The following is a 72,089-nucleotide window of genomic DNA, read 5'->3' on the forward strand; positions in this document are numbered from 1 at the left end:
GTTGTTTAGTGACTCCACAGTTTCATTGCTCCATAACTCAATGTTGGGCGTTTATGCCACTCTAGCTGGCAGTTGGCATTTGGAATGTTGACAACATGTTGTTTGTGTGTGGCTGCTCCATGGCATTCCAGTCTATTAAACACAGCTTTTTATGAAGATTTTACAAGTTGTGTGATTCTGTGCCATCAGTGGTTAAAGCAGTCAAGTTTTCTAATTACAAGATGTATTTACAATTAGTTAAAGTCAATATAAAAAGATTTTATTCTGCTCCAGAAGTTATTCAGAGCAGTTCTATTGGTCCATTTGTCATGACACAATGTGAAGGACAGCTGCTGTGTCCAAATGATGTAGTAAACTGACAAAAACAATAATACATGTTTTATTTATTTATTTATTTACTTACTTTGGACCATGTATTTAAAAAGAATTCTAATGGTTATCATATAATGCATTTGCCTTATACTAACACAAAGAAATAGCAAGACAATAAAGCAGTGAGGCAAAATATTTCAAATGTTTTTTTATTTTGCAGGACTGCCTACAGGGCTGGCCAAGAAAAAGAATTTTTGCTTAATGACTGACTGACTGATTGACTAACACCTAATGTTTAAATGCACGTGCGCAAGTAGGAACTGTTACTTCAGCCGTATTTCACAGAGAGAACTTAATATGGCGCAACTACATCATCTGTTGTAAGTTCAGCCATAATTCACATTCCAGTTTGTGAACTACAAACCGGATTCCAAAAAAGTTGGGACACTAAACAAATTGTGAATAAAAACTGAATGCAATGATGTGGAGATGGCAAATGTCAATATTTTATTCGTAATAGAACATAGATGACAGATCAAAAGTTTAATCTGAGTAAATGTAACATTTGAAAGGAAAAATATGTTGATTCAAAATTTCACAGTGTCAACAAATCCCAAAAAGGTTGGGACAAGTAGCAATAAGTGGCTGGAAAAAAGGAAATTGAGCATATAACGAACAGCTGGAAGACCAATTAACACAAATTAGGTCAATTGACAACATGATTGGGTATAAAAAGAGCTTCTCAGTGTGTCAGTGTCTCTCTGAAGCCAAGATGGTAAGAGAATCACCAATTCCATCATTGTTTTGCAGATAGTGCAGCAAAACTATAATGGTGTTACCCAGCATAAAATGGCAAAGACTTTTAAGTTATCATCATCAACCGTGCATAACATCATCAAAAGATTCAGAGAATCTGGAACAATTGCTGTGCGTAAGGGTCAAGGCCGTAAAACTCTACTGGATGCTTGTGATCTTCGAGCCCTTAAACGTCATTGCACCTTAAACAGGAATGCCACTGTCAAGGAAATAACAGAATGGGCTCAGCAATACTTCCAGAAAGCATTGTCAGTGAACACAATCCACCGTGCCATCCGCCGTTGCCAGCTGAAACTCTACAGTGCAAAGAGAAAGCCATTTCTAAGCAAGTGTAGCAGGATGGAGTTCTGCCATTGGTTTGACCTCCTATACTTCCCAGCTTGAGGATTTTGGGGTGGGACATTCAATTTAATGGGGGGGCGGGCCTTCCTTGCGCTATATGTATCGGCAGTGGTGGGCTGCTTGCCAAGGCATTTCCTGTTTCTCTTCCGCCGTCTGGTCCCTGTATTGGCAGCGATCAGCGTTGCTGAAATTTGTGCCTTGTGGTGGCTTGCTCCGTGACGATCGTAAACCGCTGGCTTGTGCTTGGATTGCCAGTGTCGAACGGTTGGATTCCTGTGTTTGCATCATAGCGAGGGTATGTTGACTCTAGTTGGCATGTTTTATTAACGATCAGATTGGGAGATACTAATATTTCTTTTAATCTGGTGGGTGATAGTAGCAACCGTGCTGCATGGTTGGGTCGTTACCGCTGCTGTATCCTCTCTGATTTTGACTGCAGTGGGGAATGCTGTGCTACTGTCTCCTGGTATGTATGCAGATTATCATACTTGCCCTGTGAAGGACTGGCGTCCCCTCCAGGGTGTATTCCCGCCTTGCGCCCAATGATTCCAGGTAGGCTCTGGACCCCCCGCGACCCTAAATTGGATAAGTGGTTACAGATAATGGATGGATGGATGGATAATCATACTTTTTAAAAATTAGATTTTAGTCGAATGTTTTGTTTAGTGTTTGTATTTTTCAGGTTCCTGAGCCTGGGTGGTCCTGGCTTTTGTCCAGTTCCTGCGGTGCTGCTGTTTTGTCTTGGTTTTGTTTTGGTTAGGAAGGATTTGTTTTGTTTTAAAAACTACATTGTGTTGCTTTAGTTTTTGTGATTTCTTTTGTATTTTTTTTTCATTTGAATTTGTAAAAGTTATAATCACCACCAGCAAGATGTGTGTGAAGAGTGGTGTCTTTTTGGAGTGAATTTTGATTTCTTTTTCTTTCATTATTTGTTACTCTTTGTGTTCTCTTCTTTTTTGCTCTCTTTCTCCCTCTCTCCCCTGTCTAGACAGGAGCTGTGGGTCACGGCAGGAGGTTATAGGGTTGGTTTGTGGAGTCCCGGTCACTCGTCCTGCAGTGTAGAGCACTGGGTGTGTAACCTGTGTGGTGTGATTACGTATGGTGGTGATATAGGGGACTTCCTTTGAGCTCAGTCTCTGCTGTGGTAAGCCTGGCCCTGTTCTACTTTTTGGTCTTGTCTGGGAATTTTATTGCTGTTACTCATAACAGTCTTTGTGATTATATGAAACTTTGTTTTAAAATCTATTGTTAATAAATTCGGAAGTGTTGGAAATGCATCTCTGGCCTCTTGGTGTGAACGAACCTGTGTGTCTTTCTCATTTCTTTTTTTTCCTCTGGGCCTTAATGCCCCCTTCCTATTTCCTAGGGGTGAAAGTCCCTTAGGTGGCATAGTCATGTAACATCACTTTATTGTATATTCCTCCTGACCACTACCACCTCGCCACACAAGCTCCACAAGCTCAGATGTTTGCATTGGGCCAGGGGTCTTTTAAAATGGAGTGTGGCAAAATGGAAGACTGTTCTGTGGTCAGATGAGTCACGATTTGAAGTTCTTTATGGAACACTGGGACGCCATGTCATCCGGACCAGAGAGGACAAGGATAACCCAAGTTGTTATCAACGCTCTGTTCAGAAGCCTGCATCACTGATGGTATGGGGTTGCATGAGTGCTTGTGGCATGGGCAGCTTGCATGTCTGGAAAGGCACCATTAATGCAGAGAACTATGCATTCTAGAACAACATATGCTCCCATCTAGACATCTCTTTCAGGGAAGACCCTGCATTTTTCAACAAGATAATGCCAGATCACATTCTGCAGCAATCACAACATCATGGCTACATAGGAGAAGGATCCAGGTACTGAAATGGCCAGCCTGCAGTCCAGATCTTTCACCTATAGAGAACATTTGGCACATCATAAAGAGGAAGGTGCGACAAAGAAGGCCCAAGACGATTGAACAGTTAGAGGCCTGTATTAGACATGAATGGGAGAGCATTCCTATTTCTAAACTTGAGAAACTGGTCTCCTTTGTCCCCAGACATCTGTTGAGTGTTGTAAGAAGGGGGGATGCCACATAGTGGTAAAAAATGGCCTTGTCCCAACTTTTTTGGGGATTTGTTGACGCCATGAAATTTTGAAACAAAAAATAACAGGCTTTCCATGATAATACATATACTGTCAGCAATTGACAAGATAAACTATTTTTATGGTTAGTTATTATTTGTCATTACTGTAATCAAAGACATTATGAAGCACTAAAACTTCTCCAGACCTTCCAATGACAATGATATGTATTTTGGGCTTTCCTGTTTTTGAAATGCCAGAAAAAGCTCTGTGACAATTGTTATATGGCTAATGGCAATCCAGCTAACTAGGCTTGCCTAGTTTCTCTTTGCTCTTGTTTTATCTACAATTAGATTATCTGCTCTTCTGTTCATTTTCTTAGCCCCATTTGATGTGCAGAGGTAGATATTTGCTTTGACATAGTGTATTGGTGGAACTGAGTGAAGGTCATAAAATTAGAATATCATGAAAAAGTTGATATTTCAGTAATTACATTCAAAAAGTGAAACTTGTATATTATACTCATTCATTACACACAGACTGATATATTTCAAGTGTTTATTTCTTTTAATTTGATGATTATAACTGACAACTAATCAAAACCCCAAATTCAGTATCTCAGAAAATTATAATATTACTTAAGACCAATACAAAAAAAGGATTTTTAGAAATGCAGGCCCACTGAAAAGTATGAACATGAAAAGTATGTGCACTCAATACTTAGTTGGGGCTCTTTTTTGCCTGAATTACTGCAGCAGTGCGGCGTGGCATGGAGTCAATCAGTCTGTGGCACTGCTCAGGTGTTATGAGAGCCCAGGTTGCTCTGATAGTTGCCTTAAGCTCTTCTGCATTGTTGGGTCTGGCGTATTGCATCTTCCACTTCACAATACCCCATAGATTTTCTATGGGTTTAAGGTCAGGCGAGTTTGCTGGCCAATTAAGGACAGGGAGACCATGGTCCTTAACCCAGGTACTGGTAGCTTCGGCACTGTGTGCAGGTGCCAAGTCCTGTTGGAAAATGAAATGTGCATCTCCATAAAGTTGGTCAGCAGCAGGAAGCATGAAGTGCTCTAAAACCTCCTGGTAGATAGCTGCGTTGACCTTGGACCTCAGAAAACATAGTGGATCAACACCAGCAAATGACATGGCACCCCCAACCATCACTGATTGTGGAAACATAACACTGGACTTCAAGCAACATGGATTCTGTGCCTCTCCTCTCTTCTTCCAGACTCTGGGACCTTGATTTCCAAAGGAAATGCAAAATTTACTTTCATCAGAGAACATAACTTTGGACCACTCAGCAGCAGTCCAGTCCTTTTTGTCTTTAGCCCAGGTGAGATGCTGTCTCTTGTTCAAGAGTGGTTCTTGAAGCACTGACTCCAGCTGCAGTCCAGTCTTTGTGAATCTCCCCCATATTTTTAATGGGTTTTGTTTCACAATCCTCTCCAGGTTGTTGTTATCCCTATTACCTGTACACTTTTTTATCTTTTACTTCCCTTCGCCTCTCTATTAATGTGCTTGGACACAGAGCTTTATGAACAGCCAGCCTCTTTAGCAATGACCTTTTGTGTCGTGCCCTGCTTGTGTAAGGTGTCAGTGATCGTCTTTTGGACAACTGTCAAGTCAACAGTCTTCCCCATGAGTAGGAGGTTGTGTAGCCTACAGAACTAGACAGAGAGAACTTTTAAAGGCCTTTGCAGGTATTTTGTGTTAATTAGATGATTAGAGTGTGGCACCAGGTGTCTCTTTAGTATTGAACCTTTTCACAATATTCTAATTTTCTGAGATACTGAATTTAGGGTTTTTATTAGTTGTCAGTTATAATCATCAAATTAAAAGAAATAAACAATTGAAATATATCAGTCTCATTTTCATTTCTTACATTCACAGAGAGAAGAGCTAAAACTCAAGGAAAAAGAACCCTTAACACATGATTTGACCTTAGACAGACGGGAAACTGTCCACAGGCTTAAAGCCATTATGCCCAATATTATGCACTGGGTTTGAATGAGAACAAATGGAATAATGGCCCAAAGTACTTGGCTGTCTGTGATGCAGTGGAACTGCATTATTTAAAAAAAAAAAGTTGGATGAGCTTGAATGGCTCATTCAGACTAGTGTTCCAACATCAGTTCACTCAATAATGTCCTAATTCAGAAAAAGACCACTTGTAAATACATAATGATGTTATGTTTTCTCTACAGTTCTCAATTACAAAATGTGGTTTGGGCTGTAACTCACTCCATATTTAATTGCATTACCATGAAACAAACGTGTTCCTAGTGTGACATCTGTGCACCTGCAATAATTGAGGTCACTGAATTGAGTATGTAGTATCAATTAATAAAAAGTAGCAACTATGCTGTTTCTGAGCTCTGGCCATGGTGACTTCAAATTCAATTCATGAATTATTATTGAAAAAGAAAAGAGTTTTTTCTCTCTCTTTTTTCAGACTTAAATTTTGAGCTGGAGCAGTGGAACTGCATACTCCAGAGTGATTGAATTTCATGCAAACTTTTGTGATAAGTTTGGTCAGCTTTTTTTATTTCAGAAATAATCATCCAACATCAGTATCTGACCTTGTAAAGCTCTTGTCTGGCTGGTACAATAAATAGCTCTGTCAGTCGCAGATCATTAGTCCTGTGGCAAAGATGCTGTACTACAAGTTTAAAATTACACTAACTAGAAGCCACACTTTCTTACATTGCCAAAAGAAACTTGGAGTTAAATCTATTCATGTGAGAAACAACCTGGACATTGAAATCAATCCTATTTAAACTCAGTCAGACTGTCTAAATTCACATTTAGTGTTCTACTACAAGCACATTGAGCTTTACATATCTCTTTACTTGTCCAGTTCAGAATCCAGAATGTAATTGCAACACAAATTAAGCTGGAATAGAACATTGGAATAAGACACATAAGCTAATAGGGAATTTTTTATGAATAATAGGACAATTCTATATGAATTTTGAACAGAAAACACAGACTGGACACTACTGACAGACATTTTTATAGGGGAAAACCAAAGCAGAAGTAATGGTAATTAAGCAATTCATAAGTGAATTTATGCTGATTATCAGCATGTCAACAGCTGTTCTCATACTCAGTAACAGCATAAACTTGAGTGTGTTATTGTTCATATACAGGTTTATAAAAGCCATTTATGAATTTTAAACAATAAGCTACAACAGATAATGATTTGTTTGTATATTTATACATTTTCGTTCACACAAATAGTTTCTGTAACTGCACTGCGCCTGGACTGTTTCTAAGCAACAAAAAAATTCCTACACACTCGCAGGCTACTAGGTCTATATTAACATAGGTTTACTTTGCATAATGCACATTTATCTGTTTAACAATTTAAACCCATCAAAGCCAGAGGTAGCGATGCCTTATGGCCCTCATTTAAAACCCCACTCATTATATTGCTTAACTATTAGTTAATAGGACGGCCTTTTAATGCCACTTTTCAAGACTGTTGACTGACTTCACACTGCTAACATATATACCTCAGCAACTACATAAGCAAAAATGTTATCATTTCAGTTCTGCTTTAAATGGTGTAGCACTTATTTTTGCACCTGCTGCCCAATTTAAAGTTGAATGGAAAAGAAGCTGGCAACAAAGATGCCATATTCAGCTTTGTGTTCTGCAGCCTGGCAAGTTATTTGTACCATTGTCTCTCTTCTGGGAACTTGAACTGCAGCTTGACTAAATATAACATTACTTCAAGGTTCTTTCAGAATCTAATGTTTCAGCTCTCAAAACATAAAACATTCTATTTTCTTTTAGATAAAATACATAAATATATAATCAGCTTTATTCACTGCTGAGTCTAGTACTGTACTTTATTTGTGAAAAGGATTTATTGAGTGAACAGTTGCAGATAGAAAGGTTCCATCTGAGAGTTTTTTTAGGGGTTAGTGGTGTGTTTGTGGGAGTTTTGAGTATTGAGTTGTTGAGTGATTGTGGAGTTATTAAAGCATGCTTAGTGTTGTCAAAGGGATGAACTGGTTCTGTTTTAAGGGTTTTTAAAAGTGTGAAGTAGTTAGGCTGTTGTGAATAGTTTCTGTTGGAAGTGGTTGAGCTAATGAACTGAAGAGAATACATTGTGTACGTCATGCAGCTGCATGATTTTGGATAAGTTCTCTCCCTGTTTGAAAATGCCCAAAAATGTCACTGGAGTTTTATACTTGTTATGAAAGGGTTTTGATGGCAAAAGCATGTATTTTTAAAATATATCAAGCTAATTTTTCACCTGATTCTTAAACTCAACCAAATATAACTGTTCCACTTTAACTGTAGATACATTGTGGGTGCATGTTACAGTCACATCTATGAACATTTGTGTGCCCCATATGTACATATAATACATAATGTGTTAAGACTGACATACAGTGTGAGGTGGGAATTCCACAGAGGATCTCCTTAAAGGGTCCAGATATTCCCCAGAGTAAAATCACCTCAACCTATGTCTTTTATGAGTTTTGAAATATCACACAGTTTAGAGTCTACAGGCCTTCTGAGCATATATGAAGAATGGCAGTGTTTTTAAAATTCAGGCCCATCTCAGCACGGGGCTAGTTTTGACATTTACCAGCCAACTTCAATATGCTTTGATTTTCTTTACAATATGTCACTGAGAGCACTGAGTATCTACCACATAACCCCAGCACCAGTGTCCTTCCATAGACACAAACATTATACAAGACAAATATGAGTTGCACCTGAATTCTTACAACAGTGTCTTTATCCCTGGAACAAATTTTGTCTGTTGCAAACATTAGCGGTAATTGAAAATTGTTTGTTTTGAAAAAATTGTCTACATTCTCAATACTTACCTAAGTTAAGAACAAACCCTCCCCACCAACACACACACACACACACACAAATAGAAATAAATAATAGTAATAATAATAAAAATAATAAAATCACATAAAAAACACAGCTCACAAAAGTAGCCACCTAAAAGTTCTTCAGTTCATTTAGTCAGAGTTTTCTATTCACAAATTTCTTTGCAGAAGACCTCTAGTTCTTGCATGCACAGCTTATTTAAAGTCCACAAATTTAATATGGTGTTAAGATCAGGGGACTATCAATGTCATTCAAAATGCTTCAGTTTGTGTCTCTTTGGGTATTCTACGATGGATATTGAGGAATGTTTTGGATCATTACCCTTTTGCCAAAGCTATCTGCTTTTCAGGTTCATCCTTCTGACAGGTGGTCTGACATTACATTTCAGGATTTTCTAATATTTTGTGAAATACATTTTTCCTTCTTCCACTCCAGTATTGCCAATGCCACTAGCGTCACTACAAATCCAAAGTATGATAGCTCCACCTCCATAACTTCATGATGTACTTTTCACAAGATGTAGTTCTTTTTTTCTTGCAACGGTACCATTGCTGATTGTGGTTTCACTGTATTTTTTCAAGTTTGTCAGCTGAAAGCTCTTGTTTCTGAATCGCCTCTGGCATATCTATACTTTCTGTAGCATATTGCCAGGGTTTTGTGAGTTTTGAGAAGATGTTTCTGGTAAGGTTTCTTTCCTGTCACTTTTCCATGAAAAGTATGCATGTGCAAACAATGTGGCAGAAAATGGGTATGATTTGCCTTGTTTAACAGCAAATAAGCAGTTCACTATTAGAGTTTTCTTGGTCTTACTGAACTCACAAACTCCTTCTGAACTGCTATTGCTTAATAACATTTCACACTATAGAAACAACATCCTTTGCCCCTTATAACCTTCCCTTGCCCTGTGGGCATTGTTTACTTTAGTTTGCAGACCTTTAGATAGTTGCTTAGTAAGCTAAACCCTGCAATTCACTGAAAATAATACAAAGCTATTCATTCATTCATTATATGTAACCGCTTATCCAGTTCAGGGTTGCTGTGGGTCCAGAGCCTACCTGGAATCATTGGGAGCAAGGCGGGAATACACCCTGGAGGGGGCGCCAGTCCTTCACAGGGCAACACACACACTCACATTTACACCTACGGACACTTTTGAGTCACCAATCCACCTACCAACATGTTTTTTTGGACTGTGGGAGGAAACTGGAGCACCCGGAGGAAACCCACGTAGACACGGGGAGAACACACAAACTCCTCACAGACAGTCACCCGGAGCAGGAATCAAACCCACAACCTCCAGGTCCCTGAAGCTGTGTGAGTGTGACACTACCTGCTGTGCCACCGTGCTGCCCTAATACAAAACCAATATTTCAAATTATAAATCTGAGAAAAGACAGAGTTGTTTCCTCGCCCCCCAATTTTATGTTTAAGAGAATAACATGTTTGATTTGCACATCATTGCATTATGTTTTTATTTACATTTTGCAAAGTGTTCAAAGTGTTTTTGGAAATGGGGTTTGTATGTGAGAGGCAACGGGATACACACTCTGCAGGAGCTCTATTTAGGGGACTTCAATCTTCAATACTGAAAAAAGAGCAAAACAGTACAGAGCTCAAACCACTGCAAATCACTGAGCGCTACAGAATAAATTCTGGCTGTGAATGCTTTAGAAATTCTCAAAGAAATGGCAAGAGATTGCTTCAAAGGCAAACCAAGGGCTAGATATATGAAGAATAATGAAGCCTGGTCCCAAATGAAGTCCTTAGCCCTGGGAGTCCTCCTCAAGGTCCACATTGACATAACCCAGCCTGGTCTCAGTAAGATTTAGTAAATATTTTATTAAAAATATATTCCCCGTAATTTGTACTATTTATGCCCTTTATTCCCCTAGCCATAACCTTTTTTTCTTTTTCAGTATAATTATAATGTGAGTGCCTTTTTTTTTCTTAAAGCTGGAGTAGATCATTTGTTTTTGGGAAAAAAATGTTGCACACCCTACATTTTGTCCTCATTCCAAAACCACTCCTCTAAGACTCAGGAACACTGTAAAATGAGTTGCCTTAAAAATCATCCACCTACCTCATGTCTCATTCATCTGTAAGAAAACACCCAACAGCAGGCACATGCACAGACATTTTTGGGGGCAGATGCTCAAGCCAAAGAAAAGGGCACCCACCGGTAAAAAGATTCATAAAATGATTTTAAAAAAATTATAAAATACAGTAGGATATTTAACTTATATTTTTGTTAACACAGTCAATAAAAGTTATGCATTGATGCTCTATTTATGAAAAGGCACATTTTTTTCAGTGAGTATGAGGTATAAATGCCCCCCCCCTTTTTTTTATTTATTTATTTTTTACGAAACTTTGTGCCTGTAGACACAATGTTTTCAACTGCAAATGTAAAGTGTTTAAAATTAAGTGGTTAATTTTGCACCAAACAACGTCAGGGATTGCACAAACCCTGTCATTACCTGTCTGTCTGATGCTGCGGGTCAGAGGGGAAGTGAAGGCTCTGCAGGCTGGAGGCATCTAACCCCTAAACCTATCCCTAACCCTAACCCTAACCCTAACCTCCCACTTGCCGGTATTCACCTACTTCCTGTGTATGTCCCACCCACATGCTGCTCTCTGGCCTGTATGTCCCTCCCAATTGCTGGTCTCTGGCCTGCAGAGATATGTAGTTGTGTTGGTGTTTGGCCTGGTGCTCTGCAGAGTAGGAGGAGGGAGGAACAAAGCATGAGCTTGTGGGTGCTGTGGATCAGATTGGGGCAGGATTCTCACAAGAACTCAAATAAATGCCCATCAGATATCAAAATACTTTTGATGACAGAAAGGATCATTTTTATTTTTAGATATTGATGTATATAAAAAATTGGGCTCCAGCAGAGAGACCAGTTTTCTCATCCAGGGCAAAAGGCATATGGTTGAGAAGCACTGGAGGGGGGGGGGGGGGGGGGGGGGGTTGTGTGATTTAGTAGACAGGCAGGTAAGCCATCCATCATTAAGTGAAAGTATTGGATTTTATACCAGTGGTTCTAAGTCCTGATCCTGGTGGGCCACTGCCCTACACATCTCAGAGATTCCTTTGCTCCCAGCACTCCTGATGCAATAAAGCTAATAAACAATCCCTTTCTTCCAAAGTTAAAGTATGTGTGATGGGGTGAGCAAAAATGTATGACATGCTGGGCAGTGGCGCACTAGAACCAGGATTGAGAACCACTGGTATAAAATTCGGACTGTGGTGTAACGACATCAAGGCAACAAACACATTACCATTTGCAACAGACACATTACCATTTACAATGCATCTGCTTCACACCTTATTTTACATGGGCAGCACTGTGGCACAGCAGGTAGTGTTGTCATTACTGGGGTCCTGGGGTTGTGGGTTTGAGCCCCGCTCCGGGTGACTGTCTGTAGGGGGTTTGGTGGGCCCTCCCCATGTCCGCATGGGTATCCTCCCACGGTCCAAAAACACAAGTTTGTAGGTGGATTGGCTATTCAGAAGTGTCCATAGGTGTGAGTGAATGTGTGTTCCTGCCTTGCACCCAATGATTCCAGGTAGGCTCCTGACCCACTGTGACCCTGAACAGTATAAGAGGTGACAGACAATGAATAAATGTATGTATTTTATATGGTGCACTAACACCACACCAGGGGAGACAAAAACCAACACAATGAACATGAAGAAATAGAAGTACTGATTAAATGTGGCTAAAAGGAGAATTAATAAAATAACCAAGCAAATATGGATAAAATCCTGAGCTTCTATGTCTTGCTCTGTTATCCTGCACTGAACTTAGCTGTGACTTATTCTCATTTAAAGGCACAGGCACTGAAACAGGTTGTCCTGAACAGGGCTGTTTTGACAGGGTGAGAATTGTGCAGTGTTGTATGATCCTTGTGATATTTTGGGGGAAAAAATATGTAATACAATTTTCATTAAGATTTTGTTAACTTGTGGAAAAAGAGGTATGACACGTCGCTTTTAAGATAGACTAACTATGGGAATTACAAACCGGATTCCAAAAAAGTTGGGATACTAAACTTTTTGTGTGAATATTTGTGAATAAAAACTGAATACAATGATGTGGAGATGGCAAATGTCAATATTTTATTCGTAATAGAACATAGATGACAGATCAAAAGTTTAATCTGAGTAAATGTAACATTTTAAAGGAAAAATATGTTGATTCAAAATTTCACAGTGTCAACAAATTCCCCAAAAATTGGGGCAAGTAGCAATAAGTGCCTGGAAAAGGGAAATTGAGCATATAATGCACAGCTGGACGATCAATTAACACTAATTAGGTCAATTGACAACATGATTGGGTATAAAAAGAGCTTCTCAGAGTGTCAGTGTCCCTCTGAAGCCAAGATGGTAAGAGGATCACCAATTCCACCATTGTTGCGCAGAAAGATAGTGCAGCAATACCAGAATGGTGTTACCCAGCGTAAAATAGCAAAGACTTTTAAGTTATCATCATCAACCGTGCATAACATCATCAAAAGATTCAGAGAATCTGGAACATTTGCTGTGCGTAAGGGTCAAGGCCGTAAAACTCTACTGGATGCTTGTGATCTTCGGGCCCTTAAACATCATTGCACCTAAAACAGGAATGCCACTGTCAAGAAAATAACAGAATGGGCTCAGTAATACTTCCAGAAAGCACTGTCAGTGAACACAATCCACCGTGCCATCCGCCGTTGGCAGCTGAAACTATACAGTGCAAAGAGGAAGCCATTTCTAAGCAAGCTCCACAAGCTCAGACGTTGCACTGGGCCAGGGGTCTTTTAAAATGGAGTGTGGCAAAATGGAAGACTGTTCTGTGGTCAGATGAGTCACGATTTGAAGTTCTTTATGAAACACTGGGACGCCATGTCATCCGGACCAGAGAGGACAAGGATAACCCAAGTTGTTATCAAAGCTCCGTTCAGAAGCCTGCATCACTGATGGTATGGGGTTGCATGAGTGCTTGTGGCATGGGCAGCTTGCATGTCTGGAAAGGCACCATTAATGCAGAGAACTATGTTCAGGTTCTAGAACAACATATGCTCCCATCTAGACGTCATCTCTTTCAGGGAAGACCCTGCATTTTTCAACAAGATAATGCCAGACCACATTCTGCAGCAATCACAACATCATGGCTACGTAGGAGAAGGATCCGGGTACTGAAATGGCAGCCTGCAGTCCAGATCTTTCACCTGTAGAGTACATTTGGCACATCATAAAGAGGAAGGTGCGACAAAGAAGGCCCAAGACGATTGAACAGTTAGAGGCCTGTATTAGACATGAATGGGAGAGCATTCCTATTTCTAAACTTCAGAAACTGGTCTCCTCTGTCCCCAGACGTCTGTTGAGTTTTGTAAGAAGAAGGGGGGATGCCACACAGTGATAAAAATGGCCTTGTCCCAACTTTTTTGGGATTTGTTGATGCCATGAAATTTTGAAACAACAAATTTTTCCCTTAAAATGATTCATTCTCTCAGTTTAAACTTTTGATCTGTGATTTGTGTTCTATTCTGAATAAAATATTAGATGTCGGCACCTCCACATCATTGCATTCAGTTTTTATTCACAATTTGTTTAGTGTCCCAACTTTTTTGGAATCTGGTTTGTACATAAGCTGCGTCCACCAGTAGCGGGTGCTGGTCTTTCAAGGAGGGGAAGCTCAATTTCGCCCTACATCATAAAATGTCTCGGTTTATTTATACGTAAATTCTACCCTCCGTTCCTTTTCAACAAAATGATCTGTGACTCTGTCGTACCAACAAGGCGTCTTTTCCAGTGAATTGACTAGTGTCCTCTCAATGGCCAGCAGAGCTAGGCTGCTTAAACGGCCTTGGCTCATGTGAAGTGTGTCCGCCTGTGAGTGCTTTGTGACGGTGGAGGGGCTCAGCAGCACCCGCTGGACAGAAACTGCGATAGAAGTCAGAAAGAGTGATAGAAGTCAGTCTCCAAACACAAGCAGCTACAAACCCACCAGAAATAGAAGCTCGATATGTCGCTAGTCGTTTTTAACAAAGAAAATGCCGCTAAAAGGATTAAGAAAGTCTAGTTCAACTCAGAACAGAATGAAAATGTAATGCTCCCTCGGATCTTTACACCAAAGGGTCGCTGATTCGCTCATTTCGCTGTCAATCAAAAAGGGATTCAGCCTCAGACAGATCATCCAATCATCATGCAGAAGCTGAGCGTCCGATGGGCGGGACAAAGCCCTGCATTTATCCAATCACTCGTCTCGTTTCCCTGCCCTTCGCTGCTTCTCCATCGAACTCTGTGGACGCTCAGCGTCTTCACTGTTTAAATCACTGTGAGTCTGCGCGAATGATTGAGAGGAAAGCCGCGTCTTTACCAGTGATAAGAATTCTGAACTGATTCTGAACAAAAGTGGAGCGCGTTGTAGTGCATATTTATTCAATGACATGTACACACAACAGTATATATTTGATCACTTATTTTTTTACATTTTAGGGGAAACTGAGCTTCCCTTGCAGTCTTAGAGCAATCGCTCTACCACTGGTGTCCACAATGGCTGAACCTTAAAGTAGGTGAATTCATTCACTATATGGAGACATAGGATGTATAATGTATTTAATGCCAGTAAATGTGAAAGTAATGAGCTGAATGTCTATACATGTATCCTAAGCTTTACAATGTCATTCTAAAGCCTGTTTCACCATAAGCCTTCTGCCATCTGTTCAGTTTCAATTAAAATTGCACCACATCTACTTCAGCCCTGAAGCAACAAAAGTCTGAAGTTGATAAAGGAGTTCCAAGGCAGGCAGCATGCTCCTGTTTTGGTCAGCCAGAAGCGTAATTGGGGCTTGGCTTATTGACTTAGACATGTTCACACTGGACTGGCAGACCAAGATAAAAGTGCACTCAATTCCAGTAAATAACTAATAGAATTTTACATCATTTAAAAAGTTTTCAGCTTGTTTAATGGGTTTGTGCTGGTCCTCTGTTATTTACCTGCAGAGCCTGATGTGTTGTTGCCATCATTATACATCTATTTGTTTAGAAGGCTGTAGACCTGCCTTATCATTATTTAAATCTACTACTGTAAAGCTGACATTTTAATCTGGGAAGACAGTATCCACAAGCTACATTCAAAAATAAGCAAAATAATGCTGCTCTGCACTGTTTAGAAGCTTAGCTGGCAAGCTAGGCTTAGAAACCCTAAGTTAGTGGAAAGGCTAAACACTACAGCTCAGCCCTTGTTAAAGCAAATCAGGTCTGAACTCTTATATCTGTCTGTACAAAGTTAAGTAACTCTAGCCCCCCAGCATGTGCTGTGTAGCAGTCGAACTGTGTTCTCTAGAGAGACGAAGCACCATTCGGTAATTTCAGACAAACTACTTATTAATAACTTCCACAAAATATGTTAAATACGCTAGTGGCAACAATTATTCCATGCAGGTAAGCTCATGCCCTGAGGTTTCATACAGAGAGGAGAGGGGACTGGCTAATTGGAGATATGGGGTATTACAAGCTTCAAAACATTTACACCAATATTCGTTTGGTCAGAATTAGTAAAAAACCCAAACGTGTGCTAGAAATGGTAATTATCATGGAGATATTTTGACATTTATGGATCTGAATAAAGCCAAGTTTGAACAACACTGGACAGACACTATTCTGTCTCCATGGCTGTGCCCCTGGTGACTAGACAAGCTTGTAATAACTGACAATGTTTTGCACCAAATGGGACGAAGCCCAGTGGAGCTTGGCCTTGTCTTCCGAAGGCTTGCTGTGATCACACAGATCTGTAGAGGTTTCACAGGAACAGCAGCTTTGGACACAATTTTCTTCCCACACGTCCACTGAACCTGACTGACAAGGGTCCTCTCTGTTCGTTACAACGATGGAGTGTCTCCATCTATTCCCAAGGATCCTCTGCTTTTGTTTCCATGTTCTCCTCCTTTGTTGCCCTCTCATCCCTTTGCTTTAACCCAAATTCTCACTCACTCTTTTGCTGCTTCACATAAATTCTTTCGAAGAAAAAACATTTCTTCTAAAGTCTGAGCCTGAAAAAAGCTCAATGATCTATGTGCCAAGAGAAAGTTTGGGAACATTTTTCTGTTATTATCTCACTGGGGAAAGAGACGATAGGGAGGTCTGGTGTCACCATATATTGGCTGTGTGAGGAGAGGCCAAGGAACCTAAACCTCTTGCTGATTTCAAAATGGATAACATCTCCTATCTCTTGGGACACTCATAGAAATATTCAGCCACAGCTGTGACTTCTTGCTAATAATAATAATTATTATTATTATTGTTGTTGTTGTTATTTTTATTATCTCTTAGGAGCACACTGTGATGTGTTACAAACACTGTATAAGGTCTGGAAAGTTTCCTGCACAGATTTATCCTTCACTTGAAACCATGATGTTTCTAAGTGACATTTACTGATCATCCTGGATACAGTCACTTGACAATTTGTGGATCTGTGTACATCTAACCTCATTTACAGGATTGCGGTATGCTTGGTGAGCACATGGAGGCCAAGGAAATTCTTATATAAAGCAAAAGCATATTCTTAAAAGCAAAAGTATTGTTCAACGTTTTTAGCAATTGAAATGCTATAGTTACCTGTCCTATTTTACATACATCCACTTTTGATTCCATTTAAAGAAAAAAAATGTTGAAATAATAGAAAATTGTTGTGTGTTATATTGGGATTTTATCCCAAAAATCATTAAATAATATGGCAAGAAAAGTAAAAAAATTCCATGTATATTTTTAATATTTTGACTTTGTGCTGAACTGAGTCTGGGCTCTTATGTGTTTACGCAGCTTTGTGTTCTACATGAACTTCCTCTGAAAGCCAAATTATGACAAAGCATGCAGCCAAACTGGACCATCCCATGCTAAAGATGGATGAGGACAATTATGAAATTTTATTCAGAAAAATGTACTTTAAATCTTGCTGTTTCATTGGAAAAATAAGTGTAATCTGCAGATCATAAAGCTGAATTGATTTGCCACAGGGCTGAATTACCACAGAAATGAAATTGAAACAAGTGGTGCAGTAGTGACATATCACCTCAAAGCAAAACTAACTCTGCAGGGCTTTCTCTGTTTAAATAACAGGAGTGTGGTACTCATGGTTGAATAAACAAACCTGTATGTGAGAAGGTAAATTCTGCTTTGGGTAATTGAAAAGCTAAAAACTGCCAGCCAGTTACCCTATTAGAAGATAATGGACTAAGAGAAAGTATTCAAATTGCATCAGGAGACACCTCTTATTATTCACCCTCGAGAGGAACCATCTTTCCTGGAATTCACACATTGTATGAAAGCCAGACGCCACAAAGGATGAACATGCTTGAACAAGCAATGTGTGTCGCTCTCACAGGGGACCACTGGATTTTTGAGAACAGTGACAACCACTACAGCTGTGCACTTCACTGATAAAGAATTGACTCTGCAATAACAATGATTAAAAGAGAAATGCCTAATTATGCAGCGGTATGAGCTGATCATTTGACATTTCTGACATTGATGTCAGAAAAATAAAATGTGATAACACTGGAAAGTTAACAATGCTTGGCCCAAACAGACAGTGCTCGTGGTTGCAGCAGAGAGGCTCTTTCCATTTCAAGACTTGCCTGGGTAACACTTTACAATACTGTTTGGTAGTTAATAGATAGCTATGCAGGGACAAAGCATAAGTACTAAGTACTAGGTACTAATGATTAGTGCTGCATTAACACCTAAATCACTCCTATTATCTACCAAGGAGTACTAATTAATTACTCAGTAGGTAATAATGAACTAATGGTTATGGTATTTCACTATTAAGTAAATAATAATTACTTAGACATAAGTAATATGTAATTCTCCAGGAGTTTTGTAAGACTCAGTAATTATTGTTTAGTTAATACAGAACTACCATAACCATTAGTTCACTATTACCTACTGAATAGTTAATCAGTACTCCTTGTTAGATAATTGGAGTGATTTAGGTGTTAATACAGCACTAATGATTAGTTCCTGCTTAGTCCCTGCATAGTTACCTATTAACTACCAAACACTGTAAAGTGTTACCCTTTCCTGAATGGCCAGTCTGCAAAGAAGAGTCGTGGTTTCACTTTGTGACAGTGGTTTCAAAAGTGTTCTTGCAAAAGCTTGCAAGATGGTCAGAAACGTTTAGCATGGTCCATAAAACACATTAACCAAACATCAAGTTGCACTTGGACAGATGCAAGAATCACTTGTTCAAAGCACTGCAACAAGATGGAATTTTATATTTATATAATGCTGTAGAAGACAGGAGCTTGCCTACTTCAACCTTGCAGGAAAATTAATATTTATTACAACTCTCTATCTCTCTCTCTCCCTCCTCTGCTTGTGTTGTGTGTGAGTGCTCTCTCCCTGCCTGTGTTTTTGTGTGCGCCTGCTCTGTCTGTGTTTTCTGTGTGTGCATGCTCTCTGTGTTTTCTTTACTATGTTCTCTCTCACACTCTCTCTGCCTATTTTGTGTGCATGTTTGTTCTTGCATTTTGTCTACTTATACATGTTTGTGTTTGAAATATCTCCCTTTGTATCTCCTCGCTCATTTTCCACCTGGATCCTCCATGAGCATGCAAGCATACAGATAGGAAGTAGTGAATGCTGTTCTTTCAGTAATTAAAAACAATTTACTAATATGCTTTCCATTGCACATATGTGACTGAACTGCTCAGAGGATAGCAGTATGTCTCATGTTCAGTGGTGTTAACAGGCATATCCCACTTGTTTAGAGTTAGGGAGCCCTCAGAAAATGATAAAGTCTATGTAATGAGATTCAAGACCACAGACCTAGCTAAATGGATAGACACCACCAACCGGTATGGCTGAAGTTTGCTACTGCTCTGCACCCTGGTTAAAGGGTGTGTAGCCAAAGATGAAAGGAGCAAATTGTGGTCTTCATTACACAACCTAATGAATGAGGAGATGCCTACACCATGTCAGTTTTCTTTTTTTTTTTTTTTTTTACAATCACAATGTGCCGGACAGTGGTAGTGTCACAGTCATTCAGCTCCAGGAACCTGGAGGTTGTGGGTTCGATTCCCGCTCCGGGTGACTGTCTGTAAGGAGTTTGGTGTGTTCTCCTTGTGTTCGTGTGGGTTTCCTCCTGGTGCTCCAATTTCCTCCCACAGTATAAAAACACATGTTGGTAAGTGGATTGGCGACTCAAAAGCGTCTGTAGGTGTGAATGTGTGAGTGTGTATTCCCGCCTTGCGCTCAGTGATCCCAGGTAGACTCTGGACCCACCGCAACTCTGAACTGGATAAGTGGTTACAGATAATGAATGAATGAATGAATAAATGCCCATGTGCTTGTCTTCCTCTTGTCCTTGGTGTTAGACATAGCCACACCCGTTTAATTTGATGTGACTCTCCCCTGTGCTTCTCATTAGTCTTTGGCTTTGTCAAAAACTTTGTCGTATTCACTGCATTATTTTGAGTTACACCATTTTGTAGTACTTTCTGAAAACAAAAACAGATCTCCAAATGTTGAAGAGCATGAACCGCAATGAGGATATTGCTTTATTCCTGCTCCATAGGTGGGTACTTAATTCTTAATGCTGTTTCAGATTATTTAAGGTGGAGCTGGTGCCAAATTCAGAGCACCTACTGCATGAAAGTAAACAGACCAATAACTAAATAATTCGAGTTACAAATGAGTTTCACACTGAATAAAAACCTACAGACAATTTAATCTTCAGTCACATACAAACAACTATCATTTTCTACTTTAAACAATCATTATATCATAAAAGACGCAGAGCTTCTGAATGTAAACAAACCACAGAAAACATAATTTCCCTACAATGGTAGACATTCCTTTTAAAAAGAAAAATGAAATTAATTGTGATTAATCACAGCAAACTTTATTACTAATTAGTATTCAGTATTAATAGTTAGTCCACATTGGCAGCAGTGAGTGCTTCTGCTTCTCTGAGAAGTATTTAGATTATTTGTTGGAACGTTTCTGTGAGCATTTAATGACATTCAGCAACAAGAACATTAGCAAGATCAGGTACTGATTAGTTCTGGATCACAAACACCACTTCAACTCATTAAGATATTGGATAGCGCTCCATAGCTCCAGAGAAAGCACTTGGACTGCTACAGAGTGGGCTATATATCCTTCTACACTTTGCTTGGGCATAGTGAATTTAATCTAATTTAATCTCTTTTCATTCCATTCTTTTCTACTGAGATTTTACAAGCGGTGGATTGTAAAGCAGTTTAATTTTTTTCGAATAATTTTGTCCACAAATTTAGAATGTATATAGTGTACCCTTCTTAAAGGGGTTGGACAATGAAACTGAAACACTTGGTTTTAGACCACAATAATTTATTAGTATGGTGTAGGGTCTCATTTTGCAGCCAATACAGTGTCAATACGTCTTGGGAATGACATATACAAGTCCTGCACAGTGGGCAGAAGGATTTTAAGCCATTCATCTTGCAGGATAGTGGCCAGGTCTCTATGTGATTCTGGTGGAGGAAAATGTTTCCTGACTCGCTCCTCCAAAACACCCCAAAGTGGCTGAATAATATTTAGATCTGGTGACTGTGCAGGCCATGGGAGATGTTCAACTTCACTGTTCATCAAATCAATCTTTCACCAGTCTTGCTGTGTACTGGTGCATTGTCATCCTGATATACGGCACTGCCTTCAGGATACAATGTTTGAACCATTGGATGCACATGGTCCTCCAGAATGGTTTGGTAGTCCTTGGCAGTGATGCGCCTATCTAGCACAAGTATTGGGCCAAGGGAATGCCATGATATGGCAGCCCAAACCATCACTGATACACCCCCATGCTTCACTCTGGGCATGCAACAGTCTGGGTGGTACACTTCTTTGGGTTCTCTCCACACCGTAACTCTCCCAGATGTGAGGAAAACAGTAAAGGTGGACTCATCAGAGAACAATATATGTTTCACATTGTCCACAGCCCAAGATTTGCGCTCCTTGCACCAGGTGACAGGTGTTTCAGTTTTATTGTCCAACCCCTGTATATACTAGTACAACATGGTGGCCTATGTGAACAAAGCCCACTTGGAATTATCAGACATAAAGACATTTTTTTATTTATTTATTTTTTGTTTATCTAAAGAGCAAAGGCCAAAATGGACAATGGTCATATAAAATATGAATTTCTTTCTTTTTTACATTAATCCTGATCAGGGTCGTGGTTCGTGTGGAGACTGGCAGGAAGCATTGAGTATAAAGCAGGAACACACCCTGGACAGAGTGCCAGTCCATCACAGTGCATCACACACTCAACCATTCGCTCACACATTGACACCTGTGGACAATTTCACACAAAGCCAGTCCACCTATTATTAAGTGTTTTTCAACTACAGCAGGAAAGCAAAGAACCTTTCGGAAACCCATGCCGACACAAAGAGAGCACACCAAACTCTTTGTTGAGAGCAACCTGAGCTGAGGATCACACCCTGGACCATGGAGCTGTGTTTGAATGAAAATAGCCCCATCAGATAAACAGTAATTAAAGCATTTATCTTTGAGAGACAAGGGCTACTTCCTACTGTTTCTATCCTATCTCAGAAGAAGGCTGTGGAATCTAGGAGAGGAAAGGAGCAGGAAGAATGAGCAGCAATTGGAGAAATGGGACATCTGATCCTTTTCAAAATGATGTCAACTACTGATTAGCTGAACCTATCACAACGCTTGCTTTAAGTACAGCCATAGTGCTCCAGAGCCAATCACAGCTGCTGCACATAGCCAGCACATATACTGCAATTCTGTCCATTTAGTTGCATTTTGAGTATTTAACACCTGTTTATATTTGCTTATCTGCTTATAGCTGCTGCATATTTGTGACTGTGCATTGCATTTGTGTGTAGCATTCTTCATGTTTGCATAATTCCTGGGTGTACATTCAGTGAACTAACTCAAAAATCTTTAAATTACCTCCTGCGTAGCATACTCTCCTGTATCCTCTGCTGTAAGCTGCTTCAGTTACATTTAAATGGCTTTTTTCATGTACTCCAGTATTTGGACAGGCATCAAGATAGTGTCACAAAACCTGAAGATCAGTAGGAAATGTAGTAACTTTTAGGGTTTTTGAATACACAATAAATGTTGGACCACTGTCATCAAGAAATGGTTGGTTGGACTCTCTATGATGCCTCTGCCAAACCAAGATCAGACAATTATTTTTTTTACTTGAGCACCACTGGCCTTGTTCTCTGTGTAGATATTATGGTCCCATTTCCCAGTCTGTCAGCTGATGTGGCAGATCTATGCAGTTTGCATAGAGAGGTGATGTGTGTGGCTCATGTATGTTCACCTCCACCCACCTGACTATTGTTGTTTTGCAATAGTCCTTATCATTGAAAATAATAAAATTGCCTTTAATTGATGTCTTGACTACAAATAATACAAAGGCTGTTCTCTGACATTTACACAGTAGAGTATGATATTCTGGTTTCCCAGCTGAATCACTGAAGTGCATAGCAAATATTGCATGCTTCTTCGGAACAAATCCAAAATTTTCTGTTGAATCATCTGCTCCTGCATTTCATATCCTGCTGCACTGGTTAGTCATTAGGGTAAGTTTATTTTTTAAGAAAAAGTAATGGTTGCAAACAATCAAAACCTATTTCATCACCAGTATCAAGGCACTGTTGCCTAGAGGCCATTCCCAGCAGGGTGACACTAGATAAAAAGTTCTTGTAAGAAAGAATATCTGCATTTTTTTTTTTCATCTCTTTTGGCATCCTCAGGTATGCTCTGGGAGAATTTCCACACAGTTGCCAAGTCTAGTTTGTCTTCCACAGTGTTCTTACAAAATTACTGTTCTTCCCCTATAATGAAGATTTTGATTATTTTAGACAACTTGCCACTGGCTAACATGCCACTTTATGAACAATGAACTGTGTGCTGAGTGCATTGGCTTTGTGTGTCTTAATAAAAGTGTTTGATATAGTTTATAAATGTTTTAAGATACATCAGGTTTTGCCCGGTAGGTCTTGTCCAAATATGGAAATGATGCTACAAAAACAGCCATGTTGAGTATTAGGAAATTGGGGTCTGAGCCTTAATTTCTCTCTGGCAGAAATGAATGTGATTTGTTAAAAACTCTTGTAAACAAAATGGGCCAAAACAAGATATGCTTTGCATGCAAACATTTTTACTTTTAGTATCACTAGATTATCTTAAAAAAATTAGCTCATCAAAATACAAGCCCAGAAAAGAAAAGTACAAAATGTGTATACAAAAAGAATAATGATGTGCAAATTATTAAGCCACTTATTTAATTGAAAACAGTACAAAGAAAAACAGCACTGAGGAATTGAGAAATTGCTTTGCTTTTGGAATAAAATATATATCACGACTGGGTGGTCTGACTGAGGGGGGCACAAATGCTATAACATCAAAATTTATTATAACTAAATATAATCAAAGGTACCCTCAGACAGAAGATACATAGACAGAAGATATGCACAACAGAAACCAAACAGTAGATACTCAGACAGAGACACTAATGCAGAGAGACCTAGACAGGGAGACTGATACAGAAAGTAGAATAATCAGAAGAAACAGACAGACCAAACAAGCACACGAATGCAAAATGTCCAACAGCCAAACACTAACACAAGGGAGCTTATATACACACCACAGACAAGGAACACCTGGGACAGATTACAAGGGGTCAGGACCACAAAGGAGGCAGAGAGAGAGGGTGGAGCTAAGGTGGGACTAGGGCTACATGAGCACATGGTGTGTAAAACATACACATGACAGGGCCAGGGCGTGACAATGCCAGCAATGCCTTACAAATAAGTTGGGACAGCAACAAAATCTGGTAAAGTTGTGTAACTAATCAATTATTAGGTTAATTGGTAACAGGCCTGATATGACTGGTTAAAAAAATAATCTCAGAAATACTGAGCATTAGTATTAGCATTATGATGAAACAATTCAAGGATCATGTTTCTCAGTGCACAATATCAAGTATTTGGGGATTTCCTCATCTGTAGTACATAATATCATTAAAGGATTTAGAAAATCTGGAGAAATCTCTATATGGAAGGTAGAAGGCTAAGCTCAAATATAAGATTGGCTTGCTGTGATCTTCGGGCCCTCAGTTGGCACTGCATTAAAACCAGACTGTACATTTTCATGGAAGTCGTTGTTTGTTGTAGTAAGACAAGGACAGTCCTCTTGATGGATTACAACAACATTGTCCCATAGGAAAAGAGTGATGCTAATCTAAGCAAGAATTAGAAAATATCTCACTTTTGCCTCTTTCACACATGAACTCTGGAGTATTTCTAGAGAAACCCGGGTCTAACAAACTCTGTAACATTTCCAGCACAGTTCTCAAATTTTCACCCAGATGTAGGATAATGTCCGGATAAGGTCCAGGGCAAATTTTGCAGGTGGTTGTGTCTGGATAAACTCCAGAACAGTTCTGGATTACTGTGCATGTGTGAAAGTGGCTTTTGAAATCTACAGCGACTGATGTCAAATACATACAGGTTGTTGTTAAAAGAATAGGGGCGGGACAGTGGCACAACAGGTAGAGTCAGAGTTGGAATGGGGGTTCTGGGGTTGTGGGTTAAAACCATGCTGTAGGTCACAGTCTGTGAGCTGTTTTCTCATGTCTGGGTTTCACATGGGTTTCCTCCAGGTGAAAGATTCCTCCCACAGGCAAAAAACACATGTACCACGTCAGTTGGTTATTTAAAATTATTCATAGGTGTGAGTGTGTGGTGCCCAGGGATGGACTGTTACCCTGTTCGGGGTGTGTTGCTCCCTTATTCCCAATGGTTCCTGGTAGGCTCTGGAGATGATGCAACATAGTGGTAAATATGGCCTTTCCCAATTTTTTGGAATGCCTGGCATCAAATTGTAAATGGGCATCTGTTTATTGAAAAAAAAACCTCCTGGTTTAATTTACATTTTGTGCACCATCCCAACTAGTAAATAGAAATAGTTTGTTATTGAAGTATAACACCTCTGAAAACGGAACTGATAAAATATGACAGGCAACTTCACAAAAATACTACTAATAGATCAAAGAGTTTGATCCTGTGTGGCTGCTCTAACTGTGACTATGTACATTTTCAGTAGCTAATATTATGCTGTAATATTTATAGTAGATTTTTTTGTGAAATATTATTTAAATGCAGAGTGGTTCTTTTCTTACAACCTCATAATTCAAAGGTAATTTCCATATGGCAGACTTGAAGCACAATAGGGAATAATTATAGGTTTGAAACAAGTAATGTCAAAATGAATTATTATTTGTTTTATCATAAGGAAATGCAAACAAATAAATTTAAATAAAAAAAAAAAAGATTCCTTCTGTAAGATATTTCAGTACCCTGATAAGATTACTGATGTGCATTCAGTTGTTTATAGTCTTTGACTATCATGAGGCACCAGAAACTACTTCTGATGAAACATCTGTGTTAGCCTTTCATGTCCTGCTGGACACAAGTTAAAATACATCAATATTTTAGGATGATGCTTGTTTGTTTCTGAGAGTGCCCTCCACCACTTTACACTCTCAACACTCTTTGGTGTGTGTGTGTGTGGTATAATAGCAACACATTGTAGTAGAAACTGCAACTAGGGAATGTTTTTTTTTTCACAACCAACATTTGGAAAATTAAAATGAAAGTTCTAGCAATCAGTGGTAAAATCAAATGTAATATATTCCTTATATTATTTTAATTTATTCTCTCGGTATTGTCTGTTCCTCCCTTTTTTTTTTTTCATCACAATAGACTCTCTAAATGAGTTAAATCACAGAAGAATGAAAGCTTTTAAACTTAATATCGACACAATTGTGATTATCTATGGTACTGTTTAATTTTTGCTCATAACTCTCTGGGATTTGTCAATGAATTTTCTTGTGTGAAAATGTACAGGGGTTGGACAATGAAACTGAAACACCTGTCATTTTAGTGTGGGAGGTTTCATGGCTAAATTGGACAAGCCTGGTGGTCAATCTTCATTAATTGCACATTGCACCAGTAAGAGCAGAGTGTGAAGGGTTAATCAGCAGAGTAAGAGCACAGTTTTGCTCAAAATATTGCAATGCACACAACATTATGGGTGACATACGAGAATTCAAAAGAGGACAAATTGTTGCACGTCTTGCTGGCGCTTCTGTGACCAAGACAGCAAGTCTTTGTGATGTATCAAGAGCCACGGTATCCAGGGTAATGTCAGCATACCACCAACAAGGACGCAACACATCCAACAGGATTGACTGTGGACGTAAGAGGAAGCTGTCTGAAAAGGATGTTCGGGTGCTAACCTGGATTGTATCCAAAAAACATAAAACCACGACTGCCCAAATCACAGCAGAATTAAATATGCACCTCTGCTCTCCTGTTTCCACCAGAACTGTCCGTCGGGAGCTCCACAGGGTCAATATACACGGCCGGGCTGCTATAGCCAAACCTTTGGTCACTCATCCCAATGCCAATGCCAAATGGTGCAAGGAGCGCAAATCTTGGGCTGTGGACAATGTAAAACATGTATTGTTCTCTGATGAGTCCACCTTTACTGTTTTCCCCACATCTGGGAGAGTTACGGTGTGGAGAGAACCCAAAGAAGCATACCACCCAGACTGTTGCATGCCCAGAGTGAAGCATGGGGGTGGATCAGTGATGGTTTGGGCTGCCATATCATGCCATTACCTTGGCCTAATACTTGTGCTAGATGGGTGCGTCACTGCTAAGGACTACCGAACCATTCTGGAGGACCATGTGCATCCAATGGTTCAAACATTGTATCCTGAATGCGGTGCCGTGTATCAGGATGACAATGCACCAATACACACAGCAAGACTGGTGAAAGATTGGTTTGATGAACATGAAAGTGAAGTTGAACACCTCCCATGGCCCCAAGACGAATTGACACTGTATTGGCCGCAAAAGGAGGCCCTACAAATAAATACTAATAAATTATTATGGTCTAAAACCAAGTGTTTCAGTTTCATTGTCCAACCCCTGTATTTCAGTGAGATTTGTAGCAACAGGTGAATTTCATATACACAATTGAAATGAAGTGAATACATTTTGTCTGCAAACTTTCGCATTGAGTTCAGCTTTGGTGAACATGACAAGCGAATTTTGTATCCCTAATCAATTGCACCACTGCTTTGGCAGTGTAACATATGACACACTCTGTGCTGTCTCTGCAGTGTTTGAGCTAATATGGAGGAGGCACTGACAGTTGCGCTTTCAAAACAGAAGACATTATAACATCTGCTTTCATTTTGTAGCCCTCTTTCTTTGAAAAAGTTATAGTATAGCTAACAAAACTATTCCATATATCGTTTTGTACTGGCTCTTACTGGTCTGTCAAATTTCTTTTCCTGTAGTAGTAGGTGGTTCTTGGCCACCTAAAATGTTGAAAGGCACCAAACTCTTCCTAAAGATACAGAACAAAATGCAAAAACTCAGTATGGCATGGGGTTAAGACTGAATCACAGCCATGCTATGATTCAACGTAACAGATATCAAACTTAACAGAATGACCTCAAGTGTGATACTGCTTTTAATACAACAAAAAAAGCTTGAGCAGCTTAATAATATATTTGGCTTCACTCACAAATCGTTCTTCAGCTGAACACAAACATTTTCCTTCACAGTAGTTACTATTTTGTGTATTTCTACATTACTGCAGGTCAGTTTTTCAAGTGGAAAAACAACAGAACCTGCTATATGGGTGGTGTTTATAGGTTCAAAATCTGCAAGGATCCTTCAGGGAATATGCACTCCATGGTAGTTCAAGAAAAGAAAAGAAAATCTGCATCCTGCTATAAATATAAGTGTATTTTTGAGCAGAATCCAGTCCAACATATAAACACAGCCCTGCCTAAAGCCCAAGGAAGCAGCTGCTGATGTAGAGCTCAGCTTTAAACTGATGCATGTACATTTAAAAGTCGAATTGCTCTTGAACACTGTATCAGTGGAATATATGAATTGAAATTATTCTTGACTAATTACATTTCTTGGTCAGAATTTACTGTTGTAAAATCTACTCTATATCACCAAATATTTGTGGACACATTACATTTATTCTGAAATGAAGAAAATGAATAGTCAGGGTATTAATACGGGTTTCACAACACCACTGTCACAAACATGCACTGTCAGAAAAACTGTATCTTTAATTAGGGAACATAATTGTACCTTATTCTATTATAATTGCAGATTTTATTATTGTGTTAATTTCATACACCCCATTTCATCTCCAGGGCTTATTATCTTGTTTTATTTTACAGTTCTGTAATAAAATCCTACAAATATTCACCTCCCATTCTGGAGAAGAGAATGTAATGTATATTTAGGGAACAAATCTGGACTCTAAAACTATGGTTGTACCTTTGAAGTTATATTTACACGCTTTGTACCTTTAGTGAAAATAATGTACTTGTACTGTATCTTTTCTTCCAAGATTGTGGAGACCATGAAGTGATCCAGTTACTTAGAGTTTGTCTTCTATTTGATCTATAAATGTCCAAAGTTTTCTACAAGATTTAAGAGGGTTCTCATTTTCTCCTGACTCCAGTACATAATGCTGTCTATAAAAGACATCTCCCCTTCACAGCTGGCTAGATCCATGACAGATATGCTGAGCCCCATCTGATCCAAGTCAGCTAGTCTTAGTTTCATCTGACCAGAGAACATGCTGCCAATATTTATCAGGCTCCTTTTCAGATTCTTTTGTGAATGTTAGTCTTGCACTTTAATGCTAATTTTATAGAAATTTTAGACGTCTTTTTGGAGCTGAATTTTTATATAGTATAGTCATATAAGTCTGCCTAAACTTCTTTTTATTCAGCATTTAGTAGTTCTGATTATGCGAACACAGGTGTACTTTACCTATGTCCATCAGAAAAGCCTTGAGGAGCCCCTCAGACAAATGTAACCTACACAGAATAAGTTTAAATGACTCCATTCAGCACAAAGCAAGAAGCCACTTAAAAATGCCCATTAACTTTTTCTCAAAAAAGGAATGGAGTCAATGGTTGTTTTCCATCTCTCTTGATCTGAAAAAGATGTCACACTGTGATATTTTAAGAGCTTTCATTTGTTCTCTCTGAATCTAAAAATCTACCCTCTCTAGCACCTTTAAACATCTTGCTGCGTTTCAGGCTCTTGAATGTGTTCTGTGATGTGAAATTGTTTCTAAGGTAATCAGCACTAGCTTGTGCACAAGAACTTGGATAAGAAAGGGGAAGGCATATATGAACTACAAGTCAAACATGCTGGAAATATTGCTGATTAATATGAAGCACATAACAGCATTAAATTACTGAATAGAAATAACATAATTACCCAGCACAATTTTTTTTCCTGTGTAAAAGATCTCTCTCTCTCTCTCTCTCTCTCTCTCTGTGGCATTTGAAAAGTTTAATTGAAAGTATTGAAAGTACAGCATTGTTGAGTTGCTTCATGATTTTCTTGCTTAGATATGAATGAAAAAAGGAAAATCACCCAGCTGGAATAAATGGCTCAGTATTATATGCATAAAAAGCATTGTTTTTCCTCCTCCAGTGCAGGTTCAAAGCAAAGCAAGAATATATTCAAGTGAATATCATAGGCCCCTGTTTTCTCAGTAATAAACTCACTGAACTAAATAATGCTCGGTGAACTACAGGTCGCCATATTCTCATGCAGGGTAATAGCCCAGAGCTTTTCTCTTCAATTGCATCACATTTATATCAGTTCATAGCGTACTAATGCACAAAGACTCATGGGTAATTTTAGACTCTCTGTCACCTATCTGTAACCCTGAGTAACAGAGCAGTTTCCATTTTATACTTCTTTACTCAGTAGCTTAAAATGAGGTCCATTTCAGTTGAAGCATTTTTCAATAACAGAAGAAATATATTTGTAGAATGGGAATGAGTATATAAAACTAACTTCCAAAAAAGTTGGAATGCTCTGTAAATAAAAACATAATTTAATGATAGGAGGTGTTCAACACTGTGGGAAAACTAAGGCAAAAATAAAGCCAAGGAATAAAAGTCTTTAAATCTCTTTTAAATTCTAAAAGTTTTAATTTTTTTTTCCACAGAACATATGAACCAACCCATGGTTCAGTTTGATTTATACAGACACCATCTATTAATTATAGGTGTGAAACCTGAATATTCCAGATACTGTGCTAAAAATCTCAAGCTTTCAGTAATTAGTTTTTAATTTTTTTTTGTCTAAATATCTTTGTAAATATGACTCTGACAATCATGTATGTGGTATGTTGGTCTTGATCTGGACCAAGGTCCACAAATTGATCATGCCCTGTCTAGTATAGAGCCTTCCCAGAAGAGGACAGAATGTTACTGCATCAAAAATAAATAAATGAATAAATAAATAATGTTTTCAGTCCAGTACATCTGGTGATTAGGGATGTCTTTCTGAAAAGCTAATTTCAGATCACACCACAGCATCTCAAGTGAGTTCCTCTCTGATTGGCCGTAAAATAAAACAACAAGAGATTGTACTATACGAATGATGATTCAGTCGACAAACACATAGGCCAAACCAGGCATTAGAAACATAGGTCACAGAAAAACCAAAAGACAAAACAAAAGCAACAACCAGGAACTGCAATGACAGTGGGGATGACAATGGGAACTGGAAAAAAACATGTATTAAACAAAAATCACAGATAAAAGAGACAAATAATAAAGTTTTACATATAATCAAATACAAAGACAGTCATAGACATCTGCACTTTTCCCAGAAAGGCTATTGCAAATGATTCTGTATTCATGTGTTTATTTATTTTGTTTGCATGGATTATTGATTTGATTTGAAGTGAACAGATTATCATATATAATAGTGCATATAAACATACTCAGTGATGCAGTCTCTTATTGAACCCTTAATCTTCCAGAACATAGCTTCTGGTTTATTGCTTGTGCTCTTCCATAACCTCAGACAAGACCACATCTAATTAAGAGAACATTCCTCCTTTGATTACCTCCATGGATGTTACAAATCTTATGTATGCATGTTGCTACATTCTAATGGACCCAAAAGCTGCTTAAGAACAATAGCTCTCCCCCTGTGAAGGACCTTTAACAAGGCAGGTCCAAGAGGTGCACCCAACAAATAACACATGATTAAAGAGCATGTGTTTTCATCAAATACATCAACCAAGAGATAAACAGCACACATCCAGTTTTAATCTAAGACACACCACGTGTAACGCATATCATTAAACAAACACCACATAAAGGTGACATTAGGGATTGTAAACAAAATACAATTTTTTATAAAATTCAGAAAATGTTTCCTTACACTTTGATAGCTCTCCAGTCTGTTTTTTTATATTTATATAAAATAAAATTTTATATTTTATATTTATACTTATACTATGCTTTATAGCATTTATTAGAATATCAGGACTGTTCTTCTCAGATAACACTTGAATAAATACTCTACATGCCATTCCCTCTATGTTCATTAGCAAGTACAATTTTGTTTTCTTCAAAATCTATAGTTTCATATGGTATGTGTTTCCTAAAGATCGAATGTATAACTACATGGTTCTATCCACAGGACACCTTTCCAACAGAGATAAAATATCCAGTTCATCATTAGTCAACAGGAAAATCAGTAATGATCTGGAAGATGCTTGCTGTGTAACATTAATATGTACTCAGATGTCAAGTCAAGGAAATCCTCCTATGTGATTGGACTGTCCACCATGACGTCTTGACCTTCCCTGCTGAGACATGTATGCTAATTCATTCTGGTTCGTGCTGGTCTGGAGCAGGTGTTGCTGGTCCCCTATCATTGTCATGCTGGCTGACCAGTATACCAGCTTCCAAAACACAACCCATGCTGTGGTATTTTTTCAGTGGTTCTGTTTTTCTCTATGGCAACCTTGTAGACACAAAATAACAGGTGTTTAGAGGTGTATGAAATTCCTGCAAATCCTTAGATTCTACCCTAGCTTTTCAATTTTTGCAATAGCTCATTGGGTGGATATTTGTAGGATAGCCACTCCTGGGGACAGCAACCAATAGTGGTGCATTTGTAAACAACCTGAAAACAAGATGGCAGCCTGAAACGTATTTGCTTTTTCAACAGCTTATTTGCTTTCTTTGGAATACATAAGATACTAAGTCCAAATGTAGCAACAGATACCTTGACTTCTGAAGAAATGTAGGGCACAATATTTTGGCCCAAGACCCCAGGAATGTCCCGTGCTCCCCCATAAACCCTGTGCCAGCCTGTCATATGAGAGCAAGAGAGCTATGAGAAGGAAAATAGACATGTTTTGTTTTGACATGCAGTTGAATTTGAGATAACATCATTTTATGAGTCTGAATAATTTCTGAATAAGTTATTTGGCTGCTTGCTGATTTTATGACCGATGGTTGATGATTTTAGTTAAAATCTTCCACCTTTGCTAAAGTTATATAACTTTAGTTATCAAGTTATAAAGTTATAGTTATAGTTATATAGCGATATTACACTTACCACAGATGTTTGCAAAGATGCATTTTTATACTGTAGAAAATGCTCTACCATCAGAGCCTATATGTTCAGTTTTTTTTTTTTTTAAATAAAAGTGCCTGTGTAACAGTTTCTACAATGTAAGAGTATGAAGCAAATATATCTTAGCAAAAGTCTGTGGTCTAAATACATAGACACTAAACTAGGCCAGATCTGTGATTATTACAACATAACATTAGAAATGGAATAAAATACACCATCTAACCATGCAAGCTCAGCAGGGTGACTTGAAAGAACATGGAATAACTCATCCCACAGCTTTCAGGGATTCAGAGCTGATGGCCTGTTTTTTTTAATTTATTTTTTATTTTTATTTCTTATGTAAAAAAAATTAAGAACAACTTGAATGTAGGCCGTTAAAGTCATTCTGGGTGTACTAGGTAATCCGTTTCGAGCAACCCCCAAAATCCACTTATTTTGACTAGAGGAAGTTGTCTTGCTGGGTTTGGTCAAGAAATCAAGGACAAGGCACAAGAAGTTGGATAGAGGTAAGTGCAGAAGATTTATTTTAAAAATCAGAGATGAGGACATAAAACAGGACTAGGAGGCTAAACAAAGGACTAGCAGGCTAAACAGAAGGGCTCGGAAAAATGTAACTGAAGACAAAACACTGGTACTAAGACAAAGGCGACAGGGACACAGAAACAGGGACAAGAACAAGAACAGACTGAGGAACAAAAATAAACAATGGCGAATACCCAGGACTGGCAAAAGTCTGTGGTGAGGTACTAGAAGCCAGCCGGGGCACAGTTTTAGGACTTAACCCCAAATTCCCTGGGGCCGATCTGGGAAGGCAAATAGAAGCAGCCGGAGCCACAGTCACAGGAACAGAAGTGACGGATGCTGCCTTCATGGGAACAGGAGCGGCGGATGCCGCCATCACGTGGACAGGGGTAGTGGATGCCGCCTTCAGGGGGACAGCAGTGGCGGGAGCCACTTTCACGGGAACAGGAGCAGTATGGATTGCCGCCTTTGCTGGATCCAGAGTGGCCTGGATTGCCGCCATCACTGGAACAGGAACTGAAGTGGTGTGGAATGCCGCCGCCGCAGGAACAGAGGGTCCTGTGGAGATGTCCTCGGAAGCAGGGGGCCCTGCAGAGACATCCATTGGAGTGGCCGGCAGCGCTGGATCCTCTGGAGCAGCCGGTAGCTCTGGACACTTGGGCTTGGTACCTGGGAGCTCCTCATCAAACAAGTTCACTAACATAGTTAGCTTAAAAATAAAGTCTGTGAGGTCTCCATAGCTGCAGGCTCTAAAGTCAGGCAATGTCTGTTTAATTGACTCAACTAATTCTGTTAATTTTGCCCTTAGAGACAGGGCATATGCCTTCATTAAGGAAGTGTCTAAAGGACCAGAACTCACAGCTGGCTTTAAAGGAGCGGAACTGGAAGCAGTAGTGGGACTGGAAACAGGGGTGGGACCCTTGGACTTTTTCCTTTTGGTCTTTCTCTGAACTCTGGTCTGAACGTGATGTTAATGCTCCAATACTTTAAACACCCACAGCAACAAAGGGGTCACTCTAGTCCACTCAGACATATAAAAAGTGTTCACCACTGAGTTTCAGGTTTTACTGGAAGCACTTACAGATATTTGATGAAGTGCCAAGAGTCGCTAGTCACAAAATCACTTCAAATAAGCCATAAAGTACAATCCTGAACTCCACTGTGATATGCAAAATTGCTTTTATTCAAAGTAAAAGCAACAGTCTGATGAGTGGACTTGGGCTCAGGACATTAACTAGTGATGGAGTGGGGAGCCAACGGTGAATACACCCATAAAATAACTCAAAATAATGTTTTTATGCGTACTGTTGAACATGCCTGCATACAATTTTTATCTATCTTCACAATACCCAGACATGGCTCTGCTGCAGCAGTCTTACTGAATGGCATTTCAAAATTTGAACTTGTGTCCACAATAAATTCGTGTCTCCACGGAACATTATGCAGACTATGCATATCTTATGAGAATTTGGAACAACCAGTGTTTGATGCACTGCAGTAAATATTTGCTCATGTGATTTTTGGTGCGATTACACCGTCTGTTGTTAGCTTAGCCATATTTCCCATTTCTGTTTGTGAACTTAATTTGGAACTGTTCGGCACGTTTCCACTGACATAAACTGGTTTGCGAACCAGAAACATTCATTCCCAGCTGGAAACAAAGAACAGTACTTCAGTGCAAACAATGGCTGAATAATACGAAATAAAACAGGAACATGCTCTGTTTGTGTGTGTTTCTAAGAACCACATATAAAAAAGACATATATATGAAGCACCAAAGCAGCTTTTCCAGACCTTCCAATAACAAGGGTATGCTTTTTGGGCTTTCCTGTTTTGAAATGCCAGAAAATCCTCTGAGACAATTGTTATATGGCTAATGGTGTTCCAGCAAAACTAGACTTGCCTAGTTTCCCTTGGCTCTTGTTCTAGGCTACTCTATATACATTAATTGGCCAAAATATTAAAGCCATCTTATTTGTACACTCATTGTCAATTTTATCAGGTTCCCTGACCACATACATACACTTTGTAGTTCTATAATTTTAGATTGTAGTCACACATTGTTAGTCCCATAGAACAACATCAAAGCAGGCATTATCTGGGAGGAAGATTACTCTCAGCACTGCTTGTTAGTTCATTTGTAGAAGTAAAGTCAAGGACAGTAGCTCATCAGTTTATCAGTTTAGGAAAGTGTAGTGTTGTGTTAGTTTTGGGGTAATGCTGGGTGTGAAGGATGAGAAAAAGAGGAAGCGGATGCAGGAGCATACATGTGAGAACTTTAAGTAACACAACCATGAACAGAAATGAATTAACAATTAATGTAAGGACATAAAAATAGAGCAAACACAGGTACAATGAACAGCAACTCACGTGCAAAAAAGGCGAAAACAAGGAATAACCAAGACCTGTGAGTTGAGTCACAGCAATACAAAGGTGCAGGGTGTAGCCAAAGGACAATCAACGTATCCAAGATAAACCATGGGCTCATGACTATAGAAAGAAAACTAGCAAAAACAAAGCATATGAGTTTGTCAATGTCTAGTACTTTGTTTGTGGTTACAAGAGGCTGTTGAATGGATGTTTTTGGTTTGTGGACTGTTGTCTGTTCAGCAGTGACACTGAGTTGTCATTCCAACAGTTCTGCTGTGTCTAATCCACGTGTATCAGCACAAAACACACCAACTCACTGCCACCACATCAATGTCACTGCAGTGCTGAGAATGATCCACCACTCAAATCATTAGAGATGCAACAACTGCAATTTTATTGGCTGACTCCGATTTCCAATTCTTTTTTTTTTTTTTAATTTTCTTTTGATGAAAACCTGCTACAAAAAATGCAGTAGGTTATAGAACAAACCTTTTTTTTTCACAAACCTCCAAAAAGGTAGGGAAATTATGACAATATTAGTAAACTTGTTAACTGATTTAAGGAAGAAATAAATATTTTAATAGGAAAATTGAGAATTAGAAGCAAACGTCTGACTGCTAAAATAATATTTTGCTAATATGGACCATGTCAGTGAAGGCAGAAACAGGGAATGAACTCAAATATAATATTTGATAAAATATTATAAAATAAATAAATGTTGTACATAAAATAATTATGTACAACAGTACATTTTTAACAGTGATAACATTGACAGATCTGTTGGTCGAGGGTTTGGACGATCCTGAGTAGGGGACAAGAAAGGGGTTACTGAGTCCAAGCATGAACTTCCTTTAAAAAACTGGTGTATGACTGAATGCCATGTGAGGCAGTAGAGGAAGTTCCTTGGAAGTGTTATCAGAATGAAGGAAGATCATGTGACTGGACTATTCAAGTCATCGAGTCAATTATGAGATGGATGAGTCCATCAGAACAGCAGGAAGCTCACCAAAGGGAGCAGCGTTAATGAAAGTGAGAGATCCTAGGTTGGCAAGTATGTCATTAAAAGACGCTGTTCCAGTTGCATAAGAGGAAATGGGGGAGGGGGTGGGATGATGACTAGAGATGAAGAAAGAAATGGAGGGATGAGAAAGGAAGAAGGGAAGGGAAAGGGGACAGAGAAAGGTGAAAAATGTGGAAGGTCGTGTGAGGTATGCAAGGCAGGGAATGATGAATCTGAATTTGTGTCTCCAACAGGGAGCACTGAGTCAAAAGAACAGGTGGTGTGACAACATTGTGGCACTCCATACAACAGTTTTGGAGGTGTAATGGGATGAGCAAAAAGGATGTCGAGATCCTGGAGCACTTTCTGGAGCCCTGCAGCGGTCCAGCTGGAGATGGTGCAAGAAGAGCGAAATCAGCTTTTCACATGGCAGCGAACCCTGAAAGATAATTCTAACGATTTAGAGGAAACCATCCAGGGAAGATGCAGCATCGGGCAACCTTGGGTGCTGGGCAGGAGGCTGGTCCACGGCAGCACCTCAGGAGAGAGCACGAGCTGCAAATTTAGAGGCTGCGAGATGAAAGGGGAAAAACACCGGGCTCTGAGTCAATTACAGTGGTCAGATGAGCGAATTTCATTTGATATTTTGAAGAACATTCTTCTCATTCTCCTTCTGTGTGTCCTCTCCATCTGCAGTGGAGCTATTTACACTTCAAAACACATCATTGCAGCACGCTGTGGCTAAGTTTGTGCCACTCTCGCCCTCACACAATTCGTAATATGAGACATATCAATGGTTATGGCTGATCACACTGAAAAACTGCCAATTCTGGTCACTGGCCAAATCATACATGCTCTGTGGCGATACAGTAGGGGTCCTGACCATTGATAACCAGAGTGACAAGAGCTAATAATGTATGCAGAGCAACAAATGATCTGCATTCTTTAATTTTTTATGACTACAAACCACACCTCTATGGTGAGAGAAGCTGATAAGATGTAGAGAAAGGTCATTTTAATGTTGTGGCAGAATTGTGTGTGTGTGTGTGTGTGTGTGTGTGTGTGTGTGTGTGTTAATCTGTTACAATTTATTTAGCATTTCGTACCTCATAGAGGTAGCAAAACAAACAGGTTACCAAAGCACAGCACTTACACATGGAACATGAACATAGAATGAGGAGATCTTTCAGTTTTCTTCAAAAACAAGATTCTGTGAATGGCTCCAATTGCATTGTGCCGAGTTGCTAAGCAGGCAATTAAATCAGCCAGCATCTGGAGTCTAACAGGAATCCAAGGAAATGGCATCTGAAAAGCTAATTATGGTGGTATGAGCTCTATGTGAGCCCTACATTACAATCCATGAACGCAAAGGATACATTTTCAGCATACTTTTTTGTCCTGATTGACAGCATATGTATACAATAGGACTCTATTTAACACTGTGAATTGGAGGCTCTTGAAAATATTTAATCACAATTTTTCATATCACTAGCCCTTACAATTTCACATTATGATGAAGTGTTTGTGGATGCCATTCAACATTTCTACAGAAATAAATGGTCCCTATGTTGCAACAGGCATTACAGGTGGTTTTTATGGCTTGAATTATTCCTTCATTCTTGTACAAATCTTTTTACTGAAGATTTCCATGGAGGGGAATGTGGATGAGTTTTCTGAATTTGGGGGGCAGTTGTGGTCTATAATGGGCTTAGGGCCTTGGTCACTGGTTCAATACCCACAACAACAAATTTGGGGGCAGAGTGTGTGAAGAAAAAGTGATGTCTCCTCCCTTAACATTTACAGCTGAATTACCCTTGAGCAAAGCAGCGTTCACTGCCACAGATGGGTTAAACAGGGGAGAAAAATATGATTGTTGTAGAATGACAATTTTTAAGCAGCATGTTTAAAAGCGATACAACATTAGAACATTGCTGTGAGAATTTAATTGAATGAGAGCTTTATGGTGCTTTTCCACTGCATGGGTCTGCCTCTACACGACTTGATTCAACACAGCTCATCTCGGCTCACTAAAACTTGTCATTTTTCACTGGCAGGGTTCTCCCGCAAAATTGAGCTTGTCACAAAACCCCATTTCTCAGGAATCGCTGGCTTTGAAAACCACAACAATGGAGGTAAAGCTTGGCGCTGTTTACTCATCATGTATTTGTGTGTTTTTTTTGTTTTTTTTTGACTGAACGCCGCTCTGCACCCCAGTTCTCACAGATCAGTTTTATTTGCGGCACGTTCAGCTTTCACTGTAAATTTCTGAGCTGCCGTTGAAAGTCCGATAAAAATCAAAGTGAAAGCTGCAATAACTTAAGATATTTTACAAGTGGTTACAAGTGGGCCGAGTTTCTGTTGAATTTGCATGAACTCTGCATTTTATGGTGATTAACATGTTTCTCTGGCCAATCAGTGCGCTGCAGGGTTTCCACTTCACCATTTTGTACCTACTCGGCACGGTGGCAACCCTTAGTGAGCTGGGACTGAAAACTTACCTGGTTTTGGCTGCTCCCTATTTTATCCCCTTCATCTTATAAGAAGCTAACAAGCTACAATCATAAAACATGTCATATGACCAAAGGTGTTCAAACGTTTACAGTGGAGTGTAAAAAGCAGTTATAAACTTTATATGGTACATTCATTTTGGGACAACGTTAATCAGCACTAAGGGAAACATAATCAGGTGATGTCTGTTCCCAATCCCTGCTAGGATCAAATAAGTAGAAAGCGAAATCTCTATAAGCCCACCACCAGATAACGCCCTAACACACACACACACACACACACACACACACACACACACACACACAAACAAACACACATAGTGTTCTTTAAAAGTGCCAGGAGCTCTTTGTCTTTCCGTCTTAAAGTACACGGCGCAGGCCAAGCAATCAATAAAAATAATACGAAGCTCAGAGGCTCCCTTGGCCACCAACAGAAGAATCTCACGTGGTTAGAGTCAGATACCAAGAGCTCAGCCTTCCACACAGTCTCACTCATCACACGCTGCTTTATCTGATTCTGCTGCTTCACCAGAGACAAAACACTGCCACCAACTGACCCTTCCATACTCGGCCCATAAATACACTGCCTGTCCAAAAATAAGTGGCACACTCTAATATTCCATACTTGTTGTTCATGTACCCAGTTCCACTGAACATACTTTTGCACTTTGTAGTTCTACAATTACAGGCTGTAGGCAGCACCCCCCCACCCCCCCCACCCAACTGAACCACCACAGAGCAGAATTTTATGTATGTATTTTAAGTATGTATTTATCAACAGTACAGTAACTCCATTAAAATTACACATATATGCATTAAGAAATCAAATGTTTTAACATGTCCATCAGATGTTGTTTATACCCTTGAAATCGTATCATAAGTAAAGCAGTCAGTTCCATGGCTTCAAAATAGAGTCACAAGCTAAATAAGTCAATCAGGTCAACTTTAGGGGGCCGGGCCTTCAGCAGCTATAAAACATGAAGATAGGGGTAGAGACTACTTGCATATTCATGAATCATTTCTTGGAATTGCATTCTAAGTATGTCAGTGAAATACAGGGATTGATTTAAGGGGCATAGTGGTTTAATTAATGGCCAGAGGAAGAATTTAACAAGTGTATAAGTAGTTTATTCATGTTTCATACAGAAGTGACGGAAATTAACGGCATTTCATGTTCCTATTCTTCCCAAGAACCCATGCTTAAAATTCATTACATATTCATTATATTTCAAACTGTGATCATTTTAAACATAATGAACACTAATAAAAATGTTAATGTCTCTTCAAGGAAACTGGATATCTCCTGAGTAGACTTCCTGTGTGTTAATGTCATATTCTCAGAGAACAAGATATGGAATTTAGTGCCGCAATATCCCAGAAGTTAGATACTGAAGGCTCAATCCAAGTTTATCACTGTGGTGTGTGGTGGCCACTCTTTTGTATTTGTGTTGTCTTGTGTGTTTGCATTCTTACTTTTGTGTCTGTATTCTTTCCTTTGTGTTTGTGTTGCATTCTTCCTTAATGCTGTGTTGTTCTCAGCTTTTATTTTCTTTTTAAATGTTATTGTACAGCTACTCAGTAGTGGCAGGACCATTAGTGTCTTCTCTGATTTCATAATGCCTCCAAAGTTAATTCATTCTGTTGTTTTTTCTTAGTTCATTAATTCTGTTGTTTGAGTTTCATTGGATTTGAACATTTTCATTCATTTATCTGTTTGAAAATGTTAATGAGATGTTTAAATGTATGGATTTGCCTTTGGAATGAGAATGTACTCTAAATTTTCAGATATGCAACAGAAGCTTAAAACCACGGTTGCACCTTTGAGGGTTATACTTACATCGTTTGCTCAGGTGGAAAAAAAAAACTTATACAGCAATCTTTTCTTAAGTGTAGGTTCTTTGTTCTCTGTTTAGATTTTCATGATCATATCATACATACATACATACATACATACATACATACATTTTCTTCTCCGCTTCTCCATTTCAGGGTCGCGGTGATGATCATATCATTAGGAGAATTTATTCAAGATTATAAATCAGAGTATATCTTTGTAAAGGAATGCAACTGTACTGCTCATGAATATGGCATGAATGATTCATGTAGATACTATATTGAATGGTTGCAATGTAAAAAAAGTTTTTCAGAGTGTTTGGATGTGGAACACTCTGTTCCCAAGAAACTGTTTTCAGTAATCTAAACAGAAACTAGACTTCTGACAGAAATGTATGAAAAAACGCCATTGTTAAATAATAATAATAAAAATAGTAATAATAATAATAATAATAATTAATAATTTCCATATTAATAAATAATGTTATACCTTAGATATATATTAGCCATTTTGAAAGCAATGGAAGCTGTTTTCTTTGAAATAAATATCAGTGCTTTCAAAAGATGTAACTATGAAGCCCTTCCCTTGAGTTGATGGGATTGGTTCCTTAGGTTTATAAAGTGAGAAAAAGAGGTCTGTATTCCATTGGGGCTCCCACAGGACACATAGGACCCACAGGACATTTTAGGAGTTTTTAAAGCCCTCAGTGTCACTGCTGGACAAAGAACAGTCCTATAACAAAAAACATCAAGTCAATAGCATTCTGTAGGCAGTATTCTGTCTCCACAGATGAAGGACTAGAGGTCGACCAACACAAACTGTGCAACAACAGATGAGCTACTCCTTCTGACTTTACATCTACAAGGTGGGCCTATGAGGTATATGTGTCTAACAGAGTGGACAGCGACTGGAAACTCTGTGATTAAAATCTCAGTGATTAAAAACTCCAGCATCACTGCTGTTTCTGATCCACTTGTACCAAAACAACACATACTAACAAGCTACCACATCAGTGTCACTGCAACAATGATGAATGATGATGATGGTGATTAATGTTTTGGAATTTAAATTGGTGTGTATACACTCTTTTGCACCATATTTGCTAATGTTCAGTTAAGCAGACATATATAAATTTGTATATGCTGGAATACGTGACAAACACAGTACAGCAAAACAAAGGTCTACTGTCCTAATGTATACTATATTAAGTGACCAGAGTTTTGTCATTAATGCAGGAGCACATTAGAGAGGTCAGATATTGATGTTGTTTGGTTAGTTTTTGGAACACACACACACAACTCAAAATCATCCCAAAGGTTCTGCAGCCCAGAGCTAATGCTTATACTCTTTTAACCCAATGCTTAGCACTGAGCATGATCAACTTAGGCCTGTCTGCTGTTGATCCATCCCTGAGAGCACACAGATACGGGCCACTTCTAGGAAAAAATGAGACATTGTTGACATGCTCTCAGGTACTACACATAGCCTGAATACCTAAATTACTAATTTGGTCTACATGTCATAAAAGAGGTTGCTGGCTGTTGCAAACTTGCTCTGAGCCATGAGTGGCTGTCATGGAAGCATGAAAAGGCAGACATTCATGCAGGGAATAAGTTTATTTGCAAAATCAAATACAACACACAAAATGAAAGTAAAAATGAACAGATTAAACTTGAACAAACTTAGTAGGATATGATCATGAACTGGTATATACATATGCAAAACTCACATCTACATGCAAGACCACAAAAAGGGATATATATATATATATATATATATATATATATATATATATATATATATATATATACATGACCAGAGAGAAGAAACACTTGGGAACATAACAAGGGCCAGGGTTACTAAGGAGGCACTGTTTGGAAAAATAATGGGAAGGTGGGGCTAAAAATGGTGAGGAATAGAACCAAACAAAACAGAGCCAAGACAAGGGAACTCAGAAGACACAAAGACAGAGCAGTTAAACAGAGCAAAATGTGAAAGGGGCATTTGGAAACTTAAACTGCTTTAAATTCTGTCTAATCTGTGTCCCTGATTTGCTGTTTATATGGCTCACAAGTGGCAAGCAGGGGTCTGCCCTTTTCTGTGGCTAGTGGCCCAGTGAATATTAAGGATGCAGCACAGACCACGCCAGCACAATTTTGCTTTCTGGGAATTCATCCCATTTCATTTCATGGTTTCCTAAGCGGTTGTACAAGCTGGGTGGCATGGTGGCACTGCAGGTAATGTCACTTGCACACTCAGGCTCCAGGGTCCTGAGGTTATGAGACTAAACCTGGCTTGGGTCACTGTCTGTGTAGAGTCTGCACTTTTCTCCCTGTGGATTTCGCTCACAGTCCAACAACATGTTTGGCTATGCAAAAATTGCCCATCGATGCGAGTGTGTGATGCCCTGTGATGGACTGGCCTCCTGTCCTAGGTGTGTTCCTGCCTTGTGCCCAGTGATTTCAGGTAGGCTCTGGACACTCTGCAACCCTGAACAAGATGAAACATCTACAGAAAATTAACGAGTATTACTGTGATGGCACAACTGATTCAGGTAATTAACAAACGTCTTTTGAGCTGAATGGTGTATGTTATGGCAGGAAAACACAGCAAGGTCTAGTGCATGTTGTCAGTGGAAGAATGGAGGCGTGTCCCGGGAGACACCTGTACACATCTGGTGTTTTGCCACAAGATCTCCTGATTGTGCTGCTGAAGGGCTGCAATTTACAGCTGAGATGAGTCAGGTGTTTTACTGCTGGGACAAAAGTAAGTGATGTGGATCTGTTGAGTAAGAGGGAGTGCTGAGTGAGAATGAAAACAGAATCTTCACTATATCAAATTGCAAAAATGAATGGGAAAGCAACATGAATATTTTATCAGTGAGGGTCTCTATAGCTAGGCGACAAGGAGATGAAACATAGGCTGTATCTCATTATGTATCATTGTGTGTTCGTCCATCCTTGTGTCCTTGCTGGATATGAATATAATATTCTACTGAAAAGTATTCAAGTACACAAATGGCAATAGCAGTTGAAGTAACCAGTGGTTTTGTATCCACTCCAAAAAATGCGGATGCATCAGATTCTGACTTGCCAACAAAAAGGAAGTCCCACCATTCATTGCAGAATCACGAATATGCTCTTGTAAAGGTGACTTATCAAGAATGTTCTTCTGAAGAACACAAGTTCATTCTTTGCATTCTTGCCATTGAGAGACAGGCATAGGTGGCCTCTCTCTCTCTCTCTCTCTCTCTCTCACACACACACACACACACACACACTCACTCACTTACCACAATACTAGCAAATGCTGTCTATTAACAGATGAGACAGAATTGGGCAGTTAGTGTTCTCCTCCAAGTTGCAGTGGAAATTGCTCTCATAGAGGCATATCTCCTTGCACATTTCTTCCCCAAAAACTCTCCAAAAAATCAAGGAGAAAATATATGGTGGGAGGGGGATGGAGTTTATCTGCTTGCATACTGTAATGTCATCAAAAATCAGTAGGGGTTTTAGAGAGGATTAAAAGTGATTGCTTTTTAATAAACACAGAATGCAAAAATTTAGATACATTAAATTAAATGCTTTGATCACCATGATGTGCATTAGCATACATTCATTCATTCATTCATCTTCCATAAGCATTTCATCCTGATCGGGACTTGAACTGTGTGTCTATCACAGGGCATCACACACTCACCCAGTCACTTGCACACACCTGTGGAAATATTTCACACACTGTGGGAGGGAACCAGAACATCTGGAAGAAACACACACAGACACAGGGATAACACTTCACAGACAGTGACCGAAGGTAAGGATTGAACCCAGGACCCAACAGAATCTTGCAGAATGTGTCGCCCTCGTTTAGTAACTACCTCCATGAAAAAAGAGGTGCCACAAAAGGTCCTTTAAGTGATGCCAGAGAAAACCAACTTTAATTCATTTTAATGCCATGCCTGAAAAAACCAAGCCATCTGTGACTGTGAGGCAGAATTTGAGGAACAAAGGACTTTCACATGATGCACATCTTCTTCACAAGGTTCTGCCTTAAAGTGGAGGCTCTTCAAACTCTAAAAAATTATTTTAGTTACAGGTTACAAGTTCTTGAAGAACCACCAGGGCTTCTTCAATGTTATTGCTCCAAAGAACCCTCCCTGGAAGCTTTATCAGATAATAGCCTGCATTCACTCTCAGAAGACTGTGAAACAATTGTTAACCTTGAGTCCATTCCTTTGTTTCCTGTAAACTTGGATTACATTGTGAAATTCAAATTGAGAGGACTGACACACTGCTGCCTTCACACTGAGCTTCTCCAGTTATATTTTTTTCTTCCTTTATCCCCTTGGTTCAAAAACACTGCATTATATACAAAGTAATTGGGGTAGACAAGCATCACTAAGATGTTATTATGTGTTATTACCATTCATTCTCCAAGGATGTGAAAGCTGGATGATAAAAAGCTTCCAGGACTAATATATCCAATATACAAATGTTTGGAGGCATTTATTCTGATGGTTCAATTCACCTGCTTTAAAGTGCACACAAGTGTTCAACTGTACATAAATATTTCACAGAAAAGCCTTGCTAATAAAAGGGCTACTCTGGTGTAGTGTGTTGCCTATTGTTGGGTAGCATTTGACTTTACAGTTTGGTAATTAGTGGGTAATTATATAGTAATAATATGGTAAGAAGTTGAACTTACCCAAAAAATTTAAAGAGTTTCCTAGTTATTACTAATTAATTATTCAACAATTAACATTATGTGTATGACCCCAAACACAGTGCAGCAGTTCTGATGTAATTATGTGATATAAGTGTAAAATACTCCTCTGTCTTTAAATGGTCAATTACAATGTGATGTACAGACTGTGTTACTGCATTTCACATTAGCTGTAACACCAGTTCATATTCATATATTCTTTCAAGAGCTGGGAATTGAACCTAAGTCAGCCATTCTTTTTTGATCTGTGCCTTACCCAAACAGTGAATCAAACTCATTTCATCCGTTCTTACTTATCTGTGTTTTACCTGAGCAAGGAATCAAACCCAAGTCATCAGTTATTTTTGGCTTTACTTCAGCAGGGAATTGAACTCTAATCATAAGTTTTTATGGTAGTTCTACAGACGTATTAATAATCAGTAAAATAACTCACAACCTGATCATTCAACTAGAAGATGTTGAGTGTCATCTCTTGAAAATCAGCATGAGATACAACCTCTCTACTTTCTGATTACTTCAACGTACACTACATGGCCTAAGGTTTGTTGACACCTGATAGTCCAACCTTATTTTTGAGATCAAGGATATTACTAGGGAGGTTGCAACTAGCTGTAGGCATTTGACTGCATAAACATAAGTAAAGTCAAGCGCTGATGTTGAACAGTTAGTTCTGGACTCCAACTCTGACTCATCCCTGAGGTATGAAGACATCCAATGTCTGGGGACTGATTTTACATCTCTCAACCTTGCTGCTGGGCATGCACATGGCCATTGGCTTCAGAGCACTTATTAGATTGTCCTCTATGGACACTGTACTGAATGTATAACTAATACTATATGGTGTAAGTTAATTGTTTTACTGTAGTAAGCTGTGCTATCAGCATGCAGTCAGGTAGGCGTTTTTCATATTAGATTCCATCTGATGGCCTACCACTACTTCCAGAAGTATGATTTGTTGCGCCATCTATCTTTCTATTATACCTCACTTATGTTTATCGGACTTGAGATTATTGAAAACAAAACAGCAGTGGAATCTTAACAAGCACCAGAGGAGGCAAAACTGCATCCTAACAGCTGCACTCAGCATATAATAATATATAATAAACACATTGCACACGCTGAAAAATGAACACCTACAGTTGACTCAGGAGACCAGAGCTTTCCCACAGAGCACCAGTCAGTGTGGTATTTACGACATAATTCACACATGCTGTAATAACATGTTTTTGACAGAGTGTGTGTTCTTTAGTGCTGCTACACGCGTCCTCTAATGGCTCAATGGGGAATGTATTATGCATAGTGGACAAGGACTAATGAACTTGGGGTTAGGGACCATCTGTAAGGTTTGCAGATATGGCCATAGGCTACAATTAAAGAGTAATATAGCAGGCAAATGTAATAGATACAGCATCAGCTTTGGTCGGTTTATAATAAACATGCCACATAATGACATGCAAATGTATTCTGGCATATTTGCATCCTCTAATTTGCTTTTTTCTAAACAACAGCTTCCATTAGGCTACAACCATTTATGTCTTTAGTGCCATGGATCATTGGCAAGTAATATTGCCTTCACGACTTTTTTATGAAGTCCTGAAGTTATACAACACCAACTTATCTAACATCTCTTACATAATTAATTATGGATTCATTCATTCATTGTCTGTTACAGTATCGTGGAGGGTCTGGAGGCACACACTCTGGAGGGCGTGTCAGTACTTTGCAGGATGACACACACTCACACATTCACTTACACATTTACACCTATGGACACTTTTGAGTAGCCAATACAGTTTAAATTCCACAGTTGATGCAGAAGCAGCCTCCACTCTTTTCTTTACACAAGATATTGGAACATTGCCGTAAATAATTGATGGCATTCAGCCATATACAATTATTAAGGTCAGGTATTTTTGGTGGAAGATTAGTACTAGATCACAAACATTGCTCCCAATCGATCCCAAAGGTATTAGATAGTGCTTCATCACTCCAGAGAAAACAGATCCACTGTGCTTCAATGCCCAAGAGCCATAAACCCCTCTATCTGATACTTAACTTTGAGCTTGATGACCATAGGGTAATTTCATGCTTTCGCACACACACTTAAAAATGATGGTTCTATTTTTTTTTTTTTTTTTTTTTTTTTTTTTAGAGGAAATGGTTCAGAACCCTAAACATTTAAAGATATTTTACATAACTAAAGGATTCTTCAGGAGAATGTGCTACAGATGGTTCTATAACATCTTTCACAGAAGGGTTCCATATGGCACCAAAAACACTTCCTCTATTGTTACAGTGTCAAGCTTACAATTGACTGTTTTTAATTAACCCTTTTCTAGAACCATATATAGCACATTCTCCATCAATCTTAAGAACACTTTCATGCTGCCAAGAACCCTTTAATTATGCAAAAGGTTCTTTACATGTTCTCGGTTCTACACAGAACCATTTCCTTCAATAACGAGCCCTTGTAGAAACATTATATTTGAGTGGGTTGAGAATAAAAAGCTATGCCTAACTGACTATATGTGACCACATGCATGCACTCCAGAAAAGCCACATTCCCTAGTAATAAGGGTGTCCACAAATTTTAAACATACTCTGGACATATTCAAAGATTTAAAGCATTTCTAGTAGTCAGTTCATTAATATTTTTCCTAAATATAAATGGCAGGTGATAATTTAACAAATGATGTCAACAAGGCTATAGGCTTAGGCTAAATGCAACAGCAGGCACATGTCACACACGCAGGGTCAAATCTGGTCTTAATAAATAAACTGCCAGTTAATGAAATGCAAATTAATCAAGGCATTTTTGCATATTGTTTGATATTTCAACAGAAGCAACAGGGAAATAATGTTCAAAAAAAAAATCCTTATTTGTGGATATTTTACTACATTACTGAAACACAGCAGCTGTCTTTCACACTATGTGAAAATTTTCATGATGAATGAACATAAATGCTCCAATAAACCAACGTAAATGCTCTAAAATTACTTCTTACTAAAATCTTTTGACATTGACATATATTAAAATTCAGCAAGGGTTTCCTTCTCCTACACTCTTAAAAAAGAAAGGGTTATAGGGTTCTTTAGTTAATGTGATGGTTCTTGTTAGAACAATGTGTTCTATATAGAAATTCTTCTGAAATGTTTCTTCAGACTGATGAAAAAACATATATATTTGTGCTATATATATTCTATATAGCACTAAAAGGAGTTCTACTATTGTTATGAAGTCTTGTTACAACAGGTGAACTATTTTAGTGCTTTATTAAACTATTTACACCACATTTTCTATGAATTTGAAGAGCCATTTCACCATGCACGTGGTTCTATACAGAACACAGGGTTCTAATTAGAAACTATTTACTAGAAACCCTTGAAGAATGAGGCGTAGTGTAATGAACCTGAAGTTGGGGTTCATTATTCAAGCTCGAGTATAATAAAGGAGCATGCCACATCTTCAACCGTGGCTGTGTAGGCTGCAGGAGAGGAATAAAACCACAGATATATTTAAGGATCACCTATAGTCTGAGCTAGAGTCTGCAGTCTAAATGCTGACATACATATTCATGGGGATTTGCATATTCCAGTTTGTTATTTCAACACAAGCAACAGGGCTGCTTAGGCTTTAACATTAAAGTGTTGTGTGGTAATTAGGGTGCATTACCCAAGATCCTGTTAAATTAAGCAGCTGTGTGACGTGGCTATAGACAGCAGTATAAGAGTAAAATAGAAGGCACATTTTATATTTTAATTTTATATTTTACATTTACATGATCAGCTTTAGTCTGTTTGCAATATAGATTGCAGGTAAATGAATCGATGTATATTCATAACTATCTGTAGAACCTAGTTAGCTGTATCTGGTTTGCATTTGTGGCTAAAGGCTGCAGTATAAGTGTAATATAGCAGGTGTAGGTTATAAAATATGTGGCCAAAGGTTTATGGGCAGCTGTCTTCAATTTATTCTGTAATTAAGTGTGATGTGTGATTTATGTCGTAAATACCTGTCACACTGACTGGTGCTTTGTGGGATAGCTTTGGACTCCTGAATTCATTGTAGTTGTTCATTTTGCTCTTTTTACTGTGCAAAGTGTTTATTATATATAAAATTATATGCTGAGTTTGATTGCATTCAGCAACAAAAACTTAAGCTTAGAGGACAACCACTGATGCTGGATTACTAGTTCTGGAGCTTCAAAATACTGAATGATGCTCCATTACTGCAGTAAACATAACTCCTACACAACCCATCCACAGGGGACAGTATGTTCCCCTAGCCCCTGTTTGCACTGGACATGGTGATCCTAGACTCATGTGAAGCTGCTCTAAAGTGTTTTATTGCTGTTTTTGTTGTTTTAATTGAGACTCTCAGTCATAAACTAACATAAATCACGTATTAGGAAAAAAAGATGTCTATAAGCTTTTGTACACTCTACCCACAAAGTCAGATTAAGGTCTCAAAAAATAGCATGCATATTCATCCTGTTTGCATACTGCACTCTGCTATTTCATTATGCTGGTTAATGCCACGTTGGCTGTACTAGATTAGCACCCTGGACAGCGACGAATGCAACTGTTTCCCATAAAAAAGACCGAGTCTTTGGGACATATGTCTCGCGCTCAAATGCTACGGGCGTACCTGTTGCAGAGAGTCAACGGAGCTCCCGGAAATCGCACGTGAAGCTGTTTCGACGGATCAGATCCTCAATGATTTCCACGTGGATTTATTTCCGGGAAGTTTGCATTCAACTGCAGCTTCTAACTCCACGGCATTCCAGGTGCTTCCTCCTGGACTTTCCTTCTAATCTGAAAAGAAAAGTTCACCGTTATTCCTCTTCTGAGGCATTGTAGAAACTCTCTAAGACTGTAAGCAACAGCTGGAAAAACAGAAACGCTGGGAAACTCACCTGCCTCTCGATGAAGCGATGAAGCGCTGGAGCGTGCTGTGCGCTCGCGGAGCAGCGCGCGCTGGAGTCACAGCCAGTAGCCAGTGCAGTGAGCTCCGAGTACCACCACAGCACTGACACGCTGACTTCACACTGCTCTTTCCCTCTCGCTCCCGCACTCCCTCACTCAGCCGTGCCCCCTCCCCCAACTCTCTCTCTCTCTCTCTCTCTCCCTCTTTCTCTCTCTCTCTCGTTCTCTCGCCCAGTGCTTTCACTCTCTATCTCATCTCTCTCATTCTGTCTCACTCCCCACTTTCTTGTTTTTCTCCTTTCAGTGTTTATCTGCAAATCTCTCTTTCATCCTTCTTACCCGCCTTGTTTTCCCCCCACCTTTTTCTATATGTTGTTCTTTCCTTCATTTGTCTGTTCTGACTACTACTCTGTTTCTTTCTATCCCTTTCTCCTTATTTATGTCCTTGCCTCCCTCTCTCTGACGATGGTCTTCCTTTTTTGTTCTCTCTCTCTCTCTCTCTCTCTCTCTCTCTCTCTCTCTCTCTTTCTCTCTCTCTCTCTCTCGCTCTCTCTCCCTCTCTCAGGTTCAGATTCACATATGCTTTACCGCAGGACAGGTTAAAGGCCTTTGTTGTGTAGGTTAATGGAAAAGAGTGTATGAAAATAAAAATAAATAAATAAATAAATAAAGGAAACAGTGTGGTATAAATGAACAGACAGCTGTGAGAGCTGGTTATGTCTGTCTTAAACTCTGCCACTAAATCTAGAATTTCTACTTATTTCTCCCAGTAATAATATCATTTGGCCTGTCTCTGGCAGTTGGAGCATTGCACATATGGACTTTGTTAGTGTGTGCCTTTGTTTAATTCCTTTAATTTCAATGTAATAACTGGACACTTTGTATGTATGGTGCTGTGGTATTTAATTCTCAAGCAGAGCGTGTAATTTGTTTGTTGGTGGTGAAAGCTTAGTAGTGAAGCTGGTGGCAGAACTTGAAGCATATTTTTCCAAACGTTCAGAACAAGGAGGAATCTGTCTAGTTCAGTATCACACACTAACCATTCTGTATTTAACACTCGGATATTCAGTGTCAGTGTCCTGATGTATCACCCTGCTTCTACTGAACTGCAGCAAGTGGACAGCCACTCTGACATGATCTAGGATTTCCTGGTGAACTGAAAATAAATTTTTTCCTCTGTGATGACAATCGATCCAAGACAACAAAGCAGCCCTAACAACAAAGCAGCCCTAAATTATGAAGCCTCTTCCACCATACTTCACAGCTGAAATGAGGTTTTGATGCTCATATAGGCAGGGCCCACACATAGAACTGTGTCCCAAACAATTATTACTTTCAGGCAATAATTTATTTTTCAATACTGTTTTGAAAAAATCAAGGTGCTCTTTTATCTTTTTAAAAGATTAAAAAAAATCTTTTAGCGAGCAACAATCCCCTCAGCTGTGTTTTGCCAAATATTTTTTTGTTATTAGATATTAACCTGCTCTAATTATTCTTTCAAGCCTTAAGCTGTAAGGGCTTTTTTTTACTTGCCTTTGGAGAGATAGCAACTAAACACAGAGTAAAAACATCATAAAACATATCCACTTATAGATAATTTGTTGAACCTAAGACTGGGGAACTTTTTAACATTCTTTTCAGCTTTATGCAAATCAATGATTATTAATTTTAAGTCTTCTGAGATCCCTTGTGTGTGTGTGTGTGTGTGTGTGTGTGTGTGAGTGTGTATGGTGGGGGGAAATGTTCACATTAGTACAAACTTTCTGAGAATAGTAAACTCAAAATCTTTACTGGTGCCTTGTCATAGAGCCAGAGGCTCCACACCCACTGCAACCTTAAACAGGAAGAAGCTGTTACAGAAAATTAAATACAGAAAAAAAGTTGCAAAATGGATTCCAATCTTAACACATTCCATAATAAGCAGGTGAATAGGTAGAAGGAGAGGGCATCATCATTGGATACAAAAGCAGCTTCCACCAAAAAGCTGTCACATTGGTCCCTCTCTCTGCCACAGCTCCTGTTGCAGCGCTTTCTGCAAACTCCAATTCCCACAGAGCCCTTGTTGACAGTTACATCCAGAGACACAGTGAATGCAACAATCAGAGAGACAGATATTGCTGTCTATCACTGGAGTACTGAAATGGTTACACTGGTCCGGGACAGTTATCCCTACCCAAAATCACTGGGCACATACACTGCACATAATGTTGTAAAAAGATGGAGGTAATCCAGAGAATTCTCTGTTTAGGGAAACTACACTGCACTGGAAGGTATGATGACCTTTGGGCCTTAAACAGAATGGCATGCAAAACTTTAATGCTTTTGTGATCAATAAAGCCTAATGGGCTTGGGAGCAGTTTGGAAAACTTTTGTCATGTAACTAATTCATTGCTACATAAAAATGTAAATGGAAACTCTTACAAAAAAGAAAACCACATATCAGTTCTGTGTATAAACACTAATGAGTTCTCTGGACCCAAGCTCATCTCAGATGGTAGACATGCAGTACCAGTGATAAGGCCACAGCTGTTCAGTGAAAACCATTCCATGGAGCTGACTGAGAGAATGCCAAGAGTGTGCAAAGCTGTCATGAAAGAAAAGATGCTACTTTGAATACTTTAAAGTATAGAACATACTATGGTTTGTTTAAAAAAAAATTGTTTACTGCATAATTCCATATGCATTCCTTCCTAGTTTTAATGTCTTACATATTCAGTTACAATGTAGAAAATAGCCCTGTGAAGGACTGGCGCCCCCTCCAGGGTGTATTCCTGCCTTGCGCCCAATGATTCCAGGTAAGTTCTGGACCCACCGCGACCCTGAATTGGATAAGCGGTAACAGATAATGAATGAATGAATGAATGAATGAAGAAAATAATAAAAAAAACAAAGAAAAATATTTAATGAGAAGATGTCCAAACTTTTGATTGGTACTGTATGTTTACAATATGTGGTAAATAGCCCAAAACAAAGGAAACCCTCCCTTAGTGGGTGTGTCCAACATTTGACTGGTACTGTATGAGCATCAGATGAGTTCATGTGACAGCTTGTATTCATAAAAAAAAAAAAAAATCATGTTATGTTTTTCCCGAACATGATCTTTCAGAAAGTTATCAGTCTTAAGTGCAAAACCCAACTTCTCTGTAACAGTGACCAAAGCACGGGTGTCTTGCATATGTGAGAAGTTTCCATTGGTGTGGAGGCAAACAGAGGGCTTTTATCACACTGAGCTGCTGTGAGGTTGATGTTTTATCCGGAGAAGTCCATGGTTATTTCAGTACGACAATGTCAGGCCTCGGGTGTTCTACAAACAACACAGATCCTTAGGCATAAAATGCATGTGCTTGACTCACCTGCTTACAGAACAGACCTGTCTCCTTTGGCACATCATGAAGAGGATAATCAGGCAATGGCAAGAGCAACTCCAGTGTTGTATCCAGCAAGAATGCACTATCATTCCATTTGCAAAACTTTAACAATTACCTCAATTTCCAAATGTAATTAAAAGGAAAGGTGATGTAACAATGGCAAACATGCCTCTGTAGCAATGTGCATGGAGTGAGTTTAGCAAGTGTGAAATTGTAAATCTGTTTTCATTTATGAAATACCATCAAATTTTTTAGTGAAAACACAGGAAATCGTTGGGCAGTTGTTAGTTCAATTATTCTTTAAGAGGATTAAAAAATCAAAGTTTCATAGTTTTATTGGATTTTACAAAATGCCCTCTTTTATGGAAATGGAGTACACACACACACACACACACACACACACACACAGACAGAGAGAGAGCAAGAGAGAGAAAAAGAGAAAGATGGAAATTAATATTGCTTTTAATTAAGCTTAAAAAATTGGGCACAAATCCAACAGCAGTCTCGGCACTTGAGGAACCAGTTACCCCCAAAGAAATCTTATTATCCGAAGGATGGACAGTAAATAGTTGAAATCACAATCACACGGGGGAAATATAAAACGAAGTTTAATAGCAAAGTTAAAGAAAAAGTTAGTCTCAGGTACAGACGCTCCATTTACAAGTTGACTGAGAGTCTGATACTTTCAGTGGGTTAAGCTGGCCTCACTAACAGGATTCTACTACTTGCACTCACTCTCATTTGCTATCTGCCCTTTTCTAAATGTCATTCCAAAATAGGAGGCTAGTGATTGGTCTTTTTAAATTCCTTTTCTTGCACTAGGCAGTCATTGGCCACCTTAAGTATGAGTATATGTAATCATAAGATAACCCATTTAAAAAAAGAAGTAAATAATCTGATGTCTAAATTCAGCTAAGATAGATTATATACAAAACTTAGTTCTGTTAACATCAGTAAAACTTCACCATGAACTTTACCATGCCGAGAACTGAGAGAATACTTTGAACAGATTATTTTTATGTTACAGCTTGTTCCAAGATGTTGAATCTGAAAGGCCTGACCTTGGTCAATTTGTCTCAGAAATCATAGAAGAAATCAGTCTTTGGTTTGGCCTTACTGAAAACCACAAATCTGCAGAATCATCATCTGACAAGCAGAAACTGAGTTTATGTGGATTCAGCTTTCTGAAGCTGTTAGTCAGAGACCCCAAAGACCCCTAATATTCAGCTCAGAAGTAGTTGACTGAAGAGTACCCACTCCAGTTCTCAACTCTTGATTTTATCTAATCAAAGAGGAATGACTCTAGATCCCTGAAGCTGTTAGACTAGTAAGATAAGTAACTTCTCCAGCTCTCAGTGCAAAGAAAAGCAGGAGGTTACACTAAAGACACAATGTTCATGTAATTTTAAAGGTAGGTCAATGGTTTTAAAGTCCAGCTGTGTTCCCATAAAGGTACATTACAAAAGAAAAGGTGAATATTTGTAAGATTTAATTGTAGAACTGTGTAAAATAAAACAACTACACATACGTCCTGAACCAATAAAGGGTCCCACTGTGACCATTCCTCTGAGAATGTAGGTATGGTAAAAGGAACATACAATTAAGGAAAAAGTGTTAATTAAACCTTAATTTAACATGATCTTTGAACATTGCTACACAAGAGAGTACACAATGGTTTAAAGGGTGTTTTTACAAAGGTTGAGCACACATTTTGCATACCAGGATTGCACTGGAGTCAATAATGCAGTTATCTATCTGCTGGACAAAGTGTTCTCCACTCCCACCTGGACACAACAGAATTGACTACCTGACTGGTCTGTGCGGCTGCAGGGCTATGCTTGAGACATGGCTATGTCCTCCAGGGGACTGTATTAGCCTCATTCCTGTTCAACATATACATGTCTGACTTCAGATACAACTCCAGAACATGCCACCAGCAGGAATTCTCAGATGACACTGCCATTGTGCTGTCTATCAGGAATAAACAGGATGCTGAATACAGGGAGCTTGTATCAGACTTTGTCAGCTGGTGTGAGCTGAATCATCTGCAGCTCGACATCAATAAGACGAAGGAAATGGTGTTGGACTTCAGGAACCTTAGACCTGTCCCATCACCAGTCACCACTGGAGTGGAACTGGTAGTTACAAGTGCCTAGGCATGCACTTGGATGATAGACTGAAGTTCTAACACCTGTGCAGTGTTCAAGAATGGACAGAGTTGTCTGTACTTTCTGAGGAACCCAAGGTCCTTTGGAGTGTCCATTAAACTCTTTGGACATTCTTCCAGTATGTCGTCACTTGTGCTATAATCTATGCTGTTGTGTGCTGGGGCACTGGACTAACTGGACAAAATAATCAAGAAGGCTGGCTCTGGTGTTGGAGTTAAACTGGAGACCCTGGAGGTGGTGGCAGAAAAACAGACTCTTAATAAGCTGCTGGTCATTATGGACAATATTTCACATCCCTTGCACACTAAAGTGGACAAGCAGATAAGCACAGTGGAAGACTGATACAGCTGAACTGTGCTAACGGGTGGCATGTGAGGTTGTTTCTTCCCACAGCAATAAGGCTTTACAACGAGTCTTCTTACTACAGGGACACAACAGATCTCCTGCTGTCTGAACTGTGCTGATCCACACCATACTGTTACATGTCCAGTCAGTACTATCATTTACACCATTATGACACACATTGTCACTGCTATTCTATCTGACCTGTTACTGGTCCACATATATTTGCCATTTATGTATATAGGCATTTTTCACTTGTGTTGTGAAATATTTTATCACTTATGCTGCTAAGGCTGCTCTTCCATGTGTCCTGTGTACAGAACTTCTGTGTACATTGTAAAACCTAATGTTCAAAGTAATTAACTTGATTGAGTGGTTCTAACTTAAAATACATTGAAATGTTTCACTCAAATAAACAATTCAATTATTTTCAACAATTTCTTCATTTAGTTTGTGAAACTGTAAAACTATGATTTAGTGGAGTCCTGTTTGTTGTTTTAAGTTTAAATAGCTAGATATGGGAGATTTAACAGAACTAAAATATTATGAGTTTATGCAGCATGATGCCTGAATACATAGGTCCAATACAGGAATTTTTGGCCAAGATGGCAGATGGTCTGGGGTCTACGGATTTTAGTGAATTTGGACAGGTTCATATGTTCATTACAGTGTAAGGGGTGGTGGTACGTAGGTAGGTGCACTGTCCCTGCAAGTGTCCATAGGTGTGAGTGTGTGTGATGGACTGGCACCTTGGTTACAGACAATGAATGAATTTATGGTTAGATTAGTTGATAGTATTGAGTGCCAGAAATGCATATATAAAAGAAATGCATTAAGGTTTACAGTATATAGACCCTCCTCAATTTTATAAAATTAGGATTTATAGCATTGTTGTACCACCCCTTCTCTACTTCTGTAACCCACATCAATCTCTCTGCTCTATTTATTGTTATTTCTGTGTATTCTCTTGTGTGGTATGTACAGCACTGTAACACAATTTTCCTTGGGATCAATACATTTTAAATTTATCACATGTTGTCCTATGATCATGCCCAACAGAGTCGCAGGAACTTAAACCCACGGTTCAAAAACACACATTGGCAGGTGAATTGGTGACTCAAAATTGTACATAGGTGTGAGTGCATCTCGCGCTTCATCCAGGGTGTGTTCCCACCTTGCACCAAGTGATTGAGAATAATCTCCTGACCCACTGCAACCCTGAACTGGATAAGCGGTTACAGACAATGAATGAATGAATGAATAGATTACTCTTAGGGTTTATTAACTCAAGTTTTTATGCAGAATGTTAATGATTTGGTGATGACTTGATTCTAAACATAAACTATTATCCTCCTCTTTGAATAGAGTCATTACTGTGATAATTACTCTTAGAATTATTCTCATCCAAACTCCAGCTCATATTATCTGAATACAAGAAAACTATATGGAGCCATGGAGCAGCTGAACATGAGCCTGTGCTCACCATGCTCTAGCCAATAACTACCTACAATGGTACTAATTTATCAAGCAGTGGAACCTTGTTCTCCAGAGTGATCAAGCTCTAGTACCTTGGGGATGGTAGTGGCTTTTGTTATCCTGAACTGATTGTCCAACATTAGGAAGCTGACCTCACTAATGAAGTCTAACTGTAAAGCCATAACATAAGATTACACACTGTCTATGCAGCCAAGAGAGTACCCTGTCTATTATTACCCTTCATTTTGAAGAAATGTTAGGGTGTTCACAACCTTTTGGCCATTGCTGCGATCACACAGCTTAATTTATTACTCCTAAACCCTAACTACAGTAATTATTTTCACCCCAGTAGTCAGAACTACTCTATTTTTGGGCTGTTCTTTAATTGGGGAGAAGGTGTGGGAGGGGGCAATGGGGATCAATAAGTCAATAAAATGAGTCAAAATAGATAGAAGCACTTAGCACTCAGGGGATGTGATGATAAGGTCAACACTTCAGCATGTTACTGTCCAGGCTGAGGGACATTGAGTCCCCCAAGCATAGTAAAAAAAAACAAACAAAAAGACAGGTTTGTTTTGTACATTTTTGGGGACACGAAGTAATACATTTTTTGATTCATAATAACCTGCCCCATACTCATTTGATACATTCACTAATTCATTAGTCCCATACATTTTCTGTAACTGCATCTTCCTGATCAGGTAATAAGTGGATCCAGAGCATACCTGGAATCATTATGTGTGACGCAAGAGCACATCCTGGACAGAGCACCCATGCATCACAGGGCAGCACAGAAACACCTAGTCTTTCACACACTCACATCTGTGGACAATTTCAAATTCTGAATGTACCAGCCAATGATTTCAAACTGTGGGAGAAAACCAGAACAGCCGAAGGAAACCCACACAGACACTGAGAGAACATACAGTGAGCTGAGGTTGGGATTTAATTCAGGACGCAGAGAGCTGTTGTGTAATTGTGCCAACATTAGATTGTTTTTATATGAAAACAATATATAGAATATCTTATGATGTCTTGATCTTCCGACTAAGACTTCATAAGACATTCTGCCAGTACATGTTACACTAGAGCACCAACATCTCAGATCAAACAAACACCCTTTTAGTTAGCCATGCCTCCCACCACCCGCTGAACCAAGGAACACAACAGAAACAAATCATCCCTGCCCCCCGTCAGCCTTAAAAACCAATGTGAGACATTATTTAGCCTAAGAGACATTCAGGCTCTTAGGGTGCTTTCACATCTGCTTCAAATAGCAAGAGTGAAACCTGTTTCAGACCAAAGTCTGGACCCAAGAACCAAATCCCCTGCATCACTATGAGAAGAGCACTCAGAATGTAAAGTGCAGGTAAATGTGATTTGGGACACAGCCAGTACAACAGTTTGTCATTTTAAGGTGGAACTAATAAAACGAGTTCAGCCTTTTAAGGTGGAACCAATGCAAACAAGCTTAGGGTGACCAGACATCCTCTTTTACCCAGACATGTCCTCTTTTTTAGACTGAAAAAAATGTTGGGGCGGAATTTCACAAACGTCTGGGATTTTGTTTTTCTAGAGCTTACATAGAATTTCGAGAAGCGTTTTGTTCACAAACTAGTCCCGCCCTCCCCTACTCCGATTGGTTCGCTTGAGTGAGAAGGGGGAGTGGTGAAGTAGCCTAAAATCTTTGGATTGCACATTCTGACTGTAGAGCTACCGTTATTGGTTGATAACCTTCTCTGTAAACATTTAATTGGTCAGTCTGCACGTCAGTAGTCCTTGTTTATGTCAGGCAAAGCTCATGTACCTACCCTCATCTCGAGCAGCTATGCTGAAACGTAAATGTAAGTTCTCTGATGAATCAAAAAAGAAATTCACATGTTTTGTACAGCAAATAAAGATGTAAAAGACCTAAAAGCACAGATAGGTTCAGCTAAGTATACAACGGCAGCGAGGGGCAAGAGCTCATCACGCCACACACCCCCGACTTTTAACGCAGAACAGATCATACAAATAAGAAGCTGATAAATATCCAAATATTTAAAATGTTGCATCTTTAACATACCTTCATTTCAAATTGACTTCACCATGCCAGCATTTCAGATTTAAGAAATAATTATATATATGTATGCTACAGCTTTTCATTTTGGGAGGTTATCAGTGTTTGGATTGGTTCTCCAGAGAACTGCAGTAGAACGCAGTGTACAATCTGCCAGAACTCTGCAAATTGATCAATTCATGACCAGAGGCTTACTTCTGTGTGGGATTCAATGTGTGAAGTAAACATACTCCATAAACGATACATGTCTTCACATTTTAAAGAACAACTGGCTCCTTTTTAACTGAGTTCTACTCACCTGAAATTTGCACATTTTAAATTTAATTTCCATAACTACAAAAAACAAAAAGATAATTTAAGCTTCTCTAGCTTCCAAGACCATAGTGACTTCAGGAGACAGTGGCAAGTAAACATATATGAAGACCATCTCTTTGTTTAAAACCATGCCAAACAGACACATTTGTTTATTTTATACCAGTGTTTCTCAAAGTGTGGGGTATAGGTATTGCACGTGGGGCGCAAAGAATCTGGAGAAATGTGCATTTCTTTAATAAGGAGCCTGTCTTTATTAATGCTTTTCTGTTTTGCCTATAAAGCTTACTCAGTAAAATGCACCCACTCACAATGGATTCATTAATAGCCCTTACACATACTAAAAGAACATTGGATAGAAGACCAGAAAAATTTAGCTTGCCTGGAACAAAAATATGCTTTTATGGTAGCGAGTCTGAGAAGGATCTTCTTTAAGCCTTCATTATGGCAACTGTTCAAATATAAAGTTACCCTAATCATCAGCTTCACTGCCCTCAGAGTCATCGTCAGAGTCTGGTTTTAAAAGTTTGATTTTTACCAGCTCTGGGCTTGAGGTCAGTAACGAGAGCACAACAGATAACAACGACGGTTAATTACAGCTATGAAAGCAGCTTGTATATAACTGTTAGGAGAAACAGGAGGATCTGAGAGTTAGTTAACGTTAATATTAGCTGTGTTCAGGTTGTGAGAAAGCACTCTAAACATGTAGCAAGTTAACGTTAGTCACTGGCTGTGTCTCAAACTGCATACTGCTGCATGGAATACATATGAAAATACATATATAGCTACCACACTTAGCGGTGCTTTCTGTAGTATAGTATGTAAAGTTCCATAGTGTGTCTGTAACGTTAATGTACCAAATGCTGTTTCACATCATTATAAATGCAGTATTTTACTGCTTTATCTAATAGAAATCAGCTTACAGCTAATAATTTGTTTATGGGGTGGGCTCTGACAAATATGTTCACCAATATCAAACTCCCTCCTACGCCCTTGCACCTGCCTTTGCTCATTATTGCACAGATTGAAAAGTGAGAAACTGAAGCACAGTTTAAATATTAAGCTTTCTATATATTGACCAATTTTCTGTATTTTTGAATTTTTGAACATTGATGTTAATGTTGTATCTGGTGTTATAATTGTAAAAGCCAATCTGGTGTTATAATTATAAAAGTCACCAGTGTAAATGCGATATATTTTGTGCTGCTGTTAACGTGGGTTCTTTGTCCTACCCTAATTCAATCGTGGGTCGGTTCTGCTGGTGCAGGGTAGCGTGGTTTGGACAGGGAGGACGGGTAGTGCTACCTTTTGTGATAGTACACTTCCAAAGGAAGGCCAAGATAGGTAGTGAGGTCAAAGCATGTTTCAGTGTGTGGAAGGCATTGTTTGGAGTCTGAGACCATTCAAATGGTACACCATTGTGAGTGAGACAAGTGAGGGGTTCTGCAACATGAGAGAACTGCCTGATAAATCGCCTGTAATAGGAACAGAGGCCTGGGAAGGCTCTCACCTCTGTAGCTGAATGAGGAAGTGGCCAGGTAACAACTTTTTCAGTGTTAGAAGGGTCCAGATGTATGCCCTCACAAGATACATGATGGCCCAAGAAGGTGACTGAAGAATGAGCGATGAGACACTTAGATGGCTTTAGTTTGAGGCCTGCAGTGCGAAAACGTTGGAAGACTTCTTTCAACTGCACAAGATGTTGGGAGAAATCAGTGCTAGACACGATGATGTCATCTAGATAGATCAAACAAACATTGCAGTGTAGGCCACGCAGGACAAGTTTCATTAAGTGTTTAGAAGCTTTGGAAGCATTTGAAATTCTCATAGGCATTGTTCGGAACTGGAAGAGACCAGTAGAGGACGATGTTTTCCCTTTGTCACATGGATGGAGTGGTATCTGCCAGTATCCTGCGGTTAGATTGATGGTGCTAAAGACATGGGCACCAGCCAGTTTATCTAATGTGTCATCAGCACGGGAAGTGGATGGGAATACTTAATTGTGACTGAATTTAGCTTACGATAATCTACACAGAACCGGTGAGTGCCATCCTTTTTCTTGACCAGCACCACTGGGGCAGACCAACGACTATGGGATTCTTCTATGATACCGTGCTCCAAGAACTTGTTAACCTTCTGCTGCAGAACAGATTTCAAGGCTGGAGATGTGCAGTAGGGTCTCAGCTTAATGGGCGTAGCGTCACCGGTGTTAATTTTGTGATGGACCAGGTCCATCTGGCCATAATCAAGGATGTGAGCTAAAAATATCATCAAAATCTTTTAAAAGACTTTGAAGTTGTGCTGCTTCAGTTGGGGTCAGACATGTGTCAGACAAATCCACTGAGGGGATAGGGCAATCAGAGTCATTGGATGTAGACACTGCTTACACCAGAGTTTATCCTTAATGTGGGCGGCCCAAAAGGGAAAACACTTGACCTAAAGGGCAACCACTAGTGAGGGAGACTGGTTCTGGGGAAGGACCGATAACCCTAACTAGTCCTTTACCATTATGTAGAGTGTTTAGTGTCCTAGCAACAGCCAATACCAAAGTCAGAGGAGGCTGTGGTTCAACAATGCCTACATTCAAGCAAGACTTGAATTACTACCATTCATGGTGACAGCAGTGGGGCAAAAGGCACAATAATGTCATACAGCTGTAAGTGCGTGTGAGGTACAAACATGGTCACATTATGTTGAGTGAGAAAATCCCATCCTAAAATCACAGGGTGGCTTGAGCTGCGCACAACATGGAAAGTGTGGGTTAAAGTAACATCACCAATACGCACTGGGGTCATAACACAACCTACCATATCCAGTAAATTTCCTGTCACTGAGGATGCCAAGACAAAGGACTTACTAATGGGTTGAGAAGCCATGGCAGGAATACTTTACAACACTCATTCACAATAAGGGAAAGACCGGAACCAGTGTCAATCAGGGCATGTTGTTCAGAGCCTGAAAGGATAATATGTATAAACAGAACAGGGTATGTGTTAGTATTAGTGTCAACAGTTTTGGTGGGGACCAGCTGATTTGATGAAGCTGCCATTTGGTCCACAATGCCAGCTTCTAGTAGTTTTCCTGACTGTGGGTGGATGTAGGGGCTGAGAGATCACATGGTGTGGAAAAATGGAGACAACATAAGGGGGAACAGTGACATGAAGAATGAGATCTATTATGTTGGGCTGAAGGTGGTGAAGGGGGAGAAGGGTGTCGTTCTTGTGTATGGTATGAAGCAGTGGATGGTGAATGGGTTCTTTGTGACTTGTGATGAGTATAAGAGGAGTGGTGACTAGGGTGTGAATGGCATTCCCTGGAAGGGGTGCGAAAAGAGTACCTGTAATCTGAACGCTGGTGGTGTATGTTATGGTAAGAATGTTCAGGTCTTCGAAATTGTGTCATCAGAAGAGAAGGAACATTGCTCCTGTGCATGGATAGTCCCTAAAGGTGCAGGACGCTGATGTCGGGGTGTCTGTCAGCTATGATGATGAAGACTGTCCTGTGTGATGTCCCTCTGGGCAGGTGTGGTTCACTGTCGTACATCGCAGATGCGTAGAGTGACAGATGTTTGGTGGTAGCCATTGAAAGTCAGCCACTTGCTTAGTGAGTTGATCCTGTCTACTCTCAGTATGCTTCAGATGTGTTTGTCTCAAATCTTGCAGGTCTGTTCTAAGGTGAGCGATAGCAGCTGTTAAGACGGCTATTGGATACTGTGAGCTATAGCTTGTTTGTGGTGTAACAGGCGAATTTGCCGCCACTGTCAATGCTAGAAGGGTCTAAACCAGTCACAAAATGGCAAAAAAATTCAGAGCTCTGTGCCTCTGCACCACATTGGGGAAAAGCTTTGGTCACTAAATTAGTGACATCAGCAGCATAAACTTTGAGAGGGTGTTGGGGTCTGCAAGGGTGGGCAGTTAGATGTGTTTGGAAAGTAGCCAAAAATTAAGCTGTCCAAAAACTGTGCTCAAATGAGCTTTAGCTTGCTCGTAATCTGCTTTCACTAGTGAAGGTAAACTCTGCCAATTTGAAAATGCAGGGCCACTTAGTCTAGCAGCTAGTAGTTTTGCTGTCTCCAACTGTGCCGTTGAAACATCAAGAGCAACTTCAAAACGCTGAATCCACGAACTAAAAGGCTCTACTCTGTCACCCATGAAAGGAGCGGGAAGCTCAACTCGAAAAGGGACTGGTGCTATATTGGCAGGAGCTGCTGAGAGCCGTGATACCGAAGGGGCTGTTTGCTCTACGTCCGCCATTGCACAGTGAATTCGTCTGCCATTGCACCAGAATAGAAATCCACAGCACGTAGCTTAAACTAAAAAAAAAAACAGCTCACAAAAAGTACAAAAAAGTTTGCTTTTATCGACGACAATCCGAGTTTTCACCAAAATAAATAAATTAAAAAAATAAAACAAAAAGGCGTTTACTGGGGAAGAAAGTGCCGCTTGCCGCTGCCACCAGTGTAAAAGCGATATCTTTTGTGTCCTGCCATTAACGTGGGCTCTTTGTTGCTGGTGCAGGGTAGCGTGATGTGGACAGGGAGGCAAGAAGTGAAAGAGACTCGTACATGAAGTTAACTTTTTAATGTAGAACACACTGTTACTCTAGCTACTAGTTAACTGCGAGCTAAAGCAGATCTGACCACTATCTTTCCTCGCTTCTCTCGCTCTCTTTCTCACTCTGCCTCTCCCTCTACGTCATCATATATTTTTCCATCCCATTCTGCATCACAGCAAACCACTTACAGTGCATTTGTTGATCTAACAATATTCTGATCAATGCTGTTACATAGTGTTAAGCTACTGATTTCAAGATATAAGTTGATGTTACTTAAATAAATTAGAGTATTGTAAACTTGCATGTGTAGTTTATTACCATTTTTTTGGGGGGCGATATGGGATAGGTGGGGCCCAGAAATTCCCCTCTGTCTGAGATGGGGAATGTTAGAAAAAGTCTGAGAACCACTGCTTTATACTGTGTCTCAAACTACTGTGTAGTTATCAGCAAAATACATTGAGCCAGCGAGTTTAATAGCGTGTTTGTAACAACATCAATATTGCTCAGTAGAGAAATCTTGGTAAATGGATAGTAACATTGTAATTTGAAAGGAACCACAATCATAAAAGGATTTTTGTCACTTGAAGTCAGCTGTGGCTGATTCTCATTTAAAAAACAGACACTGAAACCAGCTGAACAGGGCTGTTTAGACATGGCTTTGTTCATACACTGCTCAAGTGATGGAGTTTGTTTGAGGATGGAGGTTTGTCCTTCATTCTTTGGGATATTTTCTTTGTTCTGTTCATTTGGGGCAAAGACCTGGAAAGCTTTTATGACAAGTTTTAAAAAGTGTTCTATATATAACATTGAACTAAAAATTATTCATCTTCATGAGCTGTTGCAAACTTATCCTATAAAGACAGTCATTGTGAATGCATTGAAAAAATGTCAGGAACACATGAGGGGTGTGAAGAAGAACAAAGAAGCTTTTACTGAATGTGTCAAATACTCTTTATTTGCTAAACTTAACACAGTCAAGTCCACTTTATATTTAGAGCACATTTAAAAGACGAGTTGACAGTGTAGCACTGTAGAAAAGAAACTAAGAAAAAAATGAAATTGACTTACAAGCAAGGACAAAATGAACAGCAAAACAGATAAAAAAAAAAAAGAAAGAGTGATGGGTGAATCAAATACAACAGTCAAAATATTACAATGACCTGCATGTCTTTAAATTCATTGCCTATTTTAACAGCTCCATTGACAGGAGCACTTTTTAGTTCTACAATTACATAATTTAGTTCATATTTAATTCTGCATACACTGTAAACTTCATATATGAATGTAGAGAATGTGGAGTGGATACCAGCAACTGATTGGAGGAATGTAAAGACCCCCTCTTGTGAAAATTATATTTTCCCTTGTTAACCTGCATGTGTGATGATTTTATGTGCAAAGGTTTAAAGGTCTACCTCTTTTTTATCCATAGGTAAAACTGGTTTGCAGTAGAACTGTCGGCCTCTATCTTGGCACACATTTTACAGACAACAGACCGTTAACAACAAACAAAATAAACAACACATGGTTTGTGTCCTCCTAGGTTCCTGTGCAACATTGCTACAGTCTTTTCACCTTAGTAATGGATGCAGGGAAGAAGCTTTTTTATAGTTGTTTTTGCACTTTTAAAGCTTTTTCATGAAGGCATACCCTGACATTTAGTGTACAATTTATGGGTTTAATCATTTTATCTGTTTTAAATATCTGCTGTTAAGTAGAAAAAAAAACAGCAGCAAGTTGCCAGAAAGTTATGCAGTGCTTTAGCATTATAGTGTCCTGGGGTCAGGACACTTACTTAGTACATTTATGCTCATCACTGAACAGGAAAAATCCACCCACTAAAAACAGTCCTACACTTCAAAATGAGGTTGAGCAGGTGAGTATGTGAGTGGATGGGTGAATGTTTGGACTGGTGCATGCATGTGTGCCCAAATATGTGGTTTCATGCTAGGAGATGCAGTTAACACCATGGCTGAGCATTTCTACATTGAAAGAGTTCCAAATATAGTCTTAAACAAGCAGATTTCAACAGCCAGGATTTTATATGTGTAGCGCCCCTATCCCTTTAAATTTATTATTTAAAGTTATTGCAAATAATGTGGATGGGGCCCTGGGTTCTACAAATATATTCTGCCGTCAATAGGATGTACTTGGTGGCAGGATTCAAGGGTTTTACCCTATAATCAATATGGTGTCTCCAGTTAATAAACACAGCAAGTCAATATCAACAATAACACTTTCAAAAATTATCAAACTTAAAAGTACCTATATTTAATAAAACAAATATTTATTGATGTAATAATTTTTGAGGTTAACTTGAAAACTCCACTATTCAGTTTTCTTAACTGGTTAATTTCAAGTTATCTGTACACATCTCAGAAGTTTTCAATACACCAAGCTTCATGTGATCACCAGCTAATGATACAGCCGAAACCTATCCTTATACATTAAAGTAACTCTAGGTGCCTCCTGAACATGCCCAACAAATACACTTGAATCAAGCAGAGAAATTATCATCAAATTTCTTTCTCAAAACAAAAAAACCAATCTGGCTTGGTGAATTACAGATGTGAATTGAGCATCATAAACAGAGTAAATGATAATAAAAGAACTCAATCTATGCCGACAATAAACCCAATATTCTTAATCTTTACCCTCGTTGCAGGCCTGTTTCGATGCTTGAGAACGGTGTGGCCAGAAAACAACAACAACACAGGCCGCTTCACTCCGTAGAGTAAAAGAAAAGAAACAAAAAAGAGTAGCGCTACGGTACCTCAAATCCACAGGGTTTCTCATTCGTTTGTCGTTCCCTCTTGCTCTCAAGCTCGCTCGCTCACTCTCTCGCTCTCCGACACTTTGTCGAACACGCACGGGTGGCGTTGCGCTCTCTTTCGCCAAACACAGTCAAACTCTCAGGTGCAGTCACGCCGACTAAACCAGTCCACTTTCGGCACGGTAGTAGTCTCCCTCGTTAGCAAACGTTCTCCGTCGCCACGCAGTAGTCTCTCTACATATAAAAGTGCTTTAACTCGTCTGACTTCTACAGCCAAAAAGTCTCTCAGGCAACAAACTCTGTTCACCATGCACTCCGAGCTCACTAACTCTCGAACTGAAAGCTAGGGTATTTACTCAAAGTACACTGCAAAGCTGTTACTACGAGACTTACAAGTCGTTCAACAGACACTTTCTGCAAATATTAAGACCATTTTACTCCAATAACCTTGAAATAAAACCACTGAACTACACCCGTGCTTCTGTCGTCTCTCCTCTCTTCGTGTCTCCCGCGTTCTTTTCCTCTTTCTTTCTTTCTCGTTTTCGTCCCCACCCCTTTCTCTAGGAGCTAATCACAAGAGCCAAGGAAACACAAAATCAAATCTATCCAATAAGGACGAACCCAAAAGAATATTGATACCCACCTAAAGTTAGATTGCACCAGGCACATGTTGGTTCTGTACATCCCAAACAAACTTCATACTAAGTTTTTCAAAACTATATAATCATTTCAATTAACCCTTTGTTTGCTTCCTTCTGAAAATGCCTATGTTTCCTGTTACTTTATATTTACATTTACAACTAAAACACTTAAACTGTAAAACATAATCATCCTCTTTTATTTCTTCCAAGGGCTACATTCTCCCCCCTCTAATGGTCTACATGTCCCTATGAGACCTTAATAAGGCTATAAAAACCACCCAAAATCAACATCTACCCAATCTTGATAATTATCCCTGTGAGAACTATCGTTACTGGTTGATTGTTAGGTTTCCCAACCTCGTCATAAGTTAATCTAATAACAGGCTTGATTTGTCGTTTCTCACGTTTTGGGGAATCGCATTCAGCCTGATCTAGATGACCTCTTGGTTTTGATCCCTCTCTTTCGACAGTCTGAGTCTCTGGAATCTCATCCAAACTGCTATCCTCATGAGTTTCATTAATTCCCATGAAAATACTTTGCTCATCCTCTGCCTCTAAATACTTAGTCTGATCACATTCCTCATGAATCTCATCCTCAGTTAGTACTGTCTCTCTGAGGTCATTAGTTTCTATTCCAGAGAGTGGTTTTCTGATAGTTGGCCTATTCTCCCTCCATACATATTGGTACTCCACCTCTTCCTCTGAGTCAGAAGTGTAATCTCCAGCCACAGAGTGTAGCATCTCTGCGGAAACACGACTTTGCCCTTTTTTCTGACCTCCACACTTCTGGTTTCGTGTCACTGGTCTGGATTCTGTTCTGGGGATGTGGTCATTATCAGTCAATCTAACCAGACATCCAATGGGCAAAAGGTGGTCACGATGTAGAGTTCTCACTTTACCCATCCCACTTTCCGGTTTCACGCGATATACAGGCAGGTCAGGGATCTTCTCCACTACAACATATGGGAATGCTCTCCATCTGCTCTGCAACTTATGTTTACCTTTAAGACCCAAATTCTTTAAAAGCACTCTGTCTCCAGGTTCCAACACTTGGGGTCGCAGAAGTTTCTCATGCAACCTCTTGTTTCTCTGATGCAACTGGTTAGCTGCTTTTTCAGCTGTTTCATATGCACTTTGCAAATCTTTTTGTAATTTTTCTACATAGCGTGAGTGCCTGATTCCCTCTCTGTCTTCTGTTCCAAAACAGATGTCAACAGGAAGTCTGGCTTCTCTACCAAACATAAGGTAGTAAGGAGAGTAGCCAGTTGAGTCGCACTTGGTACTGTTGTATGCGTGTACAAGTCGGTTCACCTGCTGACTCCACTGCCTTTGTTTTGTGGATTCCAAAGTCCCTAACATGGAAAGCAATGTCCTGTTAAATCTTTCTGGTTGGGGATCACCCTGGGGGTGATAAGGTGTGGTCCTGGACTTGCGAATCCCAAGTATCCTCAGGAGCTCATAGATCAGCTTGCTCTCAAAATCTCTACCCTGGTCGGAATGTATGCGTGCCGGCAATCCATAGTGGATAAAGAATTTCTCAACCAAAACTTTAGCCACTGTCAATGCTCTCTGATCCTTGGTCGGATAGGCCTGGGCATAGCGGCTAAAATGGTCTGTCACTACAAGAACATTTGAAAATCCTTTTGAATCTGGTTCAATGCATAAAAAATCAATGCATACTAGCTCCATGGGACCACTAGTGGTAATCTGATGGAGTGGAGCGGCTCTCACACATGGACTCTTCCACACAACACACTTCCCACAATTCCTCACATACTGCTCTATGGTCTGTGACATTCTGGGCCAGTAGAATCGGTTTCTAACAAGCTCAAGAGTTCTTTCTATACCCAAGTGTCCCATGTCATCATGCAATGACTTGATTACCTTTGTCTTGAATTTCTCCGGAAGAAGCAATTGGTGAGTCTCTCGATCAGAACTCCTCTGAACTACCCGGTACACTAAACCTTCTTTCTCTATTAACTTTCGGCTATGCCTTTTCAACAACACCACCTCTGGTTGTAACTGTGTCATATCCACAGGCCATTCTCCTGTACGTATGAACCTCATGACCTCACCGATGACAGCATCATCAGCTTGGGCTTTTCTCAGTTCTTCTACAGTCAACTGTTCAAGCTGACCCAACTCCAACTGAGTAGGGAAAACATACAAAGCAGGAATTCCCTCAGAAGGCACTCCCAACTCCTCTGCTAGGCATACCGGCTCTTTAGGTGAGATTTGCATTTTCGCCATCTTACAGATTGCTCTCACCTTATCCAGAGAGATTTCCTTCCAGGGCCCTGGTTCATTATTTGACACATTTCTTGACAACAAATCGGCATCAATGTTGCTCTTTCCAGGGCGATATTCTATTTCAAAATCATACGTGGCTAGAGCTGCCAACCACCTATGACCTGTTGCACTGAGCTTGGCTGAGGTGAGTACATAAGTGAGGGGATTGTTATCTGTTCTCACTTTAAACTTTACTCCATACAGGTAATCATGGAACTTATCCACAACCGCCCACTTAAGTGCCAAGAATTCTAACTGGTGGATATGGTAGTTCCTTTCAGCCACACTCAACCCTCTACTAGCAAATGCTACAGGTCTCAGCCCTTCTGGGTACTCCTGATTCAGAACAGCTCCGAGCCCACTCATGCTAGCATCCACGTGAAGCACATAAAGCTTTTTTGGGTCAGCGAATGCTAGGACGGGAGCATTCGTGAGGCGGAGAATTATTTCATTGAATGCTTTGGTACATCCCTCTGTCCATCTTTCCCCAAAAGGCTCTGACTCTCGGAAATAAATCTGGGACTTCCGGCTGTCATCTGTAAGTTTGCATTTTGCTACTTTCCCTTTTCTTGCAGGAGGATACCCTTTAGTTAAATCAGTGAGGGGCTTGACAATAGATGAATAGCCCGCAACAAAACGGCGATAATAGCCGCAAAACCCCAAAAATGACCGGAGCGACTTTAGGTCTGTAGGCTGGGCCCATCGAGTGACAGCCTCAATCTTATCTGGGTCCGTCTGTACTCCCTCCGCAGACACAATGTGGCCTACATATTTAACTCTAGACTGACAGAATTGACATTTGTCTAGCGAAACTTTCAAACCCACTTCCTCCAATCGGTCCAAGACTTTGAGGAGTCTCTCCTCATGTTCCTCTAAGGTGGCACCAAATACAATCAAATCATCCAAATACACTAGTACTTGGAGCAGGTTCATGTCACCTACCGCCTTCTCCATTAACCGCTGAAAGGTAGAAGGTGCACCTGTAACGCCTTGAGGCATCCTCTCAAATTGGTAAAACCCCAAAGGGCAGAGGAAAGCAGTCTTCTCTTTGTCTTGTTCCGCCATGGCTATCTGGTAGTAGCCACTCCGTAGATCTAACACGGAAAACCACCGACTCCCTGCCAAACAGTCCAGGGCATCATCGATACGCGGGGTGGTGTATTGGTCTGGTATGGTCTTACTATTTAAAGTCCTGTAGTCGATGCACATCCGAATGTGGCCATTCTTTTTCCGTGCAATAACTATGGGTGATGCATATTGGCTTCTGGACTCTTTAATTATGCCTGCTGCCAACAGATCCTGAAGATGC

This window comes from Hoplias malabaricus, chromosome X2 (assembly GCF_029633855.1).
Source record: "Hoplias malabaricus isolate fHopMal1 chromosome X2, fHopMal1.hap1, whole genome shotgun sequence".
Taxonomy (NCBI): Eukaryota; Metazoa; Chordata; class Actinopteri; order Characiformes; family Erythrinidae; genus Hoplias; species Hoplias malabaricus.